The 72,089-nt window shown below is 36.5% G+C and overlaps 1 protein-coding gene and 1 pseudogene across 1 annotated transcript; both read right to left on the bottom strand.

Annotated features, from left to right (window-relative positions):
- Positions 1 to 7,320: 7,320 nt before the first annotated feature.
- LOC111885450 (casein kinase 1-like protein 10) lies at positions 7,321 to 12,213 on the bottom strand. Its single transcript, XM_023881704.3, has 14 exons — positions 11,439 to 12,213; positions 11,303 to 11,343; positions 10,807 to 10,876; positions 10,572 to 10,720; positions 10,390 to 10,485; positions 9,908 to 9,978; positions 9,506 to 9,567; positions 9,286 to 9,349; positions 8,623 to 8,707; positions 8,421 to 8,547; positions 8,245 to 8,318; positions 8,111 to 8,171; positions 7,858 to 7,991; positions 7,321 to 7,756 (listed from the first exon to the last, which is right to left on the bottom strand). The coding sequence occupies exons 1-14, from the start codon at positions 11,512 to 11,514 to the stop codon at positions 7,457 to 7,459; spliced, it is 1,410 nt and encodes a 469-aa protein (XP_023737472.1). The 5' UTR covers positions 11,515 to 12,213; the 3' UTR covers positions 7,321 to 7,456.
- Positions 12,214 to 43,026: 30,813 nt separating this feature from the next.
- Positions 43,027 to 45,658, bottom strand: LOC111885460 (polyubiquitin-like; annotated as a pseudogene).
- Between the last annotated feature and the right edge of the window lie 26,431 nt (positions 45,659 to 72,089).

The raw sequence follows: 72,089 nt of genomic DNA, 5'->3' as shown, positions 1-72,089 counted from the left end.
TAATATAGAAACATATAAATATATTGTAATTTTAGTGTTTAAATTGTTCTAATAAAAATCTTAATCAAAACGTTGTTTTTTTATGCATTTTGGTTGTTGCACCTACTGCCATTTCAGAAAAATGTATTTTGATCCGATCATAATGCAACTTTTTTTTTACTAGCCACATGTAGCCTTTTCAAAAATGTTGTCAAATGCAAACTTTTTCTTTAAGGTTGCACGATGCTGAAATACCATCATCTATTTGTAATTAATTTTGTGCGACTTGTGTGCTGTTTAAATTTTCAATGTAATGTATTTTTGTTATTTTATTTGTAAATTAGATTAGAAATTATAGGAAAATATATCAGCAAAATTAAATGTAAATTTGAAGACTGAACGCAACTCCTGGAGCCAGTGATATTGGAATTTAGGCGGATGTTTGCCCGGACGTCAAATGGTGATGGCGTTTTAATGGAGAAGGCATACAACTCATGTTTAATTTTGTCACTAGAAGTTGGTATATTGTTGTTTCGAGATTGGCCTAATGTTATTTTTTAAAAAGTTAGGGATATTGACTTATCATGGTAATTATTTTTTCGTTTTGTTTATATCTAAGTATTTTTTTTTTTTACACATCTAGGTAACATATTTTTAGAAGTGTTCACATTTGACCTTTATGATCGGCTGTATCAGGTTACAACAGATCATAATGGTCATATGTGAACACTTCCACCAAGTTTGTTACTTAGATATGTACAAAAACATGAAGTTATCCAGATGTGAACAAAATGAGAAGGTAATTACCTTAAGAGCTCAATTTCATCTTCTTAGATATATGAACCGAATGTCGGGGCAGTCTGGACTAGATTGATTAGAAGTCAAGTAATCGGAACTTGAACAAGGAAGGAGACATGGAATCTTTTTAAGTTTCTAATTGAATGCGGATATTCATAAGAATGGTAAGAGGGTGGCACTTTTTATTAAGACGGTCGATCATAACATTTGCAATATTAATATATTAAGTTAAATTTCCTTAAAAAAATATTTATGAGCATTTAAATTGACCACGACATGTTGGGAGCCGTGTTTGGTAGTATAATTATCAAATATATATATATATATATATATATATATATATATATATATATATATATATATATATATATATATATATATATATATATATATATATATATATATATATATATATATTATGAGACAAGATCAATGATATCGATGTGGATAAAAACTATTGTATCTTTGATTCCAATAATACATGGAACAGACTTCATTGAAGATGGTATTCTATTTCATGTTATTGGTCTGTATCTCTTGTACTTTTAGTTTTCTACTAAATTTTAATTTTTGTATTTAATCAACAATAAAATTCTATAAAATGAGGATGTGTTTTTTACTTGTCAATTCTGGAGTATTGTTTTTTTTTACCAAAGTAATGTATTTTAAAAAGATATTTACTAAAATAGTATGGTTTTAAAAATATTTACCATTTAAGTTAAATTTAGAAGGTAAAATAAAAAAGATGGCAAATTGAGTTATCAGGGTAATTACATTTTCGTTTTGTTCACATCTGGATAACTTTATTTTTTGTACACATCTATATAACGAACTTGTTGAAAGTGTTCACATATGACCATTATGTGAACACTTCCAAAAAAATTTGTTATCTAGATGTGTTAAAAAAAATGAAGTTACCCAGATATGAATAAAACGAAACGATAATTTTCTTGAAAACAATTTCCTTAAAAAGTTTAACATTTGATTTGTTAAAGTTAGGGCCCCATAACAAAATCCGCAACAAAATGAAATGAAAAAGAAGGATTTGTCACAAAATCAAAACTTAAACATGGAATTTTGTATATATGGGTAAAAAACATTGACCAAATTTATAATTTACTCTAGTTCTTATAATTAACTTAGGCATCGTTCGATATACATCTTTTCATGTCCAAACTGATCTTTCTGGCTGAATGGACCGGAAAGACTGCCTGTAAGATATGTCTTTCCTAGAAAACCAAAAAGCCATATTTTTCTGGCTGAATGGGCTGAAAAGATAATTGTGCCCAAACCTCGCATCATTCTTTCTTTCTTGGATTATTAATTTTTTTTAAATTTAATTTTTTATTGGATTATTACTTTTTACTGGATTATTATATATTAAGAAATATTATTTTTTAATATATAATATTTATGTATTAATAAATATTATTTTATTGGATTATTAATTTCTTTAAATAATTCTTTTTTTAATTTCCTTTTTATGGATTAAATTTTTTATTGGATTATTATATATTAATAATTAGACAAAATTGCAAGAATAGTCCATGTGGTTAGGTGGAAATTGCCACTTTGAGCCAAACAAGTTTTGACTAGCACTAATGGTCCAAAAGTTTCCATTTTGTTGTGAGTTTGGTCCAAAACGATTTAAAATGATGAATTTGCCCCTTTCTATTTGTTTTTTGCTTTTCTTTTTGTTGTTTAATTATTTTCCTAACAAAAAAATAAAAAATAAAAAAAGAAAAGAATCTCTCTCTCTCTCTCTCTCTCTCTCTCTCTCTCTCTCTCTCTCTCTCTCTCTCTCTCTCTCTCTCTCTCTCTCTCTCTCTCTCTCTCTCCAGTTTAAAGAACGTCACCGTCCTCACCCCTCCCCCAACCTTCACTCCCGCTGGGAAGCTTAAACACTACCACCGGAAAAAGATAAATGACATCATATCGAAGCTCTGGCAGCGAAACCCTAACCCTAGAAGTTTCAGGTGGCGGCATACAGATCGAAACTAAGGTTTCTAGCAGCGGCGGCCTCTAAAAACCCTAAGATTTAAAGAAAATAGAATGGCGACAACCTCTAAAAACCATAGGGTCTCCTTCTTTCCTTCTTCAAACTCGATTGAAGCTCACCTGAGGGTCATTTGGCGTTCTTTCCTTCTTCAAACTCGATTAAAGCTCACCTGAGGGTCATTTGACGGAGCCAGGAGAGTTGAGAGACGGTGGGGATGGTTGGAAATGGTAGTGAAGAGGGGTGGCGGTAGATGTTTTCAGGGGTTGCCGGTGGTTTGGTCTTCATCGTTGTGCTTTTGTCTGTAAAGATAAAGCTCTTTGATTCTCAAGAAGAGGCGGATCTGAAACCCCCATTTACAAACCTTCGTTTCAGAGTTAGAACAACAATTAGGGTTCTCCTCTTTCTCTCTCTCTCTCACACAGAAGCTCGTCTGAAAACTATTGGATCTTGTTGAGATACAGATTAATGGGCAAAGTTGCTTTTGATAATGGAGATTACAATTAGGGTTTCTTTTTTCTACATATCCTTAAGAAGAAGAGGACAATGAAGATATGGGGTCTACAATGAAGAGAGAGAGAGAGAGAGAGAGAGTTTAAGAGAGAGAGAGAGGGGGATTTTTTTTCTTTTTCTTTTAATTATGAAACTATTTAAATAAATAAATAAACTAAAAAAAATAAAAACAAAGGGCAAAATGGTCATTATAAAAGAATTTAAAGTAAATTGGACCAAAGTGGCAAAAAAATGAATACTTGTGGACCATGAGTGTTAGTCCAAACCTGTTTGGCCCAAAGTGACAAATTTAACCTAACCACAAGGACCATTCTTGCAATTTTGTCTAATAATTATTACTTTATTGGATTATTTTTTAGTTGATTTTTTTAATTCATTTTTATTTGATTAATTCTTTTTTTTTTTTTGGACAACACCACCACCATCCTAATTTATTCTAAATAATCTTATTCATCTCACCACTATTGGATATAAACCGGGTCAAGAATCATATGTTGGGTTATTACAAAAAAACTAAAATGGCTAGAAAGAATAACAATATAACATCAACTTGAAAAACAATAAATTATAAACAACCTAATCCACATTCTATTTCGATTTTAATTGATTGATGTTTGATTACTTTGTATGAATTTTTGTTTTTGGAGTTTAAATGATTATTGTGTAATTTTTGATTTTGTATGAAAATTTGTACATTTTTATAATTATTCAGCAACTTCATCCATCACAGTATAAAACATTATGGTAATATGGTCATTTTTCATCGTTCAACACAGTCAGTCAGATGTACAATCAAACAAGATGGTTTATTTCCATATCAGATAGTACTTTCCCAGACAGCATTTTCTCATAGCAACTATCAAACGGGCCTTACTTGGGAACATTTTGATAGATATGTTGAAATTGGTCCAACCGGTGTCATTTCCTTAAGAAAATGGGAATTTGTGGATTTATGAAAACATAACTAGTTTTTTGCAATTTAGTTTACATGAATTTAAATGTGAATAAAGATATGTTAGCTACTATTCGATTGAAATGTGAGATTGATATCAAGGACATTGAGAATTTGAGATAGGCAGTTTGAATCGATTTAGAGATTTGATACAGCGTGGATTGTGTTGAATAATAAAATTTGTTGGATCATTTTTCATAGTAGGTAATGATTCCTCGAGTTGTTGACTGTTGACTCGTAAATTGCTAAAAAAATCAATAACTTAGTAAGTAGCCAAAATCATACCTACTACGAAAACTGAATAGTCTCCCAACAAATATTATCCATTCAACCAAATCCCTTAATGAAATAAAAAGCTCCCTAAATTGATTCTTCAAATCAATTGCATGTTGTCTTTAATATTTCAACCAAATTGTCACTTGTCAACAAAACGTCTTCATTCACATCAAATTCCCGAAAATTGAATTCTCACTTTCATCAGGGGAATTGATAGCCAACTGGATCAATTTCAACATATCAACATCATCTTTCAATTTAAAATGAAAGATATATACAAGTATAAACAGATTAATTACACACACACACAAAAAAAAAAAAATCCATTTAAATATTAGAATATTCCACGTGAGTAACAGGTCGTAGAATTGACAAATCACATGAGATGATTATGCGGTAATAACCAGCCATATTAGCATTATCAAGTTTTCAGTTTACATATTGTCTACCTTGATGAATATTAATAAATTGGTTGATTAATGGGTAAAAGAATTTCCTATTTTGGTTTAAAAAAAATGTTAGTCTTGTTATTTTGTCCAATTAGGCCCAAGGTAGTGGTCATTTTTGTCACCCCCCATCCCATCTTTGCCACACAACTCAAAAAGAAAAAATTTGTTGAGTCTCCTACAATAAGAGAATTTTTTTAGTTAGCTTGTATAAGATGTTCTTTGAAGAAAAAAAAATATAGATCCATAAAATAATTGAAAACTCATGAGAATAACTAGTTAATTGAGAGCATTCACAAAAGAGCTTTTCAACAACTATTTCAACCCCAAAAAGCCAATGAAAACGGAATAACTATTGGTGAATCTTTTTCATAGGATTTGTTAATTAACAATTAGGTTTTCCAATGATTTGATGGGTCCTATAGGTTTTCATACAATTTAATACAAAGAGTCCCAAAAAAAACAAATTGAAAAAGTTACTGTATTAAGGGTACGTTTAGTTGCGGAAAAATAAACCGTTTTCTGGAAAAATTTCCAAGAAAAATGAGAATTTTGAAAACGCGTTTAGTTCGTCTATTTTACTAATTTTTTCACGGAAAATGAAAATTTTTTGTTTTCTAAAATTACAAAGAAGTTAAAATTTTTTGGAAAACCAATAATTATTCTTTTCTACATTTTTCTAATTCCAAAATATTTATAAAATATAAACACATACTTACTTCCACTTCTACCTACACCCACAATCACACACAAACACCCAACACCACTACCACAATAATCGACTTACCATCACCATCACCACCACCACTTCCCCATCACCAGCATCACCATTGCCGCCGCAATCACCACCACCACCACCAACCACCACCGTCGCCATCATCGACACCACCACTGCCCCCCGCCGCTGCCGCTGCCGCCACCCTACCACCGCTACTGTTTTCTAAAAATGAAAACCAATAAAGATATACACATCTAAACGTGTTTTCTAATTTCTAAAACTGAAAATGAAAAATAAATAAGTTTTAACTAAACATGTTTTCTAAATTTTCCAACGAAAACTAAAAATGAAAAACAAAAACTGAAAAGGGAAAACGGAAAATGAAAATTGTTTTTCCATAACTAAACGCAACCTAATCTTTTTCAACTATATATATATATATATATATATATATATATATATATATATATATATATATATATATATATATATATATATATATATATATATAGAGAGAGAGAGAGAGAGAGAGGGTGAGGTTCAATAGAGAACCATAATTAACCAAGGAACCAATCTTTTTTTCAACTTTTAGAACTTATTTTTTATCAAAAAAAAAAAAAAACTAAAAATACAGAAATTCATAACTTTTTATCCTTTTTCCGATGATATAAAATTCGATTTTTTTTACGTCAAATTCACAATGTGAATCTTCGAAAATTCACAACGTGAATCCGAAAAATATTTTTCATATTCACAGTGTTAATATATGAATTTAGATATTTTTAGATTTTTTTTTTCGATAAAGAATAAGCTCTAGAAATTGAAAAAAAAATGGTTCCTTGAAGAACTCATAATTATGGTTTTCTATTGAACTTTTCCATAAACATAAATATTTATGAGATTTTTTTTTCGATAAAGAATATATATATATATATATATATATATATATATATATATATATATATATATATATATATATGGAGTGATCGTGGTGCGGTTTATCCTCAAAACCACAAACCGCACCGCATATGCGGTTTGTTATTTTCGGGAACCGCAGACCGCACCGTAAAGATAATAAACCGCGTTATGCGATGCGGTTTTGTGGTTTTTGTGCGGTTTATGCGGTTCCATAAACATAAATATTAAATTTAGTTTTAAACATAATAAGTGTGTAGTGCTTTATATTCTACGAAGAAAAGATTACTTGTCTGTATAAGCATCTTCTTTATGCATAACATCAAAATGTTTTACAATATCTTAAAATTATAATATGAATTTATGGTACTATAAACACATATTTTTGATATTGTTGGTTTCCCATTTTGACTCATGTTTATCAATCGAAATCTCAAACATTATTAAGGGTATTAAAAGTGGTAAGCTTCTAGCATGTTATGTGTGCGTGTATATATATATATATATATATATATATATATATATATACCCAACTGTGATGCTCTAGCAATTCTCTTATTGATTTTCCAGTCTTAAAAAGTTGTTTGGTTTGAAAAAATTTATATAAAAAACCACAATCGTAGATGCTCACAGCACATTGTAATATTGTACAGTAACTTTTTTTATAAAAGCTTTTTTCTCAAAAAAAACATATAAAGTATAAACCAACTTGAAGCAGTCAGAAATCTTCCTTACAACAATCCATTTTTTTACGTGAACAAGTTATCGATACGCATGAAACAAAACAAGTAGTTTTAAGTCGTAAGTAATTCTCATGGTATTCAAAATAAAAAACTGAGAATTTAATTTAATTTAATTTAATTTTATTTCCTCTTCCCTGAGGCGATAGTCAGCAACTCAAAGCTTCTAAGAGCATCATCCCCACGAGCACCTCTTGAGACTACAGGACGCGTGAAAGATGATGATTTTGACTCAAAACCAGGTTGAGAATGAAGCCTTTGTGTAGTAGAAGAAGTAATATTTGTTGATATGCGACCACTTCCTGAACCCAACCGCTTTGAAGGCTCACCAGATGAACTTGGTCTGCTGCTGCTTCCCATGACTGCTCTTTTTGAGCTGCTTCCATTTCTTGATATCCTCCCTCTATCTGACTCACCATGCACCTAAATAAAGTTACATTGCCCATATTAATAGTCAAATGTAACAACATTACTACTATTATATGTAAAAATGTAAAAGTCAATTTTTTTTTAATTTTACTCACTGCATCCTTGGAGGGTGTAACATTCTCTGAAGATCTATGCCTTGATTGATCACCATGTAAGCCGCTACTAGAGCCATTTCTTCTAGTAAATGACTCAACTGCCCCTGAGAATCTATCTCGAACCTCTTGTTTCACTAAAATGGTATATAATAATCAACCATTAAGATTTCCTTCTCATTCTATTTGATAAATACTCCTATTAAAATTAATACAAGTATATTAAGTAAAAAAAACAAAAAAAAGTTAAACAAACCTGGGGTCCTTTCTGCTCTCTCTGCTGATATTCCAGGGTTCAATGGTAATTTTGCAGTTGTCTGCTCATAATAAAGATAAATAAATATATAATATTTCAGAAAAGATAGAAAAATGAACAAACAAATGACTTACCCTTCCTCTAGAACTGGAGCCCACATGGGGATACTTTAACATGGTCCAGTCAAATATATAGTCAAACTGATAACCTGAATAAAGAAAGTTTGACACATGAACACTTATTGTTCAATATACTGATACGTATTTAAGAAAATAATTAATTATGTAAAAAAAATATAAATAAATTCTACCTTCTCTAATGAAAAGTTCACGGAAAAGCCTCTTCAAGTAAGAATAATCTGGTTTGTCCTCAAATCGCAAAGATCGACAATAATGGAAATATTGTGTGAATTCAGTAGGATAAGATTTGCAAAGAACCTGTAAGGTAAAAGTAAATAAATAAAATAAAACTAAAAGAGAATAATTACTTTTGATGTAAATAATAATTCATACCTCAATTGGAGTAAGCATCTTTTTTTCACTAATTTTATCATATTTCTGCTTCTTGGTGCCAGCTTTTAACCCCTGCCATGGAAGGCTACAACAGCATACACATAATATAGATAAGAAAAAACTTAGATATAGAAATTTAGAAATTTATGGTTAATTGCAAGAAATAGCAATGTACTTTTATGGATTTTTTTTATTATTATTATTATCCTAGTTTTATTTCTTCCTATTATAGCATTTTTGAAAAATTTACTCAATTTACATAGCAATTTTCAGTGCTATAATTGGGTAGATTTTTTGAAGTATTAATGTCCTAAATAAGAAAATGGGTGAAAGTAAAATACTTTAATTGGGTAGAATTTTCAAAGTGCAAAATGCCTTCATAAGAAAAAACAAATGAAAGTAAAATGTTGTAATGGAAAGAAACGAAAGTGGGATGTGGTATACCTCAGATGTTATCTAAGTATTTACAAGGGGTAAAATGGGAATTCTGCCAAATAAATAGCATCTTATTGAAGCTTTTGTTTATCCATATTATTATTTTCTGATTTCAATCTATAAGTCAGTTAATAGCAGGATGTTATAAATTATATTAAACAAATATATATAAATAAAAGTAGATTGCTATTTCTTGCATTTAAGCTTAAAAAGTAAAGTAAATTCAACCTTCCTCTCAGGAAATACATGAGTACATAACCAAGAGATTCAAGATCATCTCTCCTGCTTTGCTCTGCAATTCATAACCATATAATATTATCATTACTAATCAAAATAAACAAGCTTTATAGGGCTATTTTTTATGACAAGTATGAGGGCATTTACGTCTTTTGCACAGACAAAAAGTGTAAAACTAAGCAAAAATGAAGATGATTCAAAATTCACTCACCAACTCCAAGGTGAGTGTTAACACTTGCATAACGAGCTGTTCCTGTAAGATTTTTGTTTTCCCTGAAATATATTTATAAATCTTTGTCAACATAAATAATAAAAAAGATAAATGAATGCAAGAAATACAATCCTACTTCCATTTCTTTCAATTACAACATTGTACTTTCGAAAAAGAATCTTACTTTGAAAACTCTAACACATATATAGCATTATACTTTCAAATTTCTTTATTATTAGTGAAATTGTTTTGTATTTGGATGACATTGTTATAATTGGGTATATTTTTCAAAGGAAAATGTTGACATGTTGTAATAGTGGGTTATGAAAGTAGCATATTATAATAAACAAATCAATTAAAGTGTTATTGTATTTATTTGTTTTAACAAGTTTATTCCAATACCTATATGGTATATGCCTGTGAGTCTGGAGATCCCTATACTTCTTTGCAAGACCATAATCAATAATGTAAACCTGTTTTATAATCAAAAAAAAAAAAAAAAAAAAAAAAAAAAAAACCACAAGAAATATGTTTCATACTTGTTAGTTGAAATTGTGTTAACAATACAAAAAGCTCTTTCAATTCAAGAATACATAATTACATATACAAAAACAATAAATCCATGGACAAAAAAAAGAACTGTAGCTGTAATAAAGGAGGGGCATTTTGGTCATTATAGGAGGTTGGTGACTTGGTGTTAGTGAGTTGGGATCTTTGAACCTACTCAGTGAGTATTGAAGTATATCTCAAATATCAAGAAAAAGCTTGGAATCATGTCTTTTGATTCAATTATTCAACAACTAAACCCTAGAGTATTATAACAATGTATTGAAGTATATTAAGAATTTATTTAAGCACCAAAGATGACAAGTGGAAAATATTACCTGATTAGCCTTACGCCCTAGACCCATCAAAAAGTTGTCTGGCTTTATATCACGATGAAGAAAACCTCTTGTATGCATATATTCAACTCTGTTTATCTGAATAAAACAATAAAAGAGCATAAGCATTGATACAAATAACTTTTGTTTAAACTTGTTATGAATTTGAAATGCATAATACTTACTAACTGATCTGCAAGCATTAAAACTGTTTTCAGTGTAAGCTTCCGATTACAATAATTAAACAAGTCTTCCAAACTTGGTCCAAGAAGATCTATAGCCATAGCATTGTATTCTCCTTCAACACCAAACCATTTCAAGTGGGGTACACCAGCTGCATTATATTTATTGATAAGAATGTAAAACAAATTATTTGATGAAATAATGTAATAAGAACAATAAAAATGGAATAGGACTCACTTCCTCCTTGGAGAAGCATGTACAATTTGGACTCATAGTGAAGTTGAGGGTGCTTTGTTTTGGTAGATTCCTGTAAGCATAGACAATTCAAAGTTCATTCACTGTATAAATGCACTAGAAGCTAAGATTGTTTATTTATGAAATCAATTTTTATGATTGCTAAGATATCTTTTGAAGAACTTTGATGTAAACGTGAAGTACTTGAGGTCATATCATGATCAGCTTTTTAGTCTTTAAGACAAAAATTTCTGCTATGAAGTATAGAATAGACATATTTCCTTTCTTTTGTGGGGTGTTTTGTCATGCAATGAACAGATCTATTAGAACATTAATGGCAAGGTTACACAGAAAATCAAATACCAAAACTTCAAATGAAGTTCACTTGCAAGTTGCAACTTTATTTCAAGAAACTGTGAGCTATATATATGCATACATACAGAATTATCAAAAAAACAGCAATAGGATTTAGTTACATGAAGTAAAGCCCCATACATACCAGCTTAACCGCAACTTCTTCTCCAGTTTGTACATTTACTCCTGAAAATACAGAAATCAAGTATACAGACAACCAAATCATTAGAATCTCAGCAATAAGGAGAGCATCAGAGTGGAAATATGTTGATAATAATTACCCAAATAAAGCTCTCCAAAAGATCCACTACCAATCTTCCTCCCAAGCTTAAACTTTCCACCAATCACATGATCCATGATTAAATCCGCACAAATAAATCAAATAATTATCTTTCGTGCTTCAAATCTATGCAAAAATTCACCGGCTCAAAACGCCAAAATCCACCAGATCTACCTAAAACCACAGAAATGATCCGCTACAACAAAAAGCTCCAAAATCGTAATTTCCACAACTATAAACTGAGTTTTGACACTTCGATATGAAGATTCTTAACAATAATGACGACGAATTCGAGCGAAGAAGTTATATGATAATAAACAAAGTTTGGGTGCCGATTTTACGATATACAGATAACAAAACAAATGAATCAGTATAAAACCCTAGAACCTACATCATCGGGATGGTCAAAATCGTGTGGTCAGATATCAAAATCAAAATGTGATATTTGAAACACGTTAATCAAGGACTCGATGATGATATATTAATGGATATATATACACGATTTTGTGCTGCCGGCGAATGAAGAAGAAGAGGAAAAGTGTTAACAGAAAATAAGTGAAAGCTGAAAGAGATCGGAAGATATCAATCTTGAAACAAGAAATCGACGGGGAAATCCTTTTTAGGGGTTAGATTCCAAAGGATCTGTGCAAAAACGAAAGAAATGAAGCAGACGCAGAGTCGTCTTCGTCTAGTACGGAAAGTTGTTTTTCAAGAAAAGTGGGGGATAAGAGAGATGATGGTCTTTGGCTTTGCTCTCAACACGATACTAAACGAGTTTTAGTTGTTTGACATGTTAGTTAATAAATTATAACTTTGGGGAAATGATTATTGTTTATTTTTTTTATAGAATAAGTCCTTTTAACTTTTTGTTTTTATAAATTATGATGACTATTTCAAGTTAAGTTTTTAATTTGTATGTATTTAGTTATTAATTATCTATACTAAATCATTATGATGAATGTCTTTTCATTTTTTGTTCACCTGACATCTTACATGAGACAATAATTAAAGAGGTGTTCTCATACATGGAGCGTCTAACAGGAAAAAATACACTAGCTATAATGATTTCAATTGTTGGAACTAATCTTTACATTCATAACATTTGGTTATATTATTAATAATAGTAGTAGAAGCATTTTGGGTTACATGAGTGATAGAAAACCTTTTCTTTAACAACTGCAACCCCATCTTCAAAATCTGGGGTCAATTTGAAAAGAATAAAAAATTCATTTGCAAAAAAATAGTCAAAATCGACATAGCAAAGAATTGTAGAATACTTTAAACTTTTTTAAGGTGTTATTTTGTCTTGGAAATCCCATTTCAGGTTGTGAAAAAACAATCACAAAGAATCTCATTGTTTGCTAATGAGATAGATGAAACTAAAACCGAAGACATTTTTAATCTTCGAAAAAATTAGGACATCATCATTATTTGACCAATTTATGAATTAGATTATTGATAGTTGAGGGAATAGTCAGGTATGAAAACACATCATTAATTATTGTCCTGTGTAAGATGTCACATGAGCAAAACATAAATAAAATCGATCATAGGGATTGAATGTGTACAAAAACAATAAAGATTGATTTTGCAACAAAAATAAAACATTAAGAACTTACCAACTGAAAACTTAACCTGTAGTAACCAGTCATAAGGACATATGTATACAAAAAAAACAAGTTAAATGGTTTGTTTTACAAAAAAAAATAAAAAAAAATAAATAAATAAATAAAGATTAAAAGTATACAATTATGTTACTCTTGTAGGTCATTTTCCCTAATTTTAAATTTTAAAAGGAATAATCACAAAACTATGAAAATTATTATTTGTTGCTCAAAAAATTTAACTTTCAAATTTGATATTATATACTTTTAATTTAAGGAAATTGAATAATTTAATCAATATTTTTTATTTTTAAGAAAATAACCAAGTTTATGGAAATTTTAAAAAATAACCATGTAGTCTGGAATGGGTGCATTCCGAACCCGCTTTGGTCGCAAACATATATGATTTGACTTGGTCCCTCATATGTATTATTTCAGACAATCACTCTACAACGACCTTTTCAGACTACTCATCTTTTCCAATATGTGTTTCGGAGTTGTAATAAATCATGTTTCGTTTGGACCTCCCTTTGTTGAATTATGACATTTGACAGTAAAGAGTTCCAACATTTGTGGGTATGTGTCGTTTCTTTTGTAGCTTATTATTTGATTATATGTTCAAAAAAATAGTATGTTATTATTAGTTTTTAGCAGGAAATAATTTATGGTGCCTCCATTTTGGTGGTTTTAGGCTTTTTGTATGATTATTACTAGGTTACAACCCGTGGAAACTACGGATAAAAGATTTATAAAATTTTATTAAATTAATAAGATATAAGTTCTGTTTAAAATAACGCAGATTTTATAAATAGAAACTAAAGAAATAGCAATATATATTTTTTATATAGCATAATTTGATAAAAACTAAAAAAAGAGTCAAATTAATGAAATTAAAAACTAAAAATAGAAATGTACTTTGAAAGTACGTTGTTATATAAAAACATCTAACATACATATCTATTATCCTTGTTTTACTACAAATACTATAGCACATCCATTTAACTACAAAGACTTTTTTTAATAAAAAATGACGTTAGCAAAGACTATAATGTCAATTTATCAATTTTATTTTATATATTAACTAAAAGAAATTGATTCAAAATTGTTATTTTAAACTAAAATATTATTCAAAGAAAGAATATTAAAAACCATTTATCTAAAATTATGCAGCAATACTTTAAATCGGAAGGGCAAAACTTGGTTTCTCTGTTGGAATATGAACCAATTTAATATAGATAAATTGAATGAAAAAAGGTTTAACATTGATATTAAATCAAAACGATTATGAGTATAACAAAGATGTGAATATGAAATTTAAGTAAATAAATGAATAATCTCACAAAAAAATATCAGGATGCATCTTACTTACCCCTTGGATATATTTACAGAGAAATTTTAATCCTAACTCATCATTACAAACTAAATCTTTGTTTTCTTCCACCTTTGAAAATTACAATGCAATAGACTGTACATTTTTTTAAGTGAAATGTTACTATATATATAAAGAAATAAATCTTTGTTTTCACCATCTAATATGGTACACATGACTTTTGCTGCTTATAATTTCGTAACAATGTAATAATTTACTTTAAACTATGTCTTTATAATATCATCTTATTTAAAGTACATTGCCCTAAAAAAACTTTTAAAGTAGAGTGTTAAAATTGAGTAACATTTTGAAACTATCTGGGTTAATATAACAACTTTTTTTAAAAAATGTGTGTGCGTTTGTGAGGTCCCTGTTTACAAAATTTAACAAAAACAATACATGAAATAACTAATGAATAGATATAACCAATGAACTTGTAATTTTACTACCATAATATCAATTTACGTTTGATTTTTTAAAATTTTGCATTATATCAAGCACATATCTAATCAAAATTAACCAAAAGGTAAAGAAAAAACACAAATAGAACATGACGAAAAAAACAAAGTGTGCTGATATATTTGGCTTAGAACTGAAACTGCATTGCTATTTTATTATATAATACATTAATGCCATTTGAATTAATTCAAACAAAAAGAACACCCAAACATGCACAAAACACACACACAACACACAAAATTGTAAATATCTTATACGATGAACAAAGTTCATTAATAAACACACATCAGTTGGGTCTTTAGAGTCATTTAAAAAAATAAAAAAACAAATAATCAAGAGAGAATAATTCCATTGACTTATTTGACTTACTAAACTTCTCTGCAAATGAATGGTGGATTTAGCTTGATATAACCGAAAGAATATAGATGTTTGAAAGGGAAAATGTAAAACGTCCGGCTATGTTTTGTGATGAGGCGTATATAATCTCAGAAACGTAAAGGGATCATGAAGGAAATAGAATGAAAAATTATCAACTTACCATAAATTCACTAACTATTTAGCCTAATTCAAAGAAAAAAAATTCAAGATCTGCACATAATCGAGGGTTCCAATTAGCAAAAAGACCATAGCCCCATGTTAATTTCATATAGAGTAATGAACTAAGAACTAAAACAATATAATATGGTTTTAGAGAGAGACGATGTTACTGGTTTCTTGTATCGATATTATTGAGGATCATAATAATATTGGAGAGAGATGAAGGTGTAAAAAATAGTCGCAATGAGACGACGATGGACAGGAAGGGTGACGATATTAGTGGCAGAGAGAAAAAGTGGCAGCGACGTATGTTTGGTGATGGTTTTGAATTACAAAGTGGGAGGATTATATGTTATTTAGTTTCCAAAAAGAAGCCGAAATTAGAGGATTAGAGCCGTGATTTTGGGATGAAAATGGTAAACGAAACAAATTTAAATATATATAGATTTGTTTTAAAAAATTTATTGATTTATTGATATCGATATATATTAAACAATATAAATTCAAAGGAATGGCAAAATAGGAATTTCTGTTTGTAAATTTATAGCTTGAGAAGCTGCCACATAGACAAAAGGATTCTTTTATTATAATAGGGGATTAGTATTAGCAACAACTAGGACAAGTATAAACCAAAAAAAATGTTTTGTAACTTTCTGGAATGCATAAATCTAATATGGAATATAAAGAACACTTTGTGTTAACTCAGTTTTGGTGGTACTTAGGTTTTTTGTATGATTAGCTAGCAATAACTAGGTCAAGTAAAAACCCTGAAAAATTGTTATGTAACACTTCAAAATGCAAAGATCTAATCTAGAATACGTATAACTTCTCTGTAGTAAGACCATTTTGGAATGTAATCTGAAACATTGGTCATTATAGTCTGAAACACTAAACAGTAAGCTAATTTAAATCTTTTTTTATTGTAGCATATTGTATACATGGTTTTTTAAAATCATGAAAAGTGTACGCCCTAAGTCGATTCGGAAAAAATACGTAAAAGAAGTTGGGCTTTTAGGGGTGTATTTAATATGTACACTTCTTATTACTAAAGCATATAATATGTTGTATAAGCAGTTCATATAGAAGATGTGTACGCTTTATTTTTTATTTTTTATTTTTTTTGACCTTTTGACCTTGATTTATTTTGACTTATGTTTTATTCACTTATGGGGTGTTACAATAAAAACGAAAACGAAGTTCTTTTATTGTACCTAATTAATTCATTCACTCTCCACGCCATTACTTGTTCTTCTTAAAATCGCATCGCACTCTTCCTCCACTCGGTTCTTCACTTCTTCTTGTCGAAGATTGTTGTTTCCTATTGATCACTTTCAAGGTAATTATTCTTCTTCTCACAATTAAATTTGTTTCTCATTTTTTTCTATCCGACTAAATGACTTTTATTTTATCATATTCTTTCATGATTTATGGTGTTAAATGTTAATATGTTATATGAGACTATGGGCGTATCTTTGTTGAGATGTTATATGATGTGTGGTGTTAATGTGTCCAATATATTAGTGTATTTCTTTGATCTTTTATATGCTTTGAAATTGTGATCTACTAATATGTATTGACTACTAACTTATTGTTTGAATTACTAAATGACTATATAAACTGTCAAGTTGTTTTATTGTATGAGTGGGTGACTGATTTTTATAACTTAATCAGTTTATGTTCAACTTATGTAGAATTTTTATAGGTTAATCTTGACTATATACTCTGTTGAGAGAAAAACTTTGAGACACACTTGAACAAAACGGTTAGAACAAGTATATAGCGGAATAATAATCTCAAAGGATCTATTAGCTCAACAATAATTTTAATAGTTAGAAGTTAGCGAGTTAGATGTGGAAAGTAAAGTAATGTAAATGACAACAATTGTTATATCAAGTATACATGTAAGTTGATTCATAACTTGGAATGCATTCTAACCAATGTTAGTAAGTGAGATCAAACTTAGTGATTAAGTCACGAAGACTTGCTCCGAAGAGTGATTGTAATCTGCTATGCGATAGTATTAAATATGGCTAAGTGAGAAAGAGATAGAAAGGATAAATCCGGAGAAGATATATTAGAAAGTGAAGATCGTACTGATACAAAGAGCATGGTCTCTATTTATAGAGACACAAGAGTTACAATACAAAAGGTTTTCTATGAGTAGCCATGCAAGGTCTACTGGACAATAGAAATAAAAGAGATAAGACAATACAGACTGATTACAAAAACAAGACTGCGGATTCTTGGACTTTGGTTGCGGATGACTGAAGTAGAAACTCTTGACTGCGGCTGCGGTGCTGACTGCGGTAGGGAGAAGTTCAAGAGGGTCACTTTTAATGGCTCAACAATTTCCCCCTAAGTGACCTCTTTAACTTCTGATCATTTATCAAGACAAAGATATTTGATCAAGATCCACCAGAACTTCCTCACATTTTCTAACCAGGTGATTCTCCTCAGGATCTCAAACTTCACCTCTGCGGTGGTGAATTTGGATTTTTCTACTGCATTGCGGCAGATGTCAAGCTGCTTCCTGGTGAGCCAATGCATGGCACTCATGGGAATAAAGTATTTGACATTGTCGATTTTCCTTTTGAAAATGATGCCAAGCTCTGGGAAGTTAGTTGCATCTAAGGATCTTTCAGCAAAGCCTTCGGTGGGCATAGGTGCGGGGTCGAGAGGTGGTAGATCAATCTTCTTGGAAATGATGGGATAGATGTCCGCATCAATTTTGGCAAAGTTGTACACAGTTTCCCTCAAGGAATTGTTGGCCCGATCAAGTGCAGTCTTCATTTTTGGATGCTTCTCAGCCTTGTTCTGAAATACTTTGGCTATGAGAAACACTTCTTCCGGGTTCATGTAGGGAAAGTCTGCTTGGGTGCGGATATAGTCATGTCCCCTTCGGGTGAGGGTGTACTGGAAGAATTATGTTTTCATGAATCTCCAAGGCTTGTAGTTCACAACTGCGGATGGCCGATCATTGGACCATATGTGCTCTATGGGGGAGGCATGCTTAGTAAAGAATTGTGCAAGTCTTTCAAACTCCATAGGCAATCTCTTGGCATCAGGAAGGCTTTGGTCAAACTTCTCAAATACTGTGAAGTATTTGGCATTGGGTGAAATGGGAACATCCCAGTATCCATCCGAAGGAGGTTGTGGGGAATATAATCTTCATCTTGCAGCCTTCGGTGAGGATTGACCCAAGAGTTGATAAGGGTTACATCTATGACAGTATCGAAACCACTTAGCCTCCAGATTTCTTCAGCAAGTTTAGCTGACCTCCAGTCTTTCTTCTTTTGGGTTGTGGTAGGGGAATCGGTTGAGCTTGGAGAGGACATGTGTTTTCGCAAGGAATTTGAAGTGTGGGGGAGTTTCAGGTTTTTCTGGATTCAGAGGTATAGATTGATGGGATGCTTGCGGTGAAGGATTTTTCTCAGTGATGATGGGAGGACTCTGATGTGGTGAGATTGAATGATGGGAGTGCTGAGAGTGATGTGAATGATGGGCTTCGTCTTCATCACTTCCCCCTCTTGAGGAATGTATCCCCGGAGCTTCCTCAAGCCAAGAGCGAAGGCCATCTACCTTAGAGAAAACTTCTTGAAATTGGGTTTTCATGGCATCAGCCAGCTACTGATTATTGGGAATGGAAGGATTGAAGAGAAGTGTGTGTATGTCTTTGACCAAAAGAAGAATCTTCGAACCATGAAAGTTGGTCGTTATTGAGCGCTGCAGCCGATTGATTGTGGATTGAAGAACAGTGATTGCGGACTCATAGGCTGAGTGAGTCTCAGCAATCAACCTTTTAGAATCAGATGCTTGAGCCGAGATGGTTGCCTAAAGATCCTTTTTAACTGTAGTGACTTCAGAAATGAGTCGATCAGTAGTGGCCAGAAATTCCTTGTGATCAGCTTTGCGGTTATTGTCTAGGGAGCGGATCCCCATTTCAACTTTCAGAAATAGATGCTCTGTTGCCAATCTTTCACGAGTTTCTAGTCGCTCAATCCTTTCAACAAGCGACTGCATTCCTGGAAGATCATCTGGTTGCGGTTGAGTTGGCTTGACCGCAGCCAGGATTTGATCAACTTTGGCTTGTAGAGATAAGAACTCTTTCCTGGTCACCACATTCTTCTTCTTCTTCTTCTTCTTCTTCTTCTTCTTCTTCTTCTTCTTCTTGGGTTTGGAGGTGGAGTGGTGGGAACCACTTGATTCTTCACCTTCATCAAACATCATTAAGTCATCATCTGAGGGAGAGGGTCTGTTTACCTCCTGAATGTTGTCATCATCCAGATCGAAAGTAGGAGCAGAGCTGATTGAGATTGCGGGTTCTTCATCTTGAGAAGCTTCAAAGATTGGAGTAGGAAGAACTTTGGATGCTCGTTGGGCAGCTGCATCTGCTTGTTGTTGTTGAAGAGATGCAGCCATTTGATCCATCCAACTTTGAACGTTGAGGATGGTTGCTACAATATTGGCATTGCTGATAGCATTTGCCCAATACTTAGCCACAGTTTGAAGTTCTTGTTCTTTCTGTTGTTGCTGTTTGATTTACTGATCTTTACGGGCTTGGAAGGCCCTTTTGAAAGCTTCATACTTATTGATTTCAGCTTCGGTCGTTGGTTGATAACGACTCCAAGAATCACTTGAGTTACTACTGTCAATTCCTTGAGTTCGCACCAAGGTGTCCCTTGGGTTCACGGATCCTTGCACATTAGTGCTCACCGTGCCTAAACCACCTGAAACATATGCAATTAGAGTAGGATTTCCAGAGTGTCCTTGGTCTTCTTGACCCGTGGTCAAGTCTGGCCTCAACTCAGTTCTGGCATGGGCTGAAGAAGCGCTCTGCGGTTGGGAATGTATATGCAGTGTTTGGGTGACAGATAAAAGGATGAAGTTCAACTCCTCAACAAAAAAGAAGTGCAGTTGGGAAGCCCTGGAGACCTTAGGGCGAGAACCAGTATCATCCCTTTGGGGTGATACTGGTGGGGTGTCTCTACGATGTGATGAAACATGCTCACTTGATAAGCTTGAGTGGTATTCAATGGTTGTAGTGAATGGATCTGCGACAATCCCAAGGACTACCAGAGCCTGTGGAAAGGCTAAGGTATCAGTCCGGTCACGTATTTGGCTAGAGGTAGTGGTTTTTTCTCTTTTTGAGAATGGCAATATGTAGTGCATCCTCACCGGAATCACTGTCAGATACACCAATAGTTTTTGACTTACGCTTCTTTGTGGGTACGGTTGCCTTGGGAGTATTCTTCTCGGGAGTTGGAGGGATTTTCTTTGATGCTAACTGTTTTCTTCTCCCAGAGACATTGGAAAGTGTGGTAGAGGAAGGGACCGTGGTACCTTCAGGAGCAACAACTGCGGATGGAAGAGGCGGGGTAGAAGGGTATGGGACAATATCCTCCGTAGCCTTTATATGGTCAGAGACATCAGCAGTCTCAAGACCAAGAGTTGAAAGTATGTGGTTTGGGAGTCTGCGAATAGGTCCAAAGGGAGTTTGATCAGAAGAGGGAGAGTACCTTTTAATATCCTTAGTGATGAAGAAGTTGAGGTCGTCTCCCATACTAATGCCTGCATTAGAATGAAGATCCAAGATACACAAGGACCAAAACCTAGCAAAAGTGAGCTCGGTTGGTTTCTCCTTAGGACTTTCCTTGGGAATGTAATGGAGAAACTCCTCCCAAAGGATTTGGCCGTAGTTGACATCATGGCCAGTGAAAATACTCCATACAAGTTCCAGCGGTTTAAGGCCCATGTTATCGATACCTCCGGTTCTGCTGGAGAGACTGCGGATGACATAGTGGCATACGTATTGCCACACTGTGGGTAGTTGGTTCTTCTTGAATTCACCGATACCCTTAATCTTTTTTTGGTATCCCATCTGATAGAGAGCAGATGTGATGTCGACCATTGACGGGGTGAAAAACTTGATGGAAGGGTGTATCAAAAGATTGATGGCGTTGAGAAACTTTTCTTTTGATAATATAACCAGGGAATCATCAACTAGGTTGATATGAACTTCTTGAAGATTGTTGAGTGGTTGATATGCAGAAAATGCACATTTGAAGAGTGTAGATACTGGAACCACGTCTGTGAAAGCTTCGAATGGACCATACAAAGGATGATTCTTTAAGAACTTGATCATCAGCTTGAGTGGGGAATTGTATGAGAGATGATCATCGAAAATTGCTCTGAAATTACTAAAAGCAATCGTGGGTGAGTCTGTGGGGTTGGAGCTTCGTGATACAGTGGGCTTAGTTGGTTTCTTCTACACACTTGATTTCACCATTGTTGATTTTGAAAAAGCTTAGAGAATTCAGAGAAAGATTGAGGGTTTTGAGAGTGTAAAAGTTTCTTTGTGAAGAGGAAGAGGGGTTTTATGGTGATTCTGAAGAAGCGGGAAACGTAAAGGTTTTGACCTAGGTGAAATTGGGTAAAAGGAAATGATTTATCTGTGAGAAAGAGGTATCTTTAATCTTAACCACATGTTAAAAAGGATAAAGATTAAAATTGGGATTAACCAAAAATAACGCTGCAATTAATGAAATGTCAGATCACGTCTTGAGAACGTGTGGAGGGGGTGAGAAAAATCCATTGGATAAAGTGAAAGTTGTAACGGATGGGATGGTTTGGGTAATAGGAAGAGACATTTTAGAGGTTTTGATTTGGAAAGTCTTTTATTTTGTCATCACACCTAAAATAGGTCTGACATGAGGTTATGGGAGAGAGGAATGTGACAGTTACTCAACGGAATGTTTTTTTAATGTTTTATTTAATGAAGGATCATTAAATAGCACACTTTGTTTTTTTTTTGTTGTTTTTGTTAGGGTCAGTATAGTGTTGCATCTATTGGGCTTGTTAGCTAGTCTAATATATATCTCCGGTATCGACCTGTCCATCTGTGAATTTTGTAGGGTTTAATATAAATAGATGCTTGCATGCATTCTAGAAGATAGATGATTAGAATTGATTAGAAAAGTATTGTTCAGCAATATCATCGTTCTTATTTTGTAACCCTAGAATCCTCTACAGTGGAAGTTCTTAGTCGAGCTCTGCTGAGGATCGAGTAATCTAATCATTCGACACATTTTGATTCATACTTGTGTTTTGTTTACTGTTTTACGTTCATCACTTACATGTTACAAAGATCTAATCGATCAAAGAGTTAATTCATAACTCATCAATTGGTATCAGAGCGGGAGGCTGTGTAATTCATACACATCTTTTTTGTGAAAGAGTTTGTGATTAGGGTTATTCCACATTAACTAATATTTATTGAGCCGTCATTCCATTATTGACGTAACTCAGCATTTATTTGTTTTGCCCTAATATTAAATATTACAAGTCTGATCTTTCAAACAGGTTAAAACGATCAAGCATGGACGAGTCACAATCTAATCCCATCAACATCTCTAACAGCATTGGATCGACGACGAAGATTCCTATTCTTTACACCCAGGATTACGAAGTCTGGGCACATCACTTTGAAGATTATGTCATCGGATCGGAAGACAATGGATACCTTATTTGGGAAGCAATCGTTTCTGGACCATTTGCTCATTCAGGAACATCAAAAATCATTAAAACCCAGAAAGAGTATAATGATCTGTTAAAGGACGTAAAGGATGTTCCTCAAGATGAAAAGGAAAAGTTTCAATGCAACATTAAAGCATTGAGACTGATTCGATTCGCTCTGCAATCAGATACATTCAGGCTAGTGAGTTCATGCAGCACTGCTAAAGAAATCTGGGATAGGATGCGAGAGCTATACTCCACTGATGAGGATTTAGAGCATTCTATTCAGACCTTGCTTTTGTCTGAGTTTGGTGAATTTAAGCAGAATTTTGATGAAACTGTTACTCAGACGTTTGATCGCTTCAATCATCTTCTTAGCAAGATGATCAAACATGATATAGAAAGGAAGCTGATTGAACAAAAAGTAACCTTTTTGAATGGCCTTAGATCCGAGTGGAGAGCGGTTGTGTCCACTGTTAAAGCTCATGAGCAATTTAAATCTTATTCGTTGGCAAATCTGGTGGGGATTTTGAAATCCCAAGAAAAGATTGTTTTGCAAGAGAAAAATGTGGTCTCTAGTTTAGGGTCCTTGGCCCTCCTTTCCAAAAGCAAAAGTGTGGTAGAAGATGAAGATCTCAACTTAGAAGACTATGATCTTACTTCTGAAGACTATGCAATGATGGTGTCGAATCCAAAGAGGTTCATTAAGAAAAGGTTCCCTACCAATAAGAACCGAAATTGGCAGGGAAGCTATAGTTCTGAAAAGGTTAGGGAGGAACCGAAGACAGAGGAACCAAAGAAAGAGGCGAAAGTTGAAGGTGATTCTGGTGTGAACTGCTACTACTGTGGAGGAAAGAACCACTATGCCAAAGACTGTGTCCTAAAGAAAATGGCAGAGAAGGATGAGGAAAAGGATGAAGAGGCCGTGTTGATGAAAAAGCTGGAAGAGATCAGGAGAAAGAAAGCTACTACTAACCCTTCGATGAATGCTTTAATTGTGCAGGGTTCGGCAGCAGATGATGAGTTCGGCGGCGTGCAGGTCTGGTCAACCGACTCAGAGGATGATGAGGTCAGGAAGCCATCTCATGGAAAGGCAAACGTTGCAAGAGGTGAAGAAAGCGGTGGGAAGCGTTTGATGGTGACAGATGTATCTCAAATGAGGGGATACAATATGGATGGTGGGAATGAAGACACCAAGGAGCGAGAGGACCTATGCTTCACAACAAAACCTCTCAGTGTGCAGATCAATGAGCTTGATGAATTGATCAAGAAGGTACAATCCGTTTTTGTTTCATTCAAAGTCCCACAATATTCGTATGAAAAAGAATTAAAAAGCTTAAATTCAAGAATCTCAAATCTAGATAGTAGTTTAACTCAAACACGGGTCACCAATTCTAACCTAACTAACCAAATAAGCAGGGTGTCATCCAAGAGTGAGCAACGGAGGATGTGGATAGAGCTGAAGGAGTCGGAGCTGATTAAATCCAAAGACGAAAACATTTATTTACAAAGAGACAATTTAAAACTTCTGAAATAGAGAAATGGTTTTGGTTTAATTGCTAAACGTCTTTATGCTAACATCACTCAACTTCATCTTAACTGTGAAATAGGACAGAAAATTCATCGCATGATTTTTCCCTTCCTTGAGTTTAAGGAGGATGAAATCGATGCTGAAGCATATAATTGCAAAAGTGTAGTTTCGTTTGATGATGTGAATCCGACTTATATGTATAGTCTGGACAAAATTGAATCTTTTATAAAGTCCAAGGACCATAAGGACATGCTGAAAAACCTTTTGGATGAAAACGATAAACTGAAACTAAGGACCGAAACCATACAAAAGTTTGACTCATTGAATGCCAACTTGAGCTCAGAAAATAAAATTGATGTTGAAAACGCATCTGAGCTCAATGAGGATGATGATATGAGTGAAATTTCTGTAGAGGATGAAGTCGACTGTTCTGAGTTTGTCAAGAGCGAACCCGAAAACCACAAAAATCTTATTTCTGAAAATTCTGTGGAGGTTGCTCGTCTGTCCCAAAATAAGTCCCCAATTCTTGAAGAAAAAGTCGTTGTGTATCAGAAGGTAAGAACAACACCAAATCAGGTGTATAAGGTCACAGGAGTAACCGAACATCAGACAGCCGAACTCACCGCCATAGTAAACGAAGATAATGCAGATGGATGTGATGAATTTTTCTGGTCTGCTCCTATAGATATTGCTGACGAAACCGTTGGTCTGTCAGAGCGGACGTCATGGAAAACCAAAGGTAGATATGTGCCAGAGCCTCTAAACAAGCCTGACAACTTCGATGTGCCAAGTACTAGTGGTGCAAATGAAGTTCTTGTAGAAGAAGTTACTCCTACAATCGAAACATCGTCTGTTAAAAGTGAACCGGCTGACAGGAAGCAAAAGCAAAAAGCCAACATTCACCGACAGCTGAAGCAAGTGAAGGATCAGAAGCAGCAAAGGAATCTGAGATACAAGAAGAATCTCTCAGAGCAAAAACAGTTTTGGCGATCTCAAAACGCCCATTTCTCTTATCATGACAAAAACTCAAGATCAGAGAAAAGTACTGTCAGGCCGCAAGAAAGTAATAACAACCGAAAGGACAGGTTTGGTTCTGAAAGGAATAACAACCGAAGGGAAAGGTTCGGTTCTGAGAGCAAAAGCTACCAAGGTTCTAGGTTCGGTCCCACTAATGACCAAAAACAAAAGGGTCACTTAGAACCTCAAGTCAAGAAAACTTCTCAGTCTAAATTCTCTCATTCTAATTCTTCTCAACCCCATTCTAAATCCAATTCTGTTCAAACTCAAAATCTAAAATCTTCAACAGATTTGAAAGGAAAATCGAAGGTTTCCTCAGTCAAGAATGATCAAAAGCATTCCAAGGCCCAAACGCCTGAACCTGAATCCAAACCAACTATAATAAATCCCAACAAAATTAAAGTTTTCACTATTAAGAAGAAAGATGAAACAACTTTAATAAAAAGAACATATCTTGTTGACATTTCTCTTACTATTCCTGTTCCTGTGAAAGGCTCACGTGGACCCAAGAAACTTTGGGTTCCTAAATCTGCTTGATTTTTGCAGGTTATCAGTGACGAGCAGTTCGACGAAGAATGGTATATTGACAGTGGCTGCTCACGTCACATGACAGGAAGGAAGGAAGAGCTGAGGGAATTTCGATCTCTTCCAAACGGCGGGAATGTCAAGTTCGGGAACAACTCATATGACACGATTAAAGGTTATGGGATGATAACAAATGGAGACTTCACGATTAGAAAGGTTGCATACGTTGAAGGACTACAACATAACCTCATCAGTGTATCTCAGCTTATTGGAGGTACCGGTCTTAAAGTTTCGTTTGATGATGAGGGTTCAGAAATAATAGAGATGAAAACAAAAAGAGTATTTCTCAAATCGGAGCGCAAAGGCGAAATGTTTCCTCTCAATCTCAAACCCATTAAAGGAAATCCATCTATCTGTCTATTATCCAAAGCACATTCTGACGAAAGTTGGCTGTGGCACCGAAGACTCTCTCATCTCAACTTCAAGGATATCAACAAACTTGTCACCGGAGGTCATGTACGGGGTATTCCATTGCTCAAGTTTGATCGAGAACATTTGTGTGCTGCATGCGAAATGGGGAAGCAGAGTCGTCAAAGTCACCCATCCATCATAAACACTAAAGTCGTTGAACCACTTGAGTTAATTCACATTGACTTGTGTGGTCCATCTTCTATCGAAAGCATTGGCGGTAGCAAGTATATTCTTGTTATTGTTGATGACTTTTCACGTTTTACATGGGTGTTCTTTCTGAAGCACAAATCTGAGACAACTCTCAAGCTAAAGATGTTTATTAAGCAGGTTGAAGTGCAACTGAGGAAAGTCGTTCGCAACATCAGAAGCGACAATGGGCTGTAGTTCAAGAATAAAGAATTTGAAGACTTTTTAGCAGAAAAAGGAACCAGTCACAACTTCTCAGCCCCCTACACCCCTCAACAAAATGGGATTGTCGAAAGACGAAACCGATCTTTGTGTGAGGCGGCCCGAACCATGCTAAGTTTCGCTTCTCTACCTCTATATTTCTGGGCTGATGCTATTGCTACAGCTTGTTTTACGCAGAACAGGTCCTATCTCAATAAGCGTTTCACTCTTACTCCTTATGAGATCATCAACAACAGGAAGCCAAACGTCAAATTATTCCATGTATTCAGCTCACGATGCTTTATCTTCAATTCTAAAGAACATCGTAACAAGTTCGATGTTAAAGCCGATGAAGGGATTTTTCTGGGATACTCTCTTACTTCAAAAGCATACCGGGTTTTAAACAAGCGTTCGAGGAAGATTGAAGAAACGTATTATGTGACTTTCGACGACTGCTACGTCAAGAAGCTAAAGGCCACGGAAGAAACAGTTGGAAAAATTTTCTCTCAAACAGGCCAAGTCACAGCCTCGATTGCAAATTTGTTTGAGCAGTTTGTGGAGTTATTCGATGAACCAGAGAAGGCCACTCTCTCAGAAGCCAATGCAGCAGACAACAAAGTTGACCATCTGAAGCAAATCGTCGTTGACGCTGCCAAACGACTGGGTGAAGAAGAATCAGTTCCAATTGAACCTTCTCAGCACGGTGCTTCAGTTGAGGGGGAGAATCCATCTTCTTCAAAACTGCCGAGTTCACAAGTTGAGGGGGAGAACTCTTCTCCAGCTGCACCCGAAAGCTCTACTGCACCCGAAGGTACTGTAGCTCCCGAAAGCTCAAATGCACCCGAAACTCCTGTAGCACCGGAAAGTCAAGACACACCTGAAAGCTCATCAGTCGAGGGGGAGAATGCCGATATGTTTTATGACGATGACAGTCAATCTGAATTAGAAGAGATGGTAAATGCTGAATTGGATCCATCCTATGATCCAAATTACCCTCCTCTTGTCAAATAGACTAGAGATCATCCTGTTTCACAGGTTGTGGGTAATGTCTCTGAAAAGGTCTTGACCCGATCTCAACTGAAGGCAAAACAAACTTCTTTATTCTCAAAAGTAGAGTTCTGCATGTTTAACTCTTTCGTCTCAAAAGTTGAACCTAAGACAGTAAACACTGCTCTTGATTACTCTGATTGGGTTCAAGCTATGCAAGACGAACTTAATGAGTTCGAAAGAAATAAGGTTTGGCGCCTCATTCCAACTCCTAAAGATGCCTCGGTTGTTGGTCTCAAATGGGTCTTCAGAAATAAAATGGACAAGGAAGGCAATGTCATAAGAAACAAAGCTCGTCTAGTGGTGAAAGGATACTGCCAGGAGGAAGGAATCGATTATGAGGAAACCTTTGCTTCTGTAGCTAGGCTGGAATCTATTCGAATATTTCTTGCCTATGCTGCACACAAGAACTTTGAGGTCTACCAAATGGACGTGAAGTGCGCATTTCTAAATGGAGAACTTGAAGAAACGGTGTACGTAGAGCAACCTCCGGGATTCGTAAATGAAAAGTACCCAAATCACTGCTATATTCTGGACAAAGCGGTTTATGGGCTGAAACAAGCACCTAGGGCCTGGTATGAAACACTAACCAAGTTTTTAAAGATGTCCAAATTCAAACAAGGTTCGGTTGACCCAACCTTCTTTCGTAAGAAGGAAGGTAACCACCTTATGATTGTTCAAATCTATGTCGATGATATCATCTTTGGCTCAACGAATCCTAGCTTAACAGCTGATTTCAGAAAGCTGATGGAGACTAAATTCGAAATGAGCTCAATGGGTCCAATTAACTTTTTCCTTGGTTTAAATATTAGACAGGGACCCGAAGGCATCTTTATTAACCAGGAAGCCTACACCAAGACTCTCTTTGCCAAATTCGGCATGATGGGAGACTCAAAGGTTAAAGTTCCAATGGCGTTCGTCACCAAGCTCACTCCATCCTTGGATAAACCAGCAGTCGATATTACGCTATATTGCCAGATGATCGGTTCTTTAATGTACCTTACTGCTAGCAGGCCTGATATAATGTTTTCTGTTTGTTACTGTGCTAGATTTCAGAATCCTCGTGAACCTCATATGCTTTCAGTGAAGAACATACTCCGGTATCTAAAACGAACTACCTTTCTCGGCTTATGGTATCCATCAAACTCAGGTTTCTTCGTTCAAGCCTACTCAGATGCAGACCTTGGAGGTTGTGGACTAGACAGGAAAAGCACCACTGGAGGCTGCCAATTCCTTGACGAGAAGTTGGTTAGCTGGCAATCAAAGAAACAGACTTGTGTATCTCTGTCTACAGCTGAAGCAGAATACATCGCAGCTGCCTCCTGTACATCTCAAATGATTTGGATCCAAATCCAACTCAGGGACTATGGACTCAATATGAAAAAGATCCCACTATATTGCGACTCTAAGAGTGCAATTAGGATTTGTCATAACCCAGTGCAACACTCCAAGACCAAACACATAGCACTGAGGTATCACTTCATTAAGGATCATGTGGAAGATGGGAACGTCGAAATTCATTTTGTTCAAACCATTTGATCAACTGGCTGACATCTTCACCAAAGCTCTTCCTGAGGCTTCTTTCAACAAAATTCTACAAGGGCTAGGAATGATGGAATCGGAGTCAGTACCAAAAATTACCTCTCAAGATCACAAGTAAGAAGCGAAATAGACCGAACGTTCGGGTTCGGGTCTCTTGTATGCCGAAATGGACCGAACGCTCGGGTTCGGGTCTTGCTCTAGTGTACTGAAATAGACTGAACGCTCGGGTTCGGTTGTATCATCTGATCTTCGCTTATCACTCAAAGGTAGTTTCCTTGGTTGTAAATCTTTTGTATTATTTTTCCAAATTCATTTATCTTATTGTCAAAGTTCTTTTCTTTTTCAATCTAATTTTTTTGGCAACCGAAATAGACCGAACGTTCGGGTTCGGTTTCAAAATTTTTCTCACCCGAAATAGACCGAACGCTCGGGTTCAGTTCCAAAATTTTCTCAACCGAAATAGACCGAACGCTCGGGTTCGGTTCCAACTTTTTTTTGTATTCATTTTTTTTATTTATTTATCAAAAATTCCAAAAAAAATTTTCTTTCGTAAATTCAAAAACTCCAAAAATATTTTTTATTTTTTTAATTTTGGCTTTTATCTTTTTGTATGTCTTTTTGTGGGTAAATTATTTCACTAGCTAAGTGTCCCTAGAAGCATGTTGCTGTATGTGTCCAAAGCCTCATCTAATTCTGAATAAAAGCCTTACTGACTTGGTACAAACAAACCTTGTCTTCCCAATTAGGCTCTCACATTTATTCTAATGATGAGCTACCTAACTCTCTTCTCACATGAGATAAGAGTTTTCTGCTTAGTCCCTATTTTTCATAGCAGAGGTACTTTGGGTTTCTTTACACCATCTACATTACTATTCTCCATCTCCCAAGAAAAGGAAAACCACTAAGGCTGCTCAATCTCCACCACAGAAGAGGAGAAAAACCCAACCGAGGCGAAAACTGATTATCGCTTCATCCTTAAGCGAATCTGAGGAAGTGAGTTCTGCTTCTGAAGGCTCTCCTCATGGTAATACTCCACCAAGATCTCCAACCCCTGAAGTTCACTTCTCTACTTCTCCTATCTCCACTCCACCAGTTACCATTCCTATTTCTATTCCCCCCATTACCTCCACCACTCAAATACCACCTACCTCCATCCCAGTACCACCACCTATATTTACCGAAGCAACCACCACCACCACTGCAGATGTTAGAACCAAAGTATTTGATACGGGGGTTCATACTGACGCACCAAAATCCACCTCAGCACCCGAACCCACACCAACAACCGAACACACCACCCAACCCGAAACTACTACTACTACCGAGCCTCCAGCTTGACCACCACCATCTTCTCTTGCTCATGCATCAGAGGATGAAGAACCACTCCTTGGCGGGGAGGACATGACCTTTGACTCGGTCTATTACAGTCCGTTTCAAGTTCAGAGTGACGATGATGACGATGCTCCTGTCACAAAGAGGCATCTCAAGGAGCTACATGACAAAATCGATTCGCTCATCGCCTCATCTTCCACATCTCAGTCCTCCATTTTTGAAGCTGCCATTCAGAAAATTATTGAGGCTTTCTCCAAAGCTCATCAAGTTTCTATCGATTCCGCCACTGCAGCCATAGACACCTCAACCAAAGCATGTGAGGCAGCGACCGAAAAAGTCGATAAACTATTCACTGATGCTTCTTCCTTGTTAAAATCTTTACAGGAAACCGCTGAAGCCACCTCAACAAAGCTGGAACCCATTGTCAACCAGCTGGCTAACTCAGTCGCATCAGAGCTGAAGTCGTTCGCTTCACTTCGACAAACCATTTCTGACGACAACTCAGCTTTCAGAACAACCATTGAGGAGCGTCTCTCTAAGCTTCAAGAAGACTTAGCTGCTGAGAACACTCTCATGGATGCTCTAGCAAGGAAGACTACCGCTCTGAAGGTCAAGAGTACTCAATTCTCCAACTCTCAACAGGAGATTGAGTCTCTTCGATCTGAAAGAGAGGTTATTAAATCGTGTGTTTCGGATGTCCACTCTGCAATCTCAAACATCCTTGAAGCACATGACCCCATCCTTAATTATTCTGCGAGGCGTGACCTTGCAGAGAAGCTTGCTCCCGCCCTCTCTCTACTGAGCAAACTTGAAGGGCTCCTTGATTTCATGTCTATTCCGAAACAAGGGGGAGAAAAAGTGAATATGTCTTAACCGCCTCCTACTTCAACTGCAACCGAACCTCCTCCAGTAGGCCAAGCCTCCGGTTCCGGTGTAAAAGACAAGGGCAAGAATATTGCTGAGGAGAGCGATGAAGATGATAAGGAGACAATTGCCGACCTTTTGAAGCGACAGGGTCGAGATAGAGAGGCTGACATCAGTGCTCGTGTGGCTAGAGAGGCTGAAGAAGCCGAAAGAAGACAAAAACAAGCCCACGACCTTCTCGAGAGCAGGAAAATGCTTTTTCCTCCGTGGACTCTTGAGAAGCTGATTAAAGAAGCCATCGAAACACCAAGTATCTTGTGGCTAGAACCTGTGATATCTTTAGATTGTTCTAACACTATCGACTCTCAGTTCGATATGCCACTGACCCGAAAGGCGTTTGTTTTTCATGCCTTTGACAACATTGCTGAGTTCCCCCATCCTCATCCACAGGTTGATCGGGACTTAGTTGAATTTTATCTGAGGGAAGCTCAACCTCAATACCAAACTTGGAGCGCTCAGAAGATTGTCAATGTTCGGGTCCTAAAGCCATTCAGGGAAGGTAACTTCACCAACGTTCGGTTCAAGGTACTATGGGGATCTGCCAAGGCCGAACATGCTATCTCACTTGCAGATCGGCCCAACCTTAATCCCCATGACTGGATTATCTTGCACAACATTCTTCTTACAAATGAAGCAGAATATGGTCTGATTATCGACCACTTTAAGAGGATGCTTGTATGCTATGTCATGGAAGTTGATCTGATGGATCAGGAAATAACGAGCGTATTCAAGAAGAAGCCCACCATATCTCCTGTTGGCTCTGCTAGTGATCTCAACATGATGCAGATGGGGAAGATTGATCCAAAGAGAAACTTCGTCATGTTTACTAGGAACGAAGGACATAAATGTCTTTTCGCCTTGGCAGACAAACATCTCTACACCACTGCCTGTTTGGAACACGTTTTAGGGATCATCCATCGATGCAAGCAGAACACAACGGATGATATCAAGTACTTTTATGATATGATTCAATGGTACATTCGCTTCAGACAGACAATCCTTGCACTTATCACACGTCTGTTTGATACAGTAAAGAAAGCTCCCGCTGCTGGCCCAAGCAAGAAGAAAAGATAGTCTCACTCCAAATTGACGCAAAGGGGGAGATTGTTAGGGTCAGTATAGTGTTGCGTCTATTGGGCTCGTTAGCTAGTCTAATATATATCTTCGGTATGGACCTGTCCATCCGTGAGTTTTGTAGGGTTTAACATAAATAGATGCTTGCATGCATTCTAGAAGATAGATGATTAGAATTGATTAGAAAAATATTGTTCAACAATATCATCGTTCTTATTTTGTAACCCTAGAATCAATCTACAGTGGAAGTTCTTAGTCGAGCTCTACCGAGGATCGAGTAATCTAATCATTCGACACATTTTGATTCATACTTGTGTTTTGTTTACTGTTTTACGTTCATCACTTACCTGTTACAAAGATCTAATCGATCAAAGAGTTAATTCATAACTCATCAGTTTTTTAAAAAGAAAAAATCCTCTGGAAGGTAATTAATGTGACTGCGGATGAACACATCAATTGCGGATGGTTTCTTTGATATTGAGAATGACTGCAATGAAGGAAACTGCGAGGAGCACTTGTACAAAAGTTAGTAATCACAAACATGAAGGACCTATGAAAGATAGATATAATATATGGTTGCGGTACATCGACTGTAGAACAGGGAATGTTCCAAAACCATCTATTATAAATAACTTTTAGTAAGGACCACAATGGAGACCAGGAAGGTCTGCGGTGCTTGTTAATTCAAGAAGAATTTAGGATCCGGATTCATCATTCCCAACATTTTTAGGAACACATTGAGCTTTGAAGGGTCAAGTGCTTTTGTAAAAACATCAACAATCTCTTCATGAGTAGGAACAAAGATGTGTTCAATATTACCTTTCAGAATGTGGTCTTTGATGAAATGATACTGTAGCTCAATATGTTTCGTCCTAGAGTGTTGAATAGGATTATGAGAGATCGCTATGGCACTTTCAGAGTCACAGTAAATTGGTATCTGCAGCATCCTGTATCCGTAGTCTAACAATCGTGTCTTCATCCAAAGGACTTGGGAACAGCAGTTGGCTGCGGTCACGTATTCTGCTTCTGCGGTAGATAAAGAAACACAACTTTGTTTTCTTGAGGACCACCTGACTAGTCTTCCTCCTAAAAATTGACATCCACCAGATGTACTTTTTCGATCTAGTTTGCATCCGGCATTATCCGCATCAGTAAATGCTTGAAGACTAAAGTCATTGCCTGCGGGGTACCATAGACCAAGATATTTGCTACCTTTAAGGTACCGAAGAATTTGTTTGGCTGCGGTCATGTGAGACACTTTTGGGTCAGCCTGATATCTTTCACACACACCGGTTGCAAAGACAATGTCAGGTCGGCTTGCGGTGAGGTACATTAACGAGCCAATGATACCTCTATAAGTCTTGTGATCCACAGATTCGCTAGAGGGATCAGCAGAGATCTTATATCTGAAGGCCATAGGGACCTTAGCCGAATAGCAGTTGTCCATAGAGTATTTCTTCAGAAGTTCAGTGGTGTATTTTTCTTGATGAATGAATATCCCTTGTTGAATTTGTTTGACTTGAAGACCTAGAAAGAAGTTAATCTCTCTATTCATGCTCATTTGAAATTTGTTTGTCATGAGCTTAGCAAATTCATCCACCATTCCTTGATCAGATGATCCGAAGATGATATCATCCACATATATTTGTACAAGCATAAGGTGAGACCCGTTTGCTTTTCTAAATAGTGTGGGATCAATCACTCCTCTTTTGTAGCCTGAAGAGACTAAGAATTCAGTAAGAGTTTAGCTCTAGGGGCTACCATAGACTGCTTTCTGAAGCTTGTAGCAGTGATCAGGGAACTCGATACTTTCAAATCCTGGAGGTTGTTGAAGATAAACCTCTTCTTTTAATTTCCCATTAAGAAAAGTACTCTTAACGTCCATTTGGTATACTTTAATGTTTTTGTGAGAAGCATATGCTAAGAAGATTCTGATTACTTCCATTCTAGCTACCGGAGCATATGTTTCATCATAGTCAACACCTTCCAGTTGACTATAGCCTTTAGCAACTAGCCTTGCCTTATTTCTGATAACCGCACCAGATTCATCTAGCTTGTTCTTAAAAACCCATCTTGTACCAACAATAGTATGGCCTTGTGGAATGGGAACAAGTTGCCACACTTTGTTTCTTTCAAATTCTTCCAGTTCTTCTTGCATTGCAGAAATCCAATTGGGTTCCAATAATGCTTCTTTGATAGATCGAGGCTCGACTGCGGACATAAATGTTGCATAGTGACAATGATCAGATAAATCTTTGGCGGATCGAGTTTGGATACCTGTGGATGGGTTGTCAATAATTTGGCCTGGTGGGTGATCCTTTGTCCATACATGCAGACGAGGCATCAGATAATGTTTTTAATATCAGAGGTTGCTTCGGATTGGGAAGGAAGTTCCCCCTGGATTTGTGAATAGCCTGCTGAATCATCTTGACTTGTTGGAGCGAGAGAGGCATTTTCTTTGATAGGTTCCTCTTGGATTGTTGAAGGGAGTCTATCTAGAACCTGAGAAGGTTCCCCCTGGACTGCGGATGGGAGAGTGACAATTTTTGGATCGGTTCTAGTGTCAATATTTTCTATGAGTTCATCAACCGAATCCGAAGATACGTTTGATGATAATATTTCTCTGCGAGCAGGAATTTAAACAACATCAAGTACTAGAACCTCGATGGTTGTGGCTAGATCTGGAGTAGAGTTTTCCCCCTCAACCGAAGAGGTGGAAGTATTGATAGATACTACTTCGGATGAAGATGGTCCAGAAATATCAGTGTGTTGTTGTTGAGCCGCGGGAGACACAAGAACTTCGGATAGTCACATTCCATGATTGTGGTGGTTTCAGTGGATGGAGGGGCATCGCGGATGTGAGAATCATTGAATTTCACATCGAAGCTTTCAATGATCAGCCTTGTACGCCTGATGAGCACTCGATAAGCAACCTTGTTAGTGGAATAACCAAGGAAGATGCCTTCATCAGACTTTGGTGCAAACTTGTTAAGTTGGTCTCTATTGTTGATCACGAAGCATCTACACCCAAAAATATGAAAGAAACGAACATTTGGCTTGCGGTTGTTAAGGCCCTCATATGGTGTCTTGTTGAGGCGTTTGCACACAATGCTTTGGTTTTGGACAAAACATGCGGTTGCTACAGCTTCAGCCCAGAAGTAGAGAGGAAGGTGGGCGAAGTTAAGCATGGATCTGGTTGCTTCTACTAGTGTGCGGTTTCTTCTTTCTACGACACCATTTTGTTGCGGTGTGTAGGGTACTGAAAAGTTGTGAGAAATACCCTTGGACACCAAGAAACTATTGAGAAGATGATTAGTGAACTCGGTTCCATTATCACTGCGGATGCGTCTTACTGGAAGCTTGATCTGAAGTTCTATTTCTTTGATGAAGTTTATGAGAATCTGCGGTGTTTCGGATTTGAGTCTGAGGAAGAAGACCCATGTGAAGCGAGTGAAGTCATCAACAATAACCAGTATGTATTTCTTGTGGTGGAGACTGGCTACAGTTGAAGGACCGCAGGGATCAATGTGCAATAATTCCAGTGGTTCATAAATAGACGAGTCCATTATCAGAGGGTGACTTGCTTTGACTTGTTTTCCACATTCACAAGCTGGACAGAGAGTATCGTTGCTGAATTTGAGAATAGTGGGACCTCAGACTCGTTCTCTAGTGACCAGATTGTTGGTGTATCTAAAGTTGAGATGAGCTAGCTTGCGATGCCATAGCCAACTGACTTCGGATACTGCATTAGAGAGAAAGCACAGTTGCGGTTTACCAATGATGAGAGAGACATCCATAGGATACATTGTGCCTTCGGATCGTGACTTGATTAAGCAAGTGCTTCTGTCACTTTTCATTATGTAACATAATTGATCATCAAACTCCACCCGATGTCCTGCTTTACATAGTTGGCTAACACTGATGAGATTGTGTTTAAGGCTTTCTACATAAGCAACCTTCTGAATGGAAAAGTTCCCCATGGTGAGAACACCATAGCCTCGTATGATGCCATTCGCATTGTTTCCAAAAGTGACATTTCCACCATTACATATAGGCCTGAAATCCCGAGGTACTCTAACCTTCCGGTCATGTGCAAGGAGCATGTACTGTCGATCAACCATTCTTCTTCTTGATCCTCCTTGCACAAAGCCTACAAAAACTAAGTGGTTAATTTGGGCACCCAAGTGAGTTTGGAGCCCGACGTCACATACGATGTGTTAATTGATGCATGATGCGAGGTGGCAGGGACATATTTTAAGTCAACTTTCAAGCCTAGTCCTGGGTGTTTGTTCTTTGGAGTTTTGTGAGATTGTGAATAATCACGAGTGTTTTTGGAAAGATTAGAAGTGACCCTGAAATCCTGGGTGTTTGAAGTTCTTTGGAATTTTTTATATTGACATTGACATGAGAACTTTTTGTCATTTTCCCTGACATTTGACTTGGTCTGAGATTCTGAAGAAAAAATATGCTTTTGTCCATTCCGAGGATTGTGAGATTTGACCCTTTTGTTGTGTGTTTTGAAAAGGTGTTTTGTACTGGTCTTGCATGTGTGAAGACACGTGCAGACCTTTTGTGATGTGATTTCTTAAACACTTAAGATGACCTTTTGAGTGCCGGAGTTGGCAAAATTCCTTTCCACTTTTGAGATTTTGAAACTGACACTGGAAAGGTTGGAGTAGGTAGGATACCCTTCCATTTTGGATCATTGAGAGAATATATTTGAAAACCATTATATCGAAAAGACTTATCCTTAGGTTTGGATATTTTTTGAGCATTGTCAGAAACAATGAACTCCTTCCTTTTTGTTTTCTTGGAAACAGTTTTCTTGAAATGATAATTTGAGAAAACAAATTTTTCAGGACTTTTTGACTTAGGAAATTTCTCAAATTTCCTACGTTTTGAGCAAATTTTCCGTTGCTTGCCACGAGAACGAAATTCTTCTTTAAAAGCTCTTTTTGCTTCGGTCTTAGGAGAACCGCAGTCAGTGACATTTAATTGCGATTTCTTTATATCTTTTGAGGGTTTCGAAAAATAGCGGCTCGATTCATCCGAACTTGAGAAGTCAGGATTTTGAGAACATTGCCCAAATTCAAAATTTTCAATTGGTAATTCATGGTTAATTGGTTCAATAGTCATAGAGTTCTTAACTTCGGTCAGCGGTGTAGTACTTTGGACAACCGCAGAGTAAGTCTTGGTGGATACTTCTATGGGACATTTGATATTAGGCAATGGGACAGATTGCAGTACGTGATTGCGGTCAGAAAAAATGTGGTCAGACTGTAAGGATGGGAAGTCTAAAGAGACTTCAGGATTAATAACAATTTCCTCATCAGCTACGGATGATGTCTGAGAATCTGTTTTAACAACATGAGTAGAAAATTCAGGGAGAATTTCTTCTATAACATAATTATTACCAGATCATGAAGTTTTCCAAAGTGGGCTTGGATATCCTCAGGAAATGTTTTGTCATTGACCGGAAACAAGAAGTTACGGTCTGGAGGGACATAGGGACGTTCCGGTGTAAATCGAGGTGAGGAGTCCTTTGCGGTTGGGTAACCATTGGACCAACCCTAGTTAAAGGTGTTATCAACATTCCCATTATTAACAAGATTCTTAATGGCCTCAGTTTCATTAAACAACTTTTCAATTAAAAGATTTAAACATACAATTTCATTATGTGCTAGATCTCTCTAATTTAAGGCTATTTCTAATTGGGTTTCACTTAGCATTCTAGCATCTTTTTCTAGCATTAAATCCTTCTCTAACATTGCCATTTTGAGTCTCTTATTGTCCAAACGTCCTCTAACATGGAACATCTCCTGCGAAGCGATGTTCTTCTCATCTAGGGCTTTATTGTAGTCTGTAAGGACGGTAACACAAGTGTCATTGAGTGTGTCTATGAAAGGTTGACAATCACGCATGTTGTAATTTAAAGTTTGAATCATAAGTTTTACATGTTCCACAATGCTGAGAGTTCCATCTTTAGCCATATAACTATGGTTCTTCTTTAGATTGGTTGAGCCATCTTCATCAACAGTTGCTACCATACAAATCTTGCCTTTCCCTTTGCTGAGATCATCTTCATCTTCATCTCCTGATGACCACACTTGATGATTCCTCTTCACTTGAGCAACGTAGGCCTTTCCCTTTTCTTTATCTTCCAGTTCTTGAGCCATTCTGAGATAGAAGGCTTTATCTTTCACTACGTTTGCTTTGCAATCCTTGGCAAAATGGTTTTCCTTGTTGCACTTGTGACATATGATGATGTCACTCTTGTCTTTTATAGAGGTACCGGAGTCAGTTGATTGGGACTACGGTGGTAGTTCTTTGGACTGAGTTTGCTGAGACTGCGGTGGAGGGAGCGGTTTCCTGGTGGAATGGAAGTGATTGTTTTGAAAGTTGAGGTTGAAAGGTGGTCAATTGAATTGTTGATTTTTGCGAAATGAAGGTGGTAAGCGATTGAATTTCTGACTGATAAGAACAATGGCATTCTGAAACTCTTCTTCGTCGTCATATTCTGAGTTAGCTTCATATGACTGCGGTAGAGAGTCATATAAGGCGGGATAGGTTTGAGTGTGAGGTGATTAAGCTACTAATGCAAGTGGACCTCCGAAGTCTGAACAATCCTTGAGTACAGTAGACTCTTGAGCTTGCAATTCTCCATAAAGCTTATAGAGAGATAATGATTGAATCTTCCTGTCACCTTGTACAATCATTTTGGCTGTTGTCCAGTGTCTTCCTAAGCCATTAAGAAACTGCAGATTTGTTTCATGATTGTTGCGGATGGTACCCGCATTGGATAGATTTGTGACAATCAAGTTGAACCTTTTAAATGAGTCTTCCAAACTTTCACTGGAGTGGGCTTTGAAGTTATTGAATTCATTGAGTGCTGTAGTGAGATTTTTGTCTTGAGCCTGCTCTGAACCTTCGTACAAGTTTTTTAGAACATCCCAAATCTCCTTTGCCGATTTGCAATTTATGATGATGTAGAAGTTGTCAGGTGCAACTCCACAAGAGATTTCATAAAAGGCAATAGCATCATTTTCCATCTTGTCTAGATCATCTTTTGTGGGACGATTCAAAGCTGGTTGAGCTCCTCCTAGCCTTGCTGTGGCTCCATCAGTTTGGACTGAGGTAAGGACTGGAACGTGGGGTCCTTCTTCTATGGATCTCCAGACATCTCTACCACGTCGTCTGAGATATCTTTCCATCCTTTGAGACCAATGATGATACTTGTTTGCAACCAGTATTGGGGTTCGATTGGAGCCACCAACACTGTTGGAAACATTCAGTGATAACGATTGTGCCATTTTGAAATTTTTTTGTTTAGAAATGAGCTTCAGTGGTATAGAGGGCTCTTTGAAAAATCAGAGTTCCGATTTTCAAAAAGCAACCACTATGGCTCTGATACCAATTGTTGAGAGAAAAACTTTGAGACACACTTGAACAAAACGGTTAGAACAAGTATATAGCGGAATAGTTAATCTCGAAGGATCTATTAGCTCAACAATAATTTTAATAGTTAGAAGTTAGCGAGTTAGATGCGGAAAGTAAAGTAATTTAAAAGACAATAATTGTTATATCAACTATACACGTAAGTTGATTCATAACTTGGAATGCATTCAAACCAATGTTAGTAAGTGAGATCAAACTTAGTGATTAAGTCACGAAGACTTGCTCCGAAGAGTGATTGTAATCTGCTATGCGATAGTATTAAATATGGCTAAGTGAGAAAGAGATAGAAAGGATAAATCTGGAGAAGATATATTAGAAAGTGAAGATCGTACTGATACAAAGAGCATGGTCTCTATTTATAGAGACACAAGAGTTACAATACAAAAGGTTTTCTATGAGTAGCCATGCAAGGTCTACTGGACAATAGAAATAAAAGTGATAAGACAATACAAACTGATTACAAAAACAAGACTGCGGATTCTTAGACTTTGGTTGCGGATGACTGAAGTAGAAACTCCTGACTGCAGCTGCGGTGCTGACTGCGGTAGGGAGAAGTTCAAGAGGGTCACTTTTAATGACTCAACATGCTCTATAATCTAGTCTAATAATCTGATTTTTATAATTTAACCAATTTATGTTCAATTTAATCAGTAATATGTATTGACTATTGAATTTAATCAGGTTTGTATATTAGTGTGTATTTAATCAGTTTATATTCTATTTGTTTATTGTACACAACGAGGAGGTCATCCAGCTTGGAAGTATGGTAAAGAACATGTAGAACAGGGTGGGAAAAAGGCTTACACATATATAAAATGTAAGTTTTATAGTAAAATCATTAAGGTATAAGTAAAGAGAATGAAGGAACATCTTGTCTGTACACATAAGGATGTACAACCTTATCCTAATGTGCCTGATATACTGAAAGAAGAAAATTCTACAATTTTGAAAGCATTTTAGGATGCTAAGTTATCCACTTAAACGACCTTTTTGACGAAAACATGGAAAGTGGGGCATATTATAGCTATATGGGTATTATAGGACCGATGGATAGATTTATGGGGAGTATAGTAGCTGGTGAAGAAGGATCTGTTGAAAAAATTACCCTGGTAAGTGCTAAAGAGCACCAAAAACAAGTTTGCGTGGATATTAGGAGGTTTTTGTTACAAAAATGGAATCCCTTTTAATGTAGTCACTAGTCCATCATTTACTGGTATGCTACATTTGTTTGGAAACTTTGGATAAGGATTAAAACCCCCTTTCGGCGTATGAGCTGAGAACTTGGATCCTTCAAGAACAAGTAAGACCACCACCACAATGGTAGATGACATAAAAAGCAACTTAGAAGACAACATGGGTTTCATTGTTATCAGATGGTTGGTCAGACATGAGAAACCGAAGTCTGATCAAACTTTTGGTCAACAATCAATATGGAACTATTTTTTGAGAATTGTTGATGCATCAAATTATATATAAAATGCTCAAAAAAATCGATTTGCTTGATGAAGTTGTTAAAGAGATCGGGGAATATATCATCGTTCAAGTAGTGACAGATAATGCTAGTGCATACAAAGTTATTGGAGCTTTGTTAATGGATAAGAGAAAAAACTTGAATCTCTATCTATCTCAAAAGGAAGGATTGAAGGAAAGATATCACTAATTTTTGAGGATTTATTTCTTTTGTCCGGATCAATGTCGATTACAACTTGGTTTCTTTTATTGAACTTGATTTCTTTTCTCCAATCCAATTTATGTTGATAAAAACTGCCTGGATATATTTCTTTTGTCTGGATTAATGTCGATTTCTCTTGATCCCTTTATTTTTTTACTTAAGTTATCTTCAAGCACATATATGTATGTGAAGTCTACAATTAGCATATCATAGAACGATGAATTTATGTATGTGAAGTCTAAAGCATATTAAAAGTTAGGTTAATGTTCATCTTGTACTTGAAACATGAAAAATCTTCAATCAGCCTTCCCCAAGTTATGGCAAGTGTTAATTATTGATTTTATTTTGTCAAGTTCAGTAATTTGATGTATACAATCGATAGCTTTTGTTTGAAAAATATTTAATCAACCTTCCCCAAGTTATAGCTTTTGTTTGGGATTCCATTTGAGAAACTTGATTGTTGTTTTTGCAGATTTTTAGTAGCATAAGACAAAGTTGTTGATTGTTGAACATTCAGGGGAATATCCTGTCCAATAATCATATTTGTGGACTATTCTTTGGGACTTCAATCTAACTTCTTAATAATTGTTTTTTATAAACATAAATTTATATAGGATTGGTACAATCTCACTAGAGAAATAGTGTTCAATGCTAGTGTGTTTCATTTTCAAACTATCAACTATATTTTTAAAATTTTAAATACTTGTAAGCTTCTATGACAATTTTAAACAGCTACAAGCCTAAATTAAACATATTGCTCTACACATCAAGACCTAAAAATTGCCACTATAGTGATAAAGTTTCAAAGCAGCAAGAGTTAAAAATACGTATGTTAAGCCTCTTCCGAAGTTCTAATGAATCTAAAGATGCTCAATACTATCTACATTTTATATACAAAATTTATCGATCAACTACTTAAGCATTTGGAACTCACAGGAAGCTCTTCAACTCTTAAATAACTGTATTAGCAAAGAGATAAAATCTAGCCTTCTTTTGGGAATGTTTTTGTTTGGTCTTTTTGGCATTATATAAACCAAAATCACTCCAATATAATTCAAAAAATAACTCTCTAAATTGTATAATGACATTAAAGAAAGACCAAGAACTATATTAAAATAGAAACACCATAGTCTATAGAACTTCAGTTACTTGCGAAAACACAATGAACAATGTTATTGTTTTCAGAAAATACCACCTCTAAGACGAAGGACAAGGTGCAAAGTTGATTCCTTTTGAATGTTGTAATCAGCCAAAGTTCTCTCATCTTCAAGCTGCTTCCCAGCAAATATAAGCCTCTGTTGATCAGGCGGAATCCCCTCCTTATCCTGAATCTTTGCCTTCACATTATCAATGGTGTCCGAGCTCTCTACCTCTAAAGTGGTCGTCTTCCCTGTCAATGTCTTCACAAAAATCTGCATCCCTCCCCTCAACCTCAGAACCAGATGCAAAGTGGATTCCTTTTGGATGTTATAATCAGCTAAAGTTCTACCATCTTCCAACTGCTTACCAACGAAGATCAGACGTTGTTGATCCGGTGGAATCCCTTCTTTGTCCTGTATCTTAGCCTTCACATTGTCGATCGTATTAGAGCTTTCAACCTCCAGTGTGACTGTTTTTCCAGTTAACGTCTTGACGAAGATCTGCATTCCACCACGGAGGCGGAGGACAAGATGAAGGGTAGATTCCTTCTTGATATTGTAGTCTGCTAATGGTTCTACCGTCTTCCAACTGTTTTCCGGCGAATATGAGTCTCTGCTGATCAGGAGGGATACCTTATTTATCCTGGATCTTGGCTTTGACGTTGTCGATTGTATTAGAACTCTCGAATGTTTGTCACATCTATTGTGTGCATTCATATTTACGTTTTGTGTTATTAGCCCACCGTCTCACACCGACTCCATTCGATGCTTGTGGGTTCTTTAGATAAGCACTCCACCTCCTACGGTTTCCTTCACCCCATATCCCCAAATCTGCCACCATTTTCCACTCTCGATGTCTACTCCATCTTCTCCACTACCCGCCTTCTTTGCTGGTTCCCTTAACACGATCCGTTTCCCTTATCTACCTCCATCGCGTCCCTTATATCACTGATCGTTAAGCGATACGATGGTCACTTCCTCCGGATCCTTCCCCACCGCCTCTTTACTTTTGATCAGGTAAGAATATCTTGAAAATTTGTACTTTTTCGCTTTCAGCCGTCAGTTTTTGATGAAATTGGATTCTTAATCACTTCTCAACTTTCGATTTTAGGGTTCGATTTTGTTTTTTGTTATCTAATGGGACTTGGAATGGGGTACACGGTGAATAAGTCGACTGGTCGTGATGATTCAACATGAAGCAGACAACTATGCCTAAATTGGAGACGTCCTGTCAATCGACTGTCGTCTATTTGTCGTTCTTCAGGCCAGGTATGTTTCTTCTTCGTCTTTGTTTTTCTATATTAAGAGAGAAAAGAAAGGAACTGAGAGGAAAGCAAGAGAGAATGGTGCTCCCGAGTTTCATTAAAGGAAGGAAGTGAAAGGAAATGGAAGGAAAACTTTCCCTCCTACCTTTCCTCCCGATTTGGGAGGACTTGAAAAGAAAGAACAAAATGTTTAACTTTCCTTCCATTTCTCTCCAACTCGGGAGCACAAATGACAATTTCTTTTTCCTTTCTTTTATCTTCTTTTCTCTCCTTACTTTCTTTTCTCTTCTCTTCTTTTCTTTGCTACAACTCGGGAGCGGGGTATAAATTTTTGTTCTTTGTTTTCTTTCTAGGGCTTACTTTTGGTATACGCATCGAAATAGAGTTTTATTTTTTATTTTTTGCTTCCGAATTTCAATTTGCTTGCTCTGATTTCGGTTGGTGGTGGTTAGTTTTGATCATCGTCTCCCACCTCCACCGTCGCCTACCTCTGCTAGGATTGTGTTTACTGTAATGGCCAATGATTTCGACTGAGTTACCGCCTTCTCCACTTATTCATTTGTCGGTGAATTAATCAGCCATTTGGATGCAAGAACAAAGGCAGGGGCCTGTAGCAACTACAACAGCCAATTTATAGCAAATCCGAGGTTAATATTCATGATTGATTCATCTTTTCCTAATTTTTTTTTTACTTCTGTTACCAATTTGGATTTTAACGTTACCATTTGACAGCCATGAACTGACAACACCATTGGTTGCAGTCGTTGGGTTGCTGGACATTCTTATATCTAATGAATGTCTAATAAATGAACAATACACAACAATTAGTCAAATTCATACACGTTCAACAACTCTCCTTCGTCTCCTGAACATTATTTTGGACAGCTGTATAGTGCAAAAAGCATGTTGTGGAAACTGTCATAGATCTCTTTGGTAAACATAAAATCATGCCTGTAATTACATCTAACTTAATGTTAGGTCGACCCAATGGTTTGTGATCTGTTTGTTGCGTCAGATAATATGCCAAAAGTAGTTCTATGTGGGTTTTTGGTTTTATCTGGGTTTCCGCAGACTATGAGGATGGTGAACCGGACACCCTGCTCTAACTTATCCGCGTGTATTGTATGCATTCCTTTCAACCATTTTATTTTTTTTATCAAAATTATTAATCCAAATTAATCTTCATAATGTCTTTCGCCTCTACAGAAAAATTGATCAGAATGCATTCACTGGTACCTTACCTCCTTCCCTTGGAACAAAGCGTCTACCTTTAACAATGTAGCAACCTTTCAGTTTTGACTGATCAATAGAGAGGCTTTCAGTAAAGAAATCAGGAATCAAGGGTTTTGTGATCTGCATTTCGTTGAAATGAAAAAACTGCACATCAACTACACTTACGGTGGTAACCAATTGGAGGTAATTCCATTGTTTACATTTAAAGTGTTTGGTATGATTGAATGGAATCATCCATTCCATCAGAATGAAAAAACATGTTTGTTTCGCTAATATGATGGAATAGGATATTCATTATGGTGTCCATTCAATTCCATCTAGGGGTGAAAACGAAATATGTTTTTATTTTAATATATTAAAATAATAATAAATTATTTTATATAAAGGCTCATTTAGGCTCGCGAGCCTAATCGCGTTTAGTGACATAGGCTCGAGCTCGAGCTCGTTTAATAAACAAGCTTAATATTAAGCTCGAGCTCGGCTCGGGCTCGTTTAAAATCGGTTTCGAGTTGGGCTTTTATTGATCCGATCCCGAGTGGTTCACGAGTAGCTTGGCTCGTTTGCATCCCTATTTCCATCCAACTAAACACCTTTTTTAATCATGAACCAGGTGGAGGTTAAGGATCTTCAAGAACTAATATTACCTCAGGAAAAACAGAAAATGTGAAAAACTATGTACATATTTTTGATTTCACTTTAGACTAAACTTGGTAAAAAATTAAGTTATATGTACATGGGTAAAAATAGATGTTTTGGTAAATTTTTAATAATTTAAAATATTTCTTACGAAATGGCAAAAACAGAAAATGTGAAACAATATTTACATATTTTTTATTTAACTTCAGACTAAACTTGGTAAAAAAAATTAAGTTATATGTATATGGGTAAAAATAGATGTTTTGGTAAATTTTTATAATTTAAAATATTTCTTACGAAATGGCACCTAATTTTGAAAATTCTTACAAAACGGAAGCCAATTTTGATATTTCCTACAATGAGCTCTTTTAATTTTTTGTAACAAATTTTATGCTTTTTGACATTTCATTTCAATTTTTTTTGTTTTTTTTTACAGATTATGGATTATATCATAACTATTCAAAACTTTCTATTAGAGCATAGTAGTTTTAATCCGTTTCCATGTCTTTATGTTTGATTTCCTTCATCAATGATTTATTTGTGCCACATTTAGATAGTAGAGCAATCAACAAAATCAACATATATGTAACAGAATTTGCGACCAAAAGAACATTATATACTTATAAAACAGCATAAGAGTTGTACAAAAAGGAGTGAGCAACTGTATTTGAAGATTATGATTTTTGAACTTGCAAATCAACATAATCCTGTTGATGATGTTCAATAGAATAGTTACAGTACAAAATGGGGGTAGTGTTGCTATCAAAGTCATCAATTATGCTGATCAAATGTTTGACATTGAAGGTAGAGAATTGAATACAAAACCCTTGGTTATAGATGGATGTGAAGGAGGCTTCTACATACCATTGTTATTCAGGTAAAACATGAATTTTTCCGTTTGTTGTTTTTTTTTTTTTTTAATTTTTAATATTGAAGTTGTTATCCTGGAGTTGTATCATTTCTAAATACTGCATTTTTTTTTTGATGTTAAGGAAAATATGGAAAATATGAATAATTTGTATGCATGACGGTTTCTATTTTTATACATTATTTGCCTTCTTTTTGCAGTTATTTCAGATGAAGGTTTGAGTTGCAACTATTTCAGCAAGCAACAAGTATTTTTAAGTAAACTGATGAAATTAGAAATGAACCATCGTAGCAAAAAAAATAACAATGCACTGTAACTACCCGATATTTCAAGTCAAAGTAATGACCTAAAGTCAAGTATTGTAACCTATTTCGAGATGATAATAAAAATAGTGACAAAATGAAATGTTCAAAAATCTCAATGTGAATGTACTAAGTGGTAGATATCGTAACAAGGTTTTCAAAAATATAAAAAACACTAAAATCCGAGTTATAACGAAGAAGTTATGGCAAATCGAAGATCCGCAACACAGACGATAAATCACTATTAAGCATAAAACATGAAATGTCAATAAAATACTTTTTAGCCCTAAGTATCTAAATGAAAGTCGTAGATATCATTAAACCGTAAACATATATAAAAAGAACGTCCATATCTGACTTCGTATGAGAAAGTTATGATTTTTCTAAGTTTCAGTTATAGCAGTAGACAACTAAAAACTCGAAATAGAGATCGAACGACTTATAGCCAATACCATCTAAACGAGAATCGAAGACCTCGACAATAGTAGTAAAACAGTAAAAAGACAGACAAAAATGGACGTCGGATGAAAAAGTTATGGATTTTTGATGGAATTTTCCAGTCCCGACTTGTTAAAAATATAATATTAAAATTAAAGTCAAATTAGCCGACAGTGTCTAAAAGAGAGTTGTAGAGCATAATCTCATCTACGTGTGGATATAAATAACGTCAAAAATGGAGCTCGTATGTGAGAAATATGAATTTATGAAGTTCGGGACACGAAACCCCACACTGTCAGACAACTCACGACGTGAACTTGAAGTTCACGACCTGAGCTTGTGATTGATGTGTGCCAGAGCCGGGCTACCAGACGTTGAGTCTTTGGAAGAGATATGATCGAGCTCACGACGTGAACAACTCCATGTTCACGACGTGAACCCTGAAAATACATCCTATAAATAGACGTTGAGGGTTCCGAGTTTGGCTGCTCATTTCTATCCTCTCTCCTACATTTTCTCCGTGTTTAACCTCTCGAAGCTGCCCCAACGCCCCGTTTTCATATCCAAACTTTGACGGAAGTTCAAAGCCCCGAGAAGTTCCCGAGAAACTTGCTTCTTTCCAGTCGAAGTGCTGCCCGAGTTAAACATCATTTTCATCAAATCATCACTTCTACAAAATGAGTTCACACCACCACATTTTTCATACTTTTTATAGTTTTAAGGGAGGGGGGGGATACAAGTCTAACACAAATATTTTGTGTTACAAATGATTTCAAATAGTGTTAAAATGACATCAAGTCATCACAAACATTTCTAAACTTTTAAATTCTTTAAATGGTTATACCAACTTATATTTTTCCCCAAAATTCATATTTATATAATTGTATATGTATATAAATATAAAGGTGATTTCATTCAGTTTCAATACTCTTTGTAACTTGCTGAGCAAGGGGTTCATTCATGAATAATTAGTATCAATACAGAAAATACATATAAATTATAATAGTTATAATTTATGATTCAAGAACACTAATACACGAGTCAAGTATACGCTAGTACATTGTTTTACAATAACAAGGGTTGAATTGAAAACCACACAGGTGTGAACAATTTACAAATACATTTCAAGAATACTAAACAAGAAACTTACTAACAATCATTTATTTCAGAATGATTGAGTTTTCATCGTTATTATACACGTAACATCTATATACTTTTTCTAGGAGTTAATATGTTCAGGTTGTTAGTACATTTAAACAACATAGTTAAAGTCCTGATATTATAACCAGAATCTCCATCATAAGGATCGAAACAAATGTGTATAGATTTATAAGGGATTGACAATCCCGCACCTAAACTGTTAGTTACAGTTAGACCGGCAGGTCTGGGGTGACAATTGTTATCAACATTTCCGACGCCTCCAAAGCGTCGTTTCAGGCAATCTAGTCATAGTATGGTTATAATAAACTCATGAAAAAGATATTAAACAATACGGTTAGTGTATAATTAACTAAACTTGAGTACATTTCAAAATACTAATTTTACAAAGATATAATTTATAGTATTACATTACAGTTTACCATAACAGCTGGTGGAACCAGGCACAATTACTTTTACATGTTTTACAAAGGAAATTCAAATACATAATATTGGTTTACAAACAGAATGGTTTTATGGGATTAAAACTACTTTTAATATATAAAAAGAAAATATAGGATTTTCTGGAACAATTTTACATATTTAATGAACAGAAAACAAGCTTTCAAACATAAATACTTATGCACTCACTCAACTTTATGTTGATACTCCTTTTCAAATTACTTGTATTCTCAGGGAATCGGTAGACAGGTACTCCCCAAGCTTTTGAGAAGAATGAGCCATTTTGAGTCACGTCTTCTATATTTTGTATCAACTTTATTGGTGTCAATATACTATGATTGAACACATGTATAAACTTTTACTTATTAATGCAGTGGTTGTTTGTACTTTGATTTCTATAAATGCATGTGTTGTCATACTACAAATGAAGTCATCCACCCCCGGATGTTTCCGCCGTCTGGTTTGGGGGTGTGACAGATTAGTATCAGAGCATTGTTTATAGTGAACTAAGTATATCAATTCATAAAGATATATAAACTATAAATACGTTGGGGCTAATAGCTCTGACTACAAGTATACTTTAAAAAATTAAGTATTTTTACAAGAAAGTATACTAACACTTATACACACATGAACATTATCACATTCAGAACAACTCAGAAGTATTTGGATGTTGGACATTACAGTCAAACTTGGGCAGTTATGTAATCATATCTGAGATTAATATAGCCTGATCAACTATATTTGTTTGAGATACGACCAACATGTGCTTGGGAGTGATGGTAGTGTTGCAGCAAGTCTAAAACTTACCATCAACATATACAGAAGAACTCTAGAACAGAACATTAAATTTAAAATACTATAGGAGTATTTTAGTCACTATATACTAAGAACAAACTACATGAAAACAAAGGACCCTTGTTGATAATTTTATAAGTACTAAGTGTATGCACTATGGTTATATATGATGAAGGTGGTATAGACTCAGAATGAGTGGTCTAAGCTTTATTTCCTTTTCCTTTTGTGGATGTGGACTTAGAGTAGGATCGCTTATTCGAAGGTCCGTTCAACCCGATTTGTATATAATTAGTATACACTATGTCTTTATAGAAGGACTTAATAGGGGTTATACCGTACAGAGTTCATTATCTGTTAATTGTAAGTTTCCTTTCGTAGAAAATTTTATTTGCTTATTACCGTTACTAATTATATTAGATAATTCTTATATGCCTATTCTCTCTTAGATAACAATGGCTGGATTCCATCCTCCTGGAGATCCATACTTTCCTAATCAAAGGAATGTTGGTTGAATCGGCGCCGAACCAAAAGATGAGCCTGTAATTCCCCTAGGCTATGATTTTGCTGAGGACTTTCTGTTGGATTAGTGTCTAAGTCCATAACTATTTTGGTATGTACTTGACCCGATTATGAGCATGGTCCTTTTGGGTTGCCTTCACCATAGCAATATGTAGGATGATTTAAGGAGAGAAATGTTTAAATATGATTTATTAATATATTATGAGAATAATATATTAAAGGAGAAATCATATTGTTTAATTAATATTAGTCAAGAATTAATTGATAATTAATTTTGTGGCTAAAAGAGATTAATTAAACTCAGGGGACTGGACTGCAATTATTGGATAATTGAGTTATTGGGCTAATGAATGCTAAAGGATCAAGGGGTGAACGAAATTATGATGGAAGCCCATCATATTTTCGTCCATGGCCTTATCCAGAAGGTTCCATGGGCTGCTTAGAGTTTAAGCTGTCCATTAGGGTTTTGACTGAAACCCTAGCAGCCCACACAACTATATAAAGGACCCCTTAGTCCCCAAAAACGTGTGGAACTGATTCTCTAGGGTTTCTAGTCATTTTTGGGCAGCCTCTCTTCTTCTCCTCTTCATCCAAGTTGCATAAGGTGTTTGTGACTCCATTAGAGGTGCAGCACTTGAGGCACTAAGCTTTTGTAGCCAATCCAAGCAAGGAATTGATTGTTATTGCAATATAACAATCAAAGGTAATTCTCTAAACCCTAATTCAGTTTATAATATGTTAGATCTAAGTTTATTAGTCTTGGATTCAAAGCATGTATAATAGAGAAACCTAGATCCAAGCATTAGGGTTTGTATGAGCACATAGGATTGTTCTTATGCCTAAAACCCATCAGTGGTATCAGAGCCTTGATTGGTTTCAGTTGTATGTGATGCTTAACTGCTTTGTTTGATGAAAATCGAGTTTTTTGGCCTCTGCCCGACCTGAATCGGCGAGTCAGTGGATGAACTCGGCGAGTCTGTCTGACTCGGCGAGTCCAGGGGTCAGACAGAGGGAATTTCGGGTTTTTGCTGCTGTTTTGACTTGGATTTGATGCCTAATTCGTTTTTTGAAGTTAAAATCCGATTTTTATCTTAAATTAGTGATTATCCTTTCCAAAACAATAGATAATTTCAAATCTTTTGAATAATAGTTTCTTTATATGATAAATATGGATTATTTAAATTTTTGGTAATTATCTTATGAATAAAATAAGATTAGGTCAAATATAGATAATTATGAAATTAATTATTTAATTTGAATTATTTGTTATTTGATCCCTAATGTTTTGAAATGTTTCAAAACTTGCCCTCACATTTTGGAATTTAAAATTTGACTAAAAGTTTAATTTTGAAATATTAAATTCTAAAACCCTAGTAATTTGAAAAGTTCAAATCACACCCTTATGGTTTTGTTAATTAATTAAAGTGTATAATTAAAAGTGATTTAATAAGCCCATAAAGTTTTGGTTTACATTTAATTAAATTAAAAGTATAAATTTACTAAATTAAACCACCTAGTATTTTAAAAGTGTAAAATACACCCTATACTATATATAACATTAAAAGTCTAATATTATATACATATGAGTAAACAGTCAATCTTACCGTTAGTAGGCCTCATTCACGAAGCTGGTCTATAAGGTGTGCTTAAGGAAATTGCCTATAAAATGGCGATTGAATGGGTATCCACTCTTACCCACCGTACTCTTGACTAGTGGAGGGTCATTAGCCGAACGGGTAGGATAGGATAGAAACCTTCCATTATAAGTATAATGAAGTACAAAGTAACTAAATGCTTTTTCAAATTCCCAAATCATAATTACTTTAGGAAAAATGTGAAATTGTATGCTAACCCATGGAATTACACTTCGTACACTTGTCAAACGTTAGTGGAGCGTGTGTGGTTAACCAGCACACTAATTTGGGGATGACATTGGTAGCGAAGGGTGACTCGATGTTTGTCATAGATCAATGGAGCGTGTGTGGCTAACCGGCACATTTATTAGGTGATTGTAGCATTGGGTGCACCACGTGATTCGTATGGTTATTCACACCTTGTTTGTGATCCTCGACATCCCAGTCACAAATAGTAGGGCATAATCGAGATTAAACATGCCATTGAAAAGTTCAATGAATCTCAAAAGATCTAGGAGTTTCAATTCATTTAAAACTTAATCTTCCTTTTCGTTTTTCATGGTGGAAATTGGTAAATCGTCATTTACCTACCTTCAAATATTCTGCAACTAGATTACGGCATCCCTCTTCTGGGTTGTAGAGTATTGTGTTGGATCCTAGCTTGATGTTTCATTTGGGTGTTACATCAAGAATTCTAATCAACTTAACTTGAATTTTCTCCCGTTTTGTAGATGTCTGAATCTTACAATGGTCTTCCCAAATCCTTTGGTACAAGCTTTCCAAATGAAGATGAGGTTCCGAGATACGATCAAGGAAATGAGAGTCATGCTTCACTTCCTCCACCTCCTCCAATTGTTCTCCCTGACCCACAAGTTCAAAGGCTTGAAAAGTTCAAGCTCACTCAAGCCCTTTTGGCGAGTAAACACAAAGATGGGAAACTTGTGTGTGCACACGTCTTAGAGATGAAGTCACACATTGATAGGTTAAGCACGTTGGGTGTCGAGTTTTCAAGTGAGTTGGCTGTTGACTGGGTTCTTCAGTCACTTCCTAAATCATATAGTGAGTTCGTTAGAGAGTACTATATGGTGGACCACGACGTGACCCTAATTGATCTCACCTATTTGCTTATAGCCGCTGAATCAGCAATGATTTGGCATGCTGGTCAAGCAAATTTGTCTAGTGATTCAAACTCCCAAACTTCAATGGACACTGGCAACATTGGAAGTCCAGAAAGAACTAAGTCTGTGATTGTCCGATATGCTATGCCAAAGGAGTCCATTTGCTTTTTTTGCTAAGAGAAAGGGCATTGGAGACGAAGTTTCCCTAACTACCTGAGAGATCTAAAAGATGGGAGAGTCAAGACGTATGGCTCTACTTCAGGTAAAATCCATTATCTAACTCTTTTGAGTTCCTATTCTAGATTCTTAATACATGATGTGATAAGATTACATTTTGATGTTTTGTAGGATCGAAGAAAAGAGAGGAAACTTGAGGGAAGAAGTGAGCTGAATCTAATCGTGAAGAAATGGATTTCGATCGCATTACTTGAAGAATGGATTCTTGAGCTACTACTTGGAGTTAGAATAGATTGTTAAGAAATATGTAATAACATAGTTTTTTAATTGAATTGCATTGTAAGGACAAAATTTTTCCACAATAAAATGAATTTTGACTTTATCTTGTTTATTTATCCTTGCAATGGCATGTATGAAAGAATTGATGTTTGAATATTTCTATTATTAGCAACAATGGATTTGATTCTTAATTATGTTATTTGTGGAAATGTCAAAAGTTTACCAAATAGGGAGAGTTTCTCATTGCCCAGGTTTCAATTGGACAGAAACTTGGAATCATGAAATGTGTATTGTATGATGAATGAAAAACTTTCACATTTGGGAAACTTAGACTAATTCTTTGACAAAGTGTCAATTGAAGGACAAGGAGATCAAGTACACAAGGTTGTGCGTTGATCAAGTCCACAAAAAGAGTGACAAAGATATTCGTCATGATTTACTAAAGTTTAGTAAATATGATTATACTTATAAGATTAAGTGTAGTTCTGAGTTGATTGAAAGAGTTTCAATGAATAATAGAACGAATAAAGAAGAATCAAGTAGGCAAAAAGATAAAAGTTTCTCTTTTCTAAGAAGAAGGGAGAGTGCCTTTTATTGTGTTTTATGATTAAGAACCATGTCTCAATAGATCCTCTAAGTGAGTCTTAGTGCAATTGCATGTCTAAGAAGAGGAATCGAGTATTGTAGAAATGGTTAAATCAAGAAGTCAATCATACTTCGTTCCAATATCAAGTCTTATAGTAAAGATTGTGAAATTGAGTGAAAAGTCTTTAGTAGGTTTATAACACTTAACAAATGTGGAATTTGGAAAAGTTTTCTTATTCTTGCACATTAAAAATTGGTAAGTTGTGATGTCTTGGATAAGACAAAGACCAACTAAGACCAAATTTGTGAAGTGTTTTGTCTTGATAAATGCTACACTAACTCTTGAATATTTGTTTATCAAGAAATGTTTCTTGATAAGAGAATCTTATATATCAAGGAGTCAGTGGGAGTCTTAATGGTCTTGAAAGGTTTCAAGAACAAATCAAGAATAAACCTTATAGATCATCACTAGCGCACGACTTGAGGTTTACAACCTGTCGTACTGACATTATTTTTTTTATTTCTATGCCATTCCAATTGAGTTAATTGTGTATGTGAGTTCTATGAGTTCTCATTTGAACGCATACTAGAGCCTTAGTCGATGGAAAGTACATTGATATGTAAGGACAAAACTACTTGGAAGACATGGTGGGCACTCGTGTTACCACAAGGCAAGAAATCAAGATTAAGAAAGTTCAGTCCATATGAGGTTGAATTTGTCACAAACCTTGGTTTTGGCAAATTCACATGGATAGGAACTCATACACCATAAAATCTAAGTGTCATAAGATTCCCTCCTTCATGAAAATGACTGTGAGGAAATGCTTTCACTAAGAGAGATCTTAAGAAGTTAGCAATTGTGAAAATTGTATTCTCAAATTCGATTATGGTTACGGCATCCCTTTCCATAGTTCGAATTGTGAGATTTCGCAATTAGTTTGAACATTTGGAACTTAATAACATAAGTTCTAAATTGTTTAAGCACACATATGAGCTATCTAAGGCAAAGGTGTATAAGTTTAAGAAGCTTAGATAAAGGCTTATCGAAGCATCTGGTATTAGAAATATGAATCTCAGAAATTCAATAGGCATTGTTTTCTGGGAGTTCATTTGTTTTCTGGATACATGTCAAAGCTAGTGGGAGCATAAGTGTTATGCTTATATGATAATAATCATCATGATAGTGGGAGCATAAGTGTTATGATTGTATGATTATTATGGCAAGTATTGCAAGTTAGCAATATTAATTATAGAAAAACAAAGATTCAATTTGCAAAGTTGCATGGGTTGAAAAGTTGTTTTAATATAATTAAGGGAGAGAATATTATACTTCGTTTCAAAATCTAAAGCTTAGATTGAGAAATTTTAATATTTTCAGTCAAAGGATACATTGTGAGTTCTTAAAATTCGATTATGATTACGGCATCCCTCTTCATAGTTCGAATTATGAGAACATGACACATAAAATATTATGGGAAAAGATTGGTAAAGTATAATATCTTTATGTAAGACATCATGCATCGTGTCCCATACGCTTCGGGTATAGGATCGATTGCAAATGCTATAATATTTTACCATTCTAAAATTTTCCAAATGTCTAGTGCATTAAAAGGGAAAAAGGACTAGAATGGATTTTGACTAAAATATTTAAACAACTATCAAAGGACGATCCAAAGTTCGCTGAGGATTGTTCGCTTGTGAGTAGTTGGAAGTATGGTATTGGATGGACCATATCGACATTATTATGAATAGATAATATTCTATTAAGAATGAGTTGTCATATGGCAAATGTGGAAATGTTTCCATATTGGGAGTTGGATATTGAGAATCTATGTCTAGATTAGAAACTTTTATGCAAGAAGGATGTTCAAAGGAATGTACTTTGAATGTGAGGAAAGCAAACGACATCAGGGAATAACATATGCCTCAGCAGTGAGGACTGCTGACTAAGGCAAGGAATCATAGACTCCAGGAGAGTATCGAACAAACGACATGCCTGGTTCAGTCTAACAAATAGAGACTCAAACCCCAGAAGGTACCAAATGAAAGGTACAGCTGGCAAGGTCTAAAACAGTGAAAAACAGACCCCAAACAGTATCAAATGAAAGATACGTCTTGTAAGGTCAAAACAGTGTGACTCTGAAAATGAATTACCAGCATACAATGTAAATTGCCGGTGAAATACCGTTACCTTAAGGCGAATGAATTATAAGGTAACCCGGGATACTCGTAACCATACTAACTAGAGTACCAAACGCCCTACAAGCATCTAAAATATGACATTTGTCACCCGTTGGCTTGGTAGGCTGGGACTGTAGCTAGCAGTCTGGGTGCGGGGGTGTCAATCCCGTATAGACCTATACACACAATGTCCGCTCTCCCTACAGGAGACTCTGGTTACCATCTAGACGACAGAGAAGGCCGTGTCCTGAAGATGCATCCCAAATAGTGGGTAGAGACTTCCAAATAGTGGGTAGTGTGTAAGTGCTGAACTAGAGGTAGAGACTTCCAAATAGTGGGTAGTGTGTTTCTAATGTAAGTGTAGACTAGAGGTAAAACTCTTAACTGAACTGACTAGAGAATTCCTGTATGTCCATACTCATATACATAATATATAACTAATAAATCAAATGACCTTCGGACGGCCATCCGATCCCACCAGACCACATCTCAACGAAGAAAAGGAAATAGGGCGGACGAGCCTTCCTATGTGTTTCAATCATTACTTATATGTACCTATATAAGCACAGACGTACATCTAACTACGACAGTGTGTGTATCAAGTAGAAGTGATTCTTGTGAAGTAGGAGTATCTAACAAGTGAAGTAGGAGCGGTCGCAAGTGAAGTAGGAGTGTCGAACAAGTATAAGCGTATCACGAAGTAGAGACGACAATAAGTGAAGTAAAAGCGTCTAACAAGTGTAAGCGACTACAAGTATAAGCGATATAGAGACAATAACCGGTATAAGTGTATCACGAAGGGAATGCGTTGTCAAGTAGGAGTTTTAAATAAGTAAAAGCGAAACAGCAGTAACTAACAAGTAAATGTATACGACGTGAAAGAGAACCTTGATGAAAACCTTGTAAAAACCTTTATACTTGGGGAAAATCAGATTTGGTATTTTTTGATAAAATAAGTTTGAAAGCCTTTAGAAGTCTTTTGGAAACTTTATAAACCAGTTTAAAATGAATTTAGATAAAACTGTATAAGTAAGAGTTTTGAAACAATTGAAATCCTTTTTGAAAACCATTATAGTATCCTACTCGGTAAAACAGTGTATAGTGTGGTAAAATCTTGAGCATGTGGGTTATCAATCACATGTGATTGATATGATAACTGGCATATTTAACTTGTATCCCCCCTATAAAACATGTAAAAACATATAAAAGGTTCATTCAGGGGGTATGAACTCACCTGGTGTAAGTAGGTCCGACGAAGGTGCCGTTGGGGCGTTCGGTGTCACGTAAGGACTCGAACACACACAATGACCTATTTAACATATGATAACATATGTTCACATACAATTAGTATATTTAATACTAATTAAACAAGTATACGTGCTCAAAGGAGCGGAAAACACTTTGGTTAAGTGTTTGGGGTGTCCCGGGTAGCGTCTAAAGGTGTGTATGGCTTAGGAATGGAGTTTACTCTCCGAGAGTAAACTCCTAACACCATGTTTACAGCCCAAGGACTACTCACCATGAGTTTACGGCCGTAAACTCATGGTGAGGGGTTCTAGTGTGTTTTAAGGCTTCTAACTTGTTCATGGAATTATTCTAGGTCCAAAACTATATAGTATGAGTGAGTTTAAGGTCTTTAAGGGCATTAAAATGGAGTTTATGGCCCAGGGACAACTCCTAAGGGAGTTTACGGCCGTAAACTCTTATTCTTTGAGTTTATTGAAGTTTCAAGCCCCTAATACCTTGCTAGTAATTTATAATGAAGTGTGAGGCCATTTGGGGGAATTAAAACTATCATTTGGGCATGGTTTGGGGAGTTTACGGCCTTGACACATGTCTGGGCCATAAAATTCTTTTAATCCTCCAAATCCTTATGTTAAAATGATCTAAACCCAAGAAGATAAGCCCCTAATTTATGTATGAAGTCCAAGGGTGGTTTGGGAGTGTTTTTGGGGCTTTTTGCAAGGTTTAGAGGTGTTTATGGCCTTGGCATATGCCTGGGCCGTAAACTCCATTTTACACCCTAAATCCTTGTGATTTAATGTTTAAACACTCCTAGGCTAATCCCTTAATATATTTCCAAGCGTTTAGGGACATTTTGGGGTCATTTTGGCCTTATTTAAGGTGTTTACGGCCTAAGGAGGAGCTTAGGCCGTAAACTCCTCTTTCACAACTTCCAAGTCCGATTTCTAAGCTATAAACACGAATCATAATGTTTAGAATAAGCTAGGGTAAGTGGACTTACGATTTGGAAGCGTTTGGTTGCAGATTTGGGTCGAAAACGAGTCTAGAGAGAGAGGGTAAAAAGTATCCAAATGGAGTTTACTCCCCTTTATATATGGGTGGGAGTTGGAGCTCAGTGGGATTCTACCCGATACTGCCGTTAAACGGGGCTTTTGGTCGCACCTGATTTTGTGGTCGTAATATTAAAACTAACTTTTCCAAATAAATGGAAATGTGTGTTATGTGTTTTTATTTCCTTTTATCACGACTTAACGGCATATTAAATATAAACCAATGAAATTTTTATTTAATTGATGACCTCTAAATAACGAAACTTTTCTAAACTGGAATATTCTGTTAACGGTAACGGGGAAATGTAACGGAACAACTTGGGTTGTCACATCATCCCCCCGTTAGAGGGAATTTCGTCCCGAAATTCAAGTCTAGGCAAGGAAGTAGGTATGAATGGCCAAGTAGAGGTAAGAGAGTACTTCCTATACGGTTGTCCTCGCATTACCAAGTGAATCTCATGTCTATGTTTGTCATTCCAACAGACCACGTACGGGATGCGGATTCCGTTTCGTGTAACTAGTGGGTTCCGACTGGGGTATCTACGAGGTTAGGGTTCTCAATGGTTTCTATCAAGATGAGTGAGGCACGAAGAGTGATGTCGGGTAATCGCATATCAAGTCTAAGAAGTGGATCGACCGGGTGTGAATCTTGTGGTATATCCGAAGGTAGTAGCGGCCTGAAAAGGGTTGGACCAAGTCTCCATGGGGATTCTCATATGGTCCTAAGCTCTCGGAATGGTAGAGCTTTTCAGTACTTAGAACATAGTGTACTTCTATGGTAAGATCATCACTGGCGTGATCGCCATTCCGAAGTTCCTAACGTTCTCTCCCGTACTGGTGGTGTAGTGCTTCATGTTGGTTCTTACAAAGCTCGGGTGGTCTTTGGTTTCACGTTTCCTGTCAACTGGCTGATAGAGACTTTCTAGGTCATCGGATGGGTTGCGTATCTGCGGTTATCTGTCTGCTGTAGAGTGTCTATCTCAAGCTTGTGCAAAATGGACCTGCACTAACGATTCTTGAGACACGGAAACCCTGAGGGTCGGGGAGATGGGGTTTCACCAGACGAGCGTCAGACTATCTCTGGAGGTGGTTCTACTATCTCAGCGTGAGATGGTATTCGTGGAACACCTAATAGTCCAATTAATCTCTAAGACCTTGGTTTATTCTAGTGCGGAAAGCGCATGCTCCTGCATAACCCCTCGACTAACACCAAGGCTGGTGTCAAGTCTATAATCTTTTCGGGATCTAGGTCATGAGGCTTAACGCAACTACTTTCGCACTTTGATCAAGTATTCTTAGCTGCGGAGGTTATCCTGTGGTTCTCGGTATCCTAGTGTTCACTTCGGAGAATGAAGTCTATCGTCTACAGGGCGACGACGATTTCCTCCATACGAGAGGGTGGAGGGTGATAGGCACTACCTGTCTATAACAGGGTGGGCAAGGTGCCTGAGTAGTAAGAGCATCTACTGCAACTACTCTTCCGAAGGTTCTGAGTTTTCTCGGTCTAGGTCAAATCTAGTGAGTATAGAGTCTCATCACTCGGAACTTTAATAGCTCAACCTGCAGTGATTCTCTTGACTCTGGCTCCTATTTTATGGAATAGGATGAAGGGTGTCACTAAGAGGTTCGTGGTAGAGCTCATACTTAGCCTAACCACTAATACTGGGCGTATGTAAGCAGTATATAATTAAGGTCGGTAGGATGTTCAGCTGTGCGACTCCACCCCAAACCCACAACCCAACGAGGAACAGGGAGTAGGGAGGAAACACACACCTTAAATCTTTTTGATCTCAATTATATACCACCATTGTGCATATACCTGGTTATAGTGGTCATTCCTTATGAGTTCTAATCTCTATAATTACGAACCTGACGTGCGAGGTGCGAAGGGTCTTTTTGGGGAAACGATGAAGTAAGCTTCGGATGCTTATCATCTTCTCGAGTATATACAGTGTCTTTCGCTTTGGTTTCCATCTGACTACGAGGGGCCAGTCAACGACGCAGGGTACCCTCTCTTGGGTACTTCGGAAGGTTTGAGATAAGAGGGACGATTGACGGATCGCATTAGGTTTGATTATTTGTGTTAGGTTTAGGTTCGGGAGAACCTTTATTTGCCGACATGGCTATGGAGAAAGTGCTTTTTACACAACACTAAGAATGTACACATGGCTGCACGAAGTCAAACCACGATCAATAGAGTCGTCAAAGTTGGCACACTCTGACATGATATATAATGAAGATCGATAGAGTCATGTGCTGAACAGACACACAAGTTCTAGGCGTCTCGGTTTTCGTCCTATGTATCACTACCGCGGATACTTGGACCGATAGAGTCGATGCGGGACTATAGAGAGTTCTAAGTGTTTCCGAATAGAGTACCTTTTCATGAACGGATTCTCACAAGGTATTTCTATAATCGCCTAACATATACTAGTCATGTATATTTAAGGTGGGGAGGACTGTTGACTGAGCGACCCCGCCCTAAGTCCACAACCAAACGAGGAACAGGAAATGAGGCGACATTCGCTCACTCTAGGTCTATCCATCTTAAATATACATGGCCGTAACGTATATGTTTAGCCATTATAGTTTTACCTGATGAATTTTTAAATTTTATAACAGTGCTGCGACTTTCGCAGTTTCGCCTTACTGGGAAGAATTTACATTTGAATTAGTCTTTTATTGTTTTTAGTTTAGTTACCCGAGATCGAGAGACGTACCAAAATCTAACGAGTTCCTTGATGCTTCTCTCTAAGCAGTAGAGTTAGGCTCCTCCTGTGTCTTTGTCTTTCCCTTCGGTTGGGCAGTCCTTATTGAAGTGTCCCACTTCACCACATAGGTGGAAAACTGTACGGGTCGCCACATTGGTCGTTGATGTAATGAACTCAATCGGGGTTCTGCAGACGCGAGTAGTATGCCCCAACATGTTGCACCTAGCACAATAGAGCTCCCGGCAGACACCATGATGATGGTAGCTGCACTTGCTGCAGTAGGGGAGGTCTCCTAGGCGTAGGGATGGGAGGGTTGGCAGGGATACTGACTATCTCAGCTCGTTGCCTTTCGGAAGGTCCTTGAGCCGAGGTAATTCCCTCGTCGATCTTGATCTTTCTCTTCAGTGGGTTTGAGTGAGGTTCTTGGGTGGCTGGGTATGAAAGTGTTGGTTGCTGCTATCCATTGCTAGGATCGGAATTCCCGATAGGGCTCTTACTAACATTAGCGTTGTTAGCATTCAGGTGAGCCATGACAGTTGCTACGGCTGCCGAGACTGCAGCTTGGAACGTAGCTTCATCGAATAAGAGAGTAGGTTTCTTGCTTGTGGACTGGCTACGCTTCTTTGGTGGCATGGTTTCCCCTACACGAAAAGGAATACAAGGTAATGAGAGACGATGGCTAACCCTGGACATATCCGTCCTGACTGTATTAGGTATAAATTTTTCCCGTGCCTCGGGTACTGTTTGTTTGAGTGTCGACCTACATCCCTATGATGTAGTCCTGGGAATCAAGGTAGGAGTGTGTGAGTATCGGAAAAGGCCATAAGATGCGAGTCGTTCCTACTAAGTTACCTTTATACTGGGAAAGGTTTCACTCTCCGGAACCTTTACATCCCCCTACCAAGGAGACGGAAGCTTTTACAATCTAGAAGCCGGAGGTTCAGCAGATAGAGAACTTCCTGTGCTGGTTTGTTGCGTTTCTTGCAACAGGGAACAAGGAAGAGCTATCATCGACCGAGTGGTGCAGATTGATGCTACCACTGGTGTCGACGATGTTCGTCTTCGCAACCTGGAAGACAATCATAAAGCAACAAGGGATCGTACCAACTTCTTGCAGGGAGAACTGGAGGCTTCGCAAGCCGAAGTATAACGATTACGAGAACATCATGCTGTACAAGATAGGCACATATTCGAAATAGAGTGCCAGTTAGCCAAACCCAGAGCCGGATCTAGTAGGAAGTAGATCATACTCTACTCGCCCTTTGTTTACTCTTTTAGTTATAGTCTAAGTCTTAGGATATGTATTAGAATTATTTTTCATGCTTTTCAATTCGACCGCGGAAATTTTATTTTCGGTAGGTCATTTTAATGTCGTTGTTTTTCCTAGTATTGTGGTGTATTTTAGACCTGTTTAAGGTCAAGTTTTGTCACACCCCAAAACCAAGAACGGCGGAAACGTTCTGGGGCGGAGGACGTCATGTAAGGTAATCACAACACAGTAAATGTAAATAGGCAAACAACATCATCCATTGCATTAAATATATAAATTTAATACATGTGTGTTCTGTACAGTTTTAGACACCAAAAATATAACGTAAATCAAAATAATAAAATGATGAGTCTTGAGTACGCTCCATCATCTCAAAAGCTGGCATCGGTACCTGTCTACTGATGACCTGAGAATACAAGTTATTTTGAAAGAGTAGATCAGCATTAAGCTGGTGAGTTCATAAGTATTTTAGTGTCAATGTTCGTTGTCAAAAAACGTTTGAACCTGTCTTAATGTATAAGTTTGTAAAAATGTAAGTAAATGTTTAAAAGTGTTTGCAAAAGTTTGAATCTCTCAGAAAATCCTATATTTTCTATAAAAGTAACCTTCTACCGAGGCTTTAAATGTTTTGTAAACTCGTATGTTGTAAAAGTGTGTAATTACCCAAGTATAACTATCATTTGATAAAATATAGTTTGTACATTAATGCTTAAGTGAGATTATCACTAAAATATGTAATGGGTAAATCATTGTAGTATTGTAGTTTTGTATAATAAGAACTACTGTTGTACTAATTACTACTACCTTAAACCGGATTTATATTAAGGTATAATGTGATAATTGCACCATACTATCGACTGATAACAACGACATAAAGAACGGTCGTAATAACGGAATGACGTTTGGCACCCGCAGACCTGCAGGTCCGGATATAGCTAGCAACAAGGTGTAGGATAGTCAATCCAATATAGATCTATACGCAAACTCAACGCTCTCCCTCCAAGAGAATTATGGCTACAACTCGGGCCATGACATTGAAGGCATGCTCCGATACAGTGGATCACATTTGTTATCGTATTCTTGCATATGTGATGAAATGTTTCTTGTTCTAGTATAGTTGTATATGTTCTCATAGTATAGTTGTATATATTCTCATAGTATAGTTGTATATATTCTCTTCCTAGTATGGACTCATGAATGAACTGACTCATTGATCTAGCAGTTGTAATAGTATGGTTCTGTGTTACCCCGATGGTAACTTGTTAACGGTGCGTCTAGTACGTATGATTATGGAAGTACTTTTATGTCTATATATGTATATTTGATATATAATTAACATGGAAACGACCTTCGGATGGTCACCCAAAATCCCACCAAACCACATCTCAAGGCGCGAAAAGGAAATAGGGTGGATAGCCTTCCTAAGTCTTTTAAACATTATTTATACGTCTATACATATATGGGCATGCAATTTATAATATAAAAACATAAATAAGTATTTATAAGACATTTGAAACATAAGTATTATTTTTAAAGAAAGATTGACTTGATGTCAATCTATAAAACAATTTGAAGGCGTAGATTTGATTAAAACAGATTAAGTATAAGGAACATTTGTTTAAATCACAGTTGCAGTGTAAATTCGAAAAGTAAATGGGTTTGGAAAACATTTTGAAGTAAAACAGTTTAATAGATAGTTTGAATAGTGATAAAATCACTGGTTTCCCCTAGTTATTAATCACATGTGATTAATGCAATCACATGTGATTGAAACAATAACTATAAGTATTTAACTTGTATTCCCCCCCTTTGAAAGCATATAAAAGCATTTAGAATATTTAAAAGGTTGATTAAGGGGTATGAAACTCACTTGATTGATTGAAGAAAGCGAGATGGAAAACCGGGCAGAGTTTCGTCTCGGAAAACGGATCTTTCTCGGGATTCTCGGGAATCTCAGGAGTAAAATCGACCCTCGGGACTTGAGCAAAAAGACCAGAGATTTGGGTTATAACGGGCACGGAAAACGAGGCAAGGTTGTGAGAGAAAGGAGAGAAATGAGCAACATTTTCGGAAAGTCTCGCATCCTATTTATAGGAAGGCTGAACCGCCTTCGTACGCGGGGCGTACGCTCGTACGCAGCGCGTACGCGTACGTCATGCATGACCGAAGCCTCGACTGCCTCAGTTCGGATGGGACGGGTTGCTGGGTACGCGGGTCGGATGGGACGGCGGGTCGGACGGGTCGGACGGTTTAGAATTCTTCGGATAGTGCGACGTGGACGATCTGAGACCCTCGATCTCAGTACGCGGGGCGTACGAAGGTACGCAGGGCGTACTTCGGTCCAATCCGATGACTCCCCTTCGGATATTACCGGGAATTTATAATTAAATTTATATTTATTATAAATAAACTTCAAAAATTCATATCTCCCTCATACGAACTCCGTTTTTGACGTTCTTTATATCCACGCGAAGGTGAGACCATGATCTACAACTTTCGTTTAGATTCCGTTGGCAAATTCCGAAATTATTTTTATTATTTATTTATTAAAATGACGTGATTAAGGAATTTCTTCAAAAATTCATAACTTCCTCATCCGAAGTCAGATTTGGACGTTCTTTTTATGTACGCAAACCTTGATATGATTCCTTCTACTTTATTTAATCCGAACAAGATTTTAGGAAGGTTACATTTTGACCTAAATTTGATCGGTTTTACATTACATTGACTCGAAATATCGGGTTGTCACAAGTTTTCCAAGATCTATCTACTTAATACACCTATACAATCGACATGTATTTCTTACATTTTGAAAAATAACCACTCAATTTCACATTATCCTGCTACAAGTTGTACTTGTATTAGACTTCTATTTCCAATTCTCTACAAGATCCATATTGAACTAAGTGTTTTAATTCTGAGATATCAAATTTATATTCATTCTTGATATCTTATAAATTGTTTCATCTTTTAATTCCTTATAAGTAAAAGATGCCTTTGTATAAAACCCGAACCAACTAAAGATATTAACATCAATATTCTGTCTTGATAACTTAAAAGCTTTTACAATACTATCGAAACATAGCAGACACGTTGGTCGAAACACTGAGAACTTTACAGGGAAAGGAGAAAGTTACATGTTTATATAATTAGATAGGGTACAACCATCAACAACACTAGTATTTACGAACTCGTTTCCCTTCATGTATCAGAAACATGTCTTCACATAGAAATGATCAACCAACCGACGAAACCCTGATCCTACACATAGACTTTGCTACGTTCCAAACCGCTGTAATGGCTGTAGTGGCAGCTGTCATGGCACAATTCAACACTAACAACACAAACAAAAATGGAAACGGAGTCTACACTTCGAAGCGTAATAAAAATCAAGGAAACCAACAACTGCCAGTCGACAAGGGCACCCAAGACAACAAGTCGGTGAGCAAGAAACGGAAGTTACAGAACAAAAGGAAGGGTCACTTTTCCCAAGGACCCTCTAAAAAAACGACAGGAAGCGACAGTTTGTGCTGCTACTACTACTCCAGTAAAACAATATGCTGGAAACCTCCCAAAATTCAATGAGTGTAATTTCCACCATAATGAAAATTGCTGTGACATGCAGTGCCGGAACTGCAACAGACAAGGGTACACTGTTCGATTTTGTAAATCCCCACCTCAGCCAATCACCCAAGTTCCCGGTGCTGGAATAACCTTGGCATGTTATAAGTGCGGAGAATTTGGACATTGCAAAAGGGACTGCCCAAAGACAAGAAATGACAAAGGAACTCACTTTTGTAGAACTCCAGCCCAAAACATCACTTCAACCACCGACACCAGTACGAGTGAAATATGCCATGCATGTGGTGAAATAGGACATCTCAAGAGAGACTGTCCGACCGAGAGGACTGACAAAGAGAGTGCGAAGAATAGTAGCAACAACACAGAAGGAGATATTGGGGAACCGCTCTAAGATTGCTGGTACGCTCTCTAACAATAATATATATATATATATATATATATATATATATATATATATATATATATATATATATTATCTAGAAATTTTCAATACTTAATGTCAAGTTAGATCAAATCGTATTATGAGGTTTCATCACCATTTCTAGAAGCACTTTCATGACAAGTACTCGCTTCTTGCAGTACAACGAACTCACAGTATTAATAACAAAGATAAAGCGAAAAGTTCTAAAGTCAAATGTACAGAATTCACTGTTATTCTAACCATCAACTTATTCCAAATTGGTTTAACCCTTATTACTATACGAAGCCCCGATGTCGTTAGTTGACCTAATTCGAACTAATCCTCACTATACTAATTTCATATTCTACAAAAAGATCCTTCTCTATGACCGAATGACTAGCGAAACCCTATCAAGCGGCACCAACAAAAACCTCCAACGAAGTAGTCATGTAAGGAGCACCAAATTTTCTATAACTTTGCTCAAGTACTGCCAACAAAGTTTCCAGGAATACTACTCGCACAGAAAGTCAAGTTCACCAACAAAGACCCCAAAAATTTATGCGATTTATCTAATACTATCAAATGTATACATAAGAGTAGTACGTAATTAAGATTCTATAGACTTAGAATTGATGATTCCACTTTGAGTCCTTTTCCTTGTCTGGATGTGGGCTTAGAGATGAATCATTTATTCGACTGCTATTTCAATCTTAACTATATACGACTCGTATACACGAAACTGTATTAGATGAATAAGGCATAATCCATGTAATGGCTTTCATAACTAATTTACCCAAGTCAACGGGTGGTTATGATACCATTTGGGGTGATTGTCAATAGATTGACCAAATCCGCACACTTTCTGCCAATAATAGAAATCGACAAGATGGAGAAGCTAACAAGAACTTACCTAAAAGAGATTTTTAGACTACACGGTGTGCCAATATCTATTATCTCAGTTCGAGATAGCAGATTCACCCATCGTTTCTGGCAGTCTTTACAAAAATCACTGGGAACTAGGCTGGACATAAGTGCAGCTTACCATCCACAAATGGACGGACAAAGTGAGAGAACAAATCAAACTCTAGAAGATAAGCTACGAGCCTGCGTGATAGATTTTGGTAAGGCGTGGGATACCCATTTACCACTAGTCGATTTCTCGTACAACAATAGATATCACACTAGCATCAAGATTGCTCCATCCGAAGCCCTTTATGGACGCAAGTGCATGTCACCTCTGTGCTGGGCTGAAGTGGGTGACTCACAGTTAGCTAAAGGACGAATGCCTGATATCTCTCTCACAGATCCGGAGATCATACGGGAAATTACAAAGAAGATCGTTTAGATTCGTGAACGATTGAAAGCCTCTAGAGACCGACAGAAAAGCTACGCAGACGAGAGAAGGAAACCATTGGAATTCCAGGTTGGTGACCGAGTTTTATTGAAGGTCTCACCCTGGAAGGGGTTAATACATTTTGGAAAATGTGGGAAACTAAATCCAAGGTATATCGGACCATTCGAGATCCTTGCCAAGATCGGCCCGGTAGCATACAAGCTTCGATTACCACAAGAACTCAATAACGTACACCCTGCCTTCCATGTGTCAAACTTACAGAAGTGTTTATTCGATGAGACCCTTGTCGTCCCTCTGGACGAATTCAAAGTCAACGAGAGTCTCCACTTCGTAGAAGAACCCATAGAAATCATGGATAGGGAAATTAAAAGAACTAAACAAAGTCGCATACCCATTGTGAAGGTCCGCTGGAGTGCAAAGGGAGGGCCTGAATACACCTGGGAGCGCGAAGATAAGATGAAACAAAATACCCACATCTTTTCCCTATTCCATATACTTATCTTAGAATAAATTTTGGGACGAAATTCTCTCTAATGGGGGGATGATGTAACAACCCGATATTTCAAGTCAAAGTAATGACCTAAAGTCAAGTATTGTAACCTATTTAGAGATGATAACAAAAATAGCGACAAAATGAATTGTTCAAAAATCTCAATGTGAATGTACTAAGTGGTAGATATCGTAACAAGGTTTTCAAAAATATAAAGAACACTAAAATCCGAGTTATAACGTAGAAGTTATGACTAACCGAAGATCCGCAACACAACCGGTAAATCACTATTAAGCATAAAACACGAAATGTCAATAAAATACTTTTTAGCCCTAGGTATCTACATGAAAGTCGTTGATATCATTAAACCATAAACATATATATAAAGAACGTCCAAATCTGACTTCGTATGAGCAAGTTATGATTTTTCTAAGTTTCAGTTATAGCAGTAGACAACTAAAAACTCGAAATAGAGATCGAGCGACTTATAGCCAATACCATATAAACGAGAATCGAAGACCTCGAAAATAGTAGTACAACAGTAAAAAGACAGACAAAAACCAACGTCGGATAAAAAAGTTATGGATTTTAACGGACTTTTCCAGTCCGGCGTGTTAAAAATATAATATTAAAATTAAATTCAAAATTAGCCGATGGAGTCTAAAAAAGAGTTGTAGAGCATAACCTCACGTACGCGTGGATATAAAAAACGCCAAAAATGGAGCTCGTATGCGAGAGATATGAATTTATGAAGTTCGGGACACGAAACTCCACACTGTCAGACAACTCACGACGTGAACCTGAAGTTCACGACGTGAGCTTGTGACTGATGTGTGCCAGAGCCGGGCTACCAGACGTCGAGTCTACGGAAGAGATAAGATCGAGCTCACGATGTGAACAACTCCATGTTCACGACGTGAACCCTGAAAATACAGCCTATAAATAGAAGTCGAAGGTTCCGAGTTTGGCTGCTCATTTCTATCCTCCCTCCTACATTCGCTCTATGTTTAACCTCTCGAAGCTACCCCTAAGCCCCATTTTCATATCCAAACTTTGACGGAAGTTCGAAGCCTCGAGAAGTTCCCGAGAAACTTGCTTCTTTCCAGTCGAAGTGCTTCCCGAGTTAAACATCATTTTCATCAAATCGTCACTTCAACCAAGTGAGTTCCTACCCCCACATTTTTCATACTTTTTACAGTTTTAAGGGGGGGGGGATACAAGTCTAACACAAACATTTTGTGTTACAAATGATTTCAAATAGTGTTAAAATGACATCAAGTCATCACAAACATTTCAAAACTTGTAAACTTTTAAATTCTTTAAAAACTTTTCATTCAGTTTCAATACTCTTTGTAACTTGCTGAGCAAGGGGTTAATTCATGAATAATTAGTATCAATACAGAAAATACATATAAATTATAATAGTTATAATTTATGATTCAAGAACACTAATACACGAATCAAGTATATGCTAGTACATTGTTTTACAATAACAAGGGTTGAATTGAAAACCACACAAGTGTGAACAATTTACAAATACATTTCAAGAATACTAAACAAGAAACTTACTAACAATCATTTATTTCAGAATGATTGAGTTTTCATCGTTATTATACACGTAACATCTATATACTTTTTCTAGGAGTTAATATGTTCAGGTTGTTAGTACATTTAAACAACATAGTTAAAGTCCTGATATTATAACCAGAATCTCCATCATAAGGATCGAAACAAATGTGTATAGATCTACAAGGGATTGATAATCCCGCACCTAAACTGTTAGCTACAGTTAGACCGGAAGGTCTGGGGTGACAATTGTTATCAACATTTCCGACGCCTCCAAAACGTCGTTTCAGGAAATCTAGTCATAGTATGGTTATAATAAACGCATGAAAAAGATATTAAACAATACGGTTATAATTAACTAAACTTGAGTACATTTCAAAATACTAACTTTACAAAGATACAATTTAAAGTATTACATTACAGTTTACCATAACAGATGGTGGAACCAGGCACAATTACTTTTACATGTTTTACAAAGGAAATTCAAATACATAATACTGGTTTACAAACAGAACGATTTTATGGGATTAAAACTACTTTTCATATACAAAAAGAAAATATAGGATTTTCTGGAACAATTTTACATATTCAATGAACATAAAACAAGCTTTCAAACATAAATAGTTATGCACTCACTCAACTTTATGTTGATACTCCTTTTCAAATTACTTGTATTCTCAGGGAATCGGTAGACAGGTACTCCCCAAGCTTCTGAGAATATGGTGCCATTTTGAGTCATGACTTCTATATTTTGTATCAACTATTTTGGTGTCAATATACTATGATTGAACACATATATAAACTTTTACTTATTAATGCAATGGTTGTTTGTACTTTGATTTCTATAAATGCATGTGTTGTGATACTACAAATGAAGTCATCCACCCCTGGATGTTTCCCCCGTCAGGTTTGGGGTGTGACATGCACACCCTGTCAATCGCTCCCAACGACTTCCGATGAAAACTTCGGTTATCGAAACTTCTCTATCTATCTTGCCACTATTGGCTCTATAAATCCTGGAATCCCCGACCGTATATCTCGACCCCACAGTCTCTGCCAGGTCTCGCCTTGAATCCTATCTACCTATCCATTCCTAATTCTGATCACGCTAACTAGAAGATACGGGCCTTGCCCACACTCCGCCGACTAGGAGATAAGGCCCCCCGCCCATACTCTATTATCTGGGAGATATGGGATCCTACGAACACTTCGCTAACTGGGAGATACAGGCCCCCGCCCAAACTTCGATGTCTTGTCGGTAATAAATGTTGCGGTTATCCCGCAATCTTACAACATTTCCCATACTATCTGGCTGCTAGTAAATGCTACGGCTATCCCGCAGTCTTACAACACTGTCCACACTGTCTGTCCGCTAGTGAATGTTATGGCTATCCCATAGTCTTACAACACTTTCCACACTGTCTAGCTACTAGTGAATGCTACGGCTATCCCGTAGTCTTACAACATTTTCCACGCTGATCATGCACATGACCTAACATATTGATTGAACTCGCGTCCTGATGGGAATTTCATAAACCTGGTCCCCAAAGCCAACTATCGAACACCAAAAAGACGCGAACCCTACATTAGGAAGTTTCCAAAACTCCTAACTCATATACCCCCAATCTAATCAGCCACTTGGGCCGCCTTCTTTCCTGACGAGAATGCGAACTCATCCTAGTTTTGCATCTACTTTTGTTGCTGGATACCTAGACGATTCTCCCCCACTTTGATTCAACTACATATTACATTACAC

Source organism: Lactuca sativa, chromosome 5 (assembly GCF_002870075.4).
Source record: "Lactuca sativa cultivar Salinas chromosome 5, Lsat_Salinas_v11, whole genome shotgun sequence".
NCBI lineage: Eukaryota > Viridiplantae > Streptophyta > Magnoliopsida > Asterales > Asteraceae > Lactuca > Lactuca sativa.
This window is presented reverse-complemented; position numbering and strand designations above follow the sequence as displayed.

Coding starts and splice junctions, on each gene's coding strand:
- LOC111885450 (XM_023881704.3), bottom strand. CDS start 11,514: ATGGATCATGTGATTGGTGGAAAGTTTAAGCTTGGGAGGAAGATTGGT. Junction 8,548..8,622: donor AGATGCTTACTCCAATTGAG/GTATGAATTATT, acceptor TTTACCTTACAG/GTTCTTTGCAAATCTTATCC. Junction 7,757..7,857: donor TTACACCCTCCAAGGATGCA/GTGAGTAAAATT, acceptor AACTTTATTTAG/GTGCATGGTGAGTCAGATAG.